The following is a 72,089-nucleotide window of genomic DNA, read 5'->3' as shown; positions in this document are numbered from 1 at the left end:
ACATATTTATCTGCATTGGGTTTTATGCAGCACTATACAGAGAGTAAAGCATAAAGATGTTCAAAGGAACTTATATATAAATTAAAGATGCTAACCTGTCTAATGTCCCAATATTCCTGAAATTGGTGGCGCATTCTAATCCTTAAATGCACTTCCATCTCTTGCCTCTTGCCATCCACCTTCGGTCCCACATCAGAGCCACCTACACTCCTTCCTCAGGGATCATTTCAAAAATATTGAGATTCCACTGGTTATTTCTCTGTGGATTAAGTATTTTGGGAATATTAGCCAGGGCTTAATTCATGAGAATCCTGGTCCTCCAATTGGCTGATGAGACAAGAAGGATCTGGGCATCATTAAGTTAGGAGGACATATCCTTCCCAACCCACCATCTCCTTCTCTAGGCCTTCTGGGTGAAGAGGTCTCTGGGCCCCTTCTTTTTTAGCTGTGTTTTCTATACAGTTTTGTTTTGTTTTGGTTTGGTGTTTTGGTTTTTTAAACATATTTTTTATTTATTTCAGAGAGGAAGGGAGAGGGAGAGAGAGATAGAAACACCAATGATGAGAGAGAACCATTGATAGGCTGCCTCCCGCACACCCCCAGGAACCGAACCATGACCTCCTGGTTCATAGAGCCATGCTTAACCACTGAGTCATGGATTGGGCATGTAGTTTTTTTCTTATCTGGGTTGAGACAAGGACACTGCTTCTGCCCTTGGGTTCTAAACTTTGAACCTTCTTAAGGTCAGAATAAAAGTGTTCCTCTGCCTGGTCCAGTCCAGCTCATCAGGAGACTACATTAGGTTTTGGAGAAAATCCTCATAGAAATAAAATTATTCTGCCTGGAGTGTGTCCCTGCTACATAAATGTTGCTCTCTGGAACTTGTGCTGGTGATATCAGGCAGCTCTTTGAGAAATTAAGAATCTTGAGCCCCAGCCAGAGGCAACTTATCATGGCTAATAATTCATCATTCACCACCACCACTAGAACAAATGTTTATTAAGCACCTACACCGTGTAATGCACAGTGGCACTAGGCTGCAAAGACAGGCACTGCTCTGGCAACTCCAACAGACACAACAATAACAATAAAAAGCTACCATTTATTCAGGTCTTACTCTGTGCCAGGTACTGAGCCCCATAATTTCTGGTTATTGTCTCATCTAATTCTCCTCCAAAGTCTATGACCTAGGTGCTATCATCATCTCCATTCCACAGATGAGGATGCTAGACAGAGAGCCAGGAAGAAGAGCCAAGATTGACAGGTCCAAAGCCAGTCATTCACTTCAACACCATTGCACATTCCCAAGGGGAGTTGATTTGATGAAATAAGTGGGTGGCAGAGAGACCACAGCTGGGAGGAGAAGGAAAAGGCATAGAAAAGGGAACAGCTTTGCCTATAAGGAAGGGAGAAAGAAAAAGATGGGTGGAAATACAGCCATAGTTGAGGTGGTAGGAGAAGTTGAGGTACTTCATTCCTAATAGCCTCAATTTCCTCTGGGAAGTAAGAGGCAAAATTATCTGATGGGTAAAATGAGAATAAGAATGAGGTAGATGTAATAATGATGATGATGATGATAACAATAATAATAACAGCAAATGCTGAGTACCCTCTGTGATTGACAATGCAGTACTTTATTTCCAGGAGTGATCCCTTTTAATTCTCACAATTCCATGAGGTAGGCCCTTTTTTGCACTTCAGGAAACTGGGGTTCAAAGAAGTAAAATAATATGCCTATTGCTGATTGTGCAATAAGTAGTAGAACTAAAATTTAAACCTAGGAATTCTAACTTCAGAGTCTAAGCAGCTGAGAGAAAAGTGAGACGTCTGCTCAGGAACATATTTAAAAAATGACTTTTCACTTACTTTTCATTTAAAATATAAAAAATTGGAAAATTTGTGGTCTTAGAGGTGGTTTGTGTTTTTAGTTTAGCACACTTGAACTGAAAAGGGAGCAGCAAAGTCAACATGTCAGGGAAATAGCTGAAAATGCTGAAACTGAAGTTCAGGAGAGAAATTATGTGTAGCATTTGTGTGTGTGTGTGTGTGTGTGTGTGTGTGTGTGTGTGTGTTTTAAATAACCATGTTTTCTTGACTTTTTTTAAAGAGAAAAGAAGAGAAATGTTGATGTGAGAAACATCAGTGGCTGCCTCCTGCATGCCCCTGATTGAGGATCGAGCCCACACCCAGGCATGTGCCCTGACTGGGAATCAAACCTGTGACCTTTCGGTGCACAGGACAATGCTCAATCAACTGAGCCAACCTGGCCAGTGTATGTGTAGCGTTTTCATAGCAACAATATGTTATTTAGGTATAATGCATTCTAGTTTCCAAAATTTTGACTTAGTGAGCAGTACAACTCAATCCATATATCCCAGCACCAATAAATGTCACTAAAACATATAATTTTCCCTTCATAAAGTTTGGTAAAATATAACAAATTTTAGGCAACCCCTAGAGAATCTTAACCAGTCAATACAAGTAGGAATAAAGCCATTTCCTAATTATTAAAGTGAACTCTACTTGGCATTTCAGTAATATTGAAGTAATATTGCAAACTTTAGTTGTAAAGTCAACTGGGTCCACAGAACCACAGGGCTGAAGACAAATACTGAGGTCTGCTCTGAGACACTACATGAACTAAGTATCCGGTAAAGAAAATGAATAGATGGTACCAGAAGCAGTCACCTTACAGCAGGACGAGGTCCTCAGTAGAAATAGTGAATTCAACAGTGAGAAGAGGAGGATGACAGCTGTGAAGGAGGCTGCCAAGGCCCAGAGGGAGAGGGCCTTGCAGAAATAGGGGGTTTCCCAGGGAGAAGATAAAGAATAGCTTCTGCTTTATTTCCTTTGCTACTTTGCTATTCTTTTCTTGGTACAAAACCAGTTAGAGGTCAATTTTTCCAGAGAACGAAGTTCTTCTTTTGTTGCCGAATTTCTGCTATAAAAGGTGTCAGGTTCCAGTGTCACTCACTCAAGCGTTTTACTAAATTAATGAACGTCCCAAGTAACTTGGTAAAATTCTATAACACCATCTTTACCTTTTGTTTGGTTTGGTTTGGTTTGGTTTACCAGCATGGCCAACGTTTCTCAGACTTTTTCTATCCATTTTCTTCCCACAACCCTCCATCGACTCTTTCCCATCACCCTCAGCCAAGCCCACACGCTCTCTTGCTTTGTGCACGCGTGGCTGGCTTGTTTCTTTCTGTGCTCTGCAGAGGGAAACTTCTGCAGGGACTTCACCCACTGGGCTTTCAACAAGCAGTCAATGTTCGTTCGGGGATTGTCCTTTACAGCATCTTGGATGTGCATTACCCTGGAGCAAAGTGGTGCTCCCACCTCAGCTGTGAATTAAATCTGTAGATAAACTTCTATTCTTTTTATTCCTATGAAATTAAAAAACCTTGCACACTTTATTTTCACTTTCATGGCTTGAGAATAGAACTCAAACACATAGCCCAGAATCAGACACAGTCCAGCCTAGGGTTTCCTGTGGTTCAGAGTGTGACCTGTGATCAGGGAGCCTTGCTACTTGCTTTGATTAGGCAGTTTTCTTAACCCCTCGGGGCCTCACTTTTCCCATCTCCAAAGCAGGGATAATGGTGCTTGACGTAATGAGGCTTTGCTCTAATAATTGTTACCATGTAATAAGGCTTTGTTCTCATATTCATTACCATGGATTTGGAGATCTATTTAGCTCCAGACTTTAAAACTGCTTATTCTTCCTTTTAGGTAAAGTCTTCACATAAATCTTCAACATCAGTGACATCACTTGAGCCACTTTTCAAGTCCTTTAGCACGGCTTCCAGATCTTATCACCCACTTCCAAGACAGCTGCAGTGTCAGCCTTTCCTAGAAAACTGATCCCAAGCACAGACATGCACTTGGAAAACATTAGCTGTTAGTTTTTTCAATTGTCCTGAGGTGTATTTTTATGACCTGTCCAGGGTAAACACCTATTTTACTGCCTTTTTAAGGCCCTTTTTTCTTCTTCTATCATTCAGTGGTTGCTATTGGAAGCATACTTCCAAAAATACTTCCAAAATATGAGTTACATTTCTTTGCTTTTTAAAATTTTGTCAGTTCAAACAGACAGACCTCAGTAAATATTGAACTAAGGCAGCGGTTCTCAACCTGTGGGTCATGACCCCTTTGGCGGTTGAACGACCCTTTCACAGGGGCCGCCTAAGACCATCCTGCATATCAAATATTTACATGATGATTCATAACAGTAGCAACATTACAGTTATGAAGTAGCAACGAAAATAATTTTATGGTTGGGTCACAACATGAGGAACTGTACTTAAAGGGCCAGAAGGTTGAGAACCACTGAACTAAGGTTATTAGATTGATGTTTTCCCCAAGCAGCACTTCATTAGTCAACAGAAAGTAATTGAGACAGTACTTGTAGGATGAGACTTTGTAAGGCTTCCCATTTCAGGTGACCTCTTCTCTGACGGAGAACTTTGGGGGAAATCCTTGCCTTTCACTTGGGCCTATAGAAGAGCTGGTCTCTGTGCTGAGACTGGGAGAGGGTTTCATTTGCCTACTGACAGTCCAACTTCTGACTGGGGGATGGGGCTGCCTACAGGCAGCCCTGGGAAGACGGAGAAGTGCACGCAGGTCAACATGGAGATCTGTTATTGGGGTGAGGTATCAACCTGCAACTATGTGCCTGTATTTTATGAGCTATCGCTTTACAAGGCCATAAATGAGGCCTTTCATCAATATATGACCATGGCTGTCTCCCAGGCTGCTTTTCTGGCAGAGTGATAGGATTCCACAGAGTATCTGTTTGGAATGTTATACATTCATTCATCATCAGAATTTCAGTAGCTTTTTCAGAGCAGTTGACATTTAGACCTCTGAATGGCGAGTATTTCAGAATGGACCATGTATGGGGAAAACTGTGGGTAATGACAGCCATTCCAGAGGAGGCAGAAAGGAGGACCTCAGATTGGAAACTAATTTTAGTTATCCTGCACATGCTCACCCTGTCACACTCCTCTGTATCTCTCCTCTCACCAAATGGTTTGCTCATGTGGCAGGCAGTGCCTGATAGCATTTATGGCCATCTTCGTGATGCTCTTCCCAGAATGCTTTGGAAGAATTTAGCATTGCCCTTTGGTACCAATGACTTATGAGAACGACTTGTGCCATCCATTGCCTAAAAAGCATCGTAAATGTCAAGGATTCAGAAATAGCTGTGTAAGCAGTTGCCAGCACACAGTTTGCAAAAGAAAAGCCTTATAGAGGGGTGGATTGCAATGACAGAATTTTGGGAAAGCGAATTCATCACAAGATGGAGTCAAGTGGTTCACACATTGGTGTTTTATCAGTTGTTGATTGTTGTTAGCAAACTCAGAGTTATCCTACCAGACAGAATACTTCTGCCCAAAGACTGCCTGAATCATAGATGCAATAGAATTCTGTTGGAATGTATTAGGAGAGGACCCATTCATAGTTCACGTATCTCTTCTACTGATTGTTCCTATCACTATTAATTTTTATGAGTATATATCTTATCTCTTAACTTGTTTATGGTTGCATACTGGGAGTGTTTGAGGCCCCATTGAAAGAGAAGAGCTTAATGTGAAAATGAATTTTTTTTGACCAACAGATTGAAGATTCCTAATAGTCACCAGATTACTGACTAAAGGAGAATTGTGTGAAACCTCCATTTTTCAGAACCTCTGAAAATAAAATCAGGTGGAGATGGGACTCATTGGGACACATTTTACATCTTGAGGGGAGTTGTTCTGTAGCTTTCAGAATATAAAAGACGGGTATGGAAAGAATTTCATACTTTAGCTTTTTATTAACATTAATCATGTTCTCTGCCTTCTAAATTTATGAAGCAAACACTATATGCTAGAGACTTGGATAAAAACTTCTCCATAGTTTGTCCTTTCTCTCCAATCCTTTTAATGTTTTATTTAATATAGTTTTATTTAAGAGCATAGTCTTTTTGTGTCATGCAGACCTTTCTGGGTACCAGACAATAAAATCACTTATTGACCATATGAACTTGAACTGATTACTGAATCTTTCTGATACTGTTTTCTCATCTATAAAATGGAGATCAAAGTACTATCTTCATCATGGGGTTGTTGTGAGACTAAAATGAGATAATGCCTATAAAATATTTTAAATCCAATTTAGGTAAACTTTAAGCATTCACTGTCATTATTTAGTACAAAATTTTCTCTTTCTATTAGATTGAGCCATTTGAAATTGCCATTTTTGTATATCAAAAATGTAGACTATTAGTAACTTCATATGGTTCAACTTAATGTATTCTGTGTTTTCTAGATGGGCTTATGTTGGTTGCTATCAGAGTTAAGGAGACTGACTTCCTTAATAGTGTAAATAAGGAAAGAAACATGGTGTTCAAAGACTGGGGTTGCAGGCATACAAATTATAAGTTTACTTAAGTCAGGATTATACTTTCTTATGTAACTGAGCACTTAACTAGGGGCTTTCTACATAGGAGATGATTAATAAATATTGGAGAAATGAATTTACATATATGAAATATCTGAACTTTAGGAAGTAAGCAACTAGCTACTTTTAAAAAAATCACCCTATTTCCCTGAGTTATCAAATCCCTTTTTTGATACCTAAGATCAAGTTGACACAATCATTTAAAAAACATGAATAGCAAATATGTATGACTTGAGTTGACCTGGTTGAGTTTGGGAACTAGATCTATGCTCTAGAAACCATTTCACTTCAAGGCAGTGATTCTTGATGAAAAATAAGACTATGCAAACCATAGCATGGAAATGGGTATTAAGTCAAAGGTGGAGGTTTCAGGCATATCATTGCCCCTCTCCAAACAATTGAAAGAGATCCCAGATGCAAGAAGCTAAAAGTTACAAAGCTCTCTCTCCAGGATAAGAGCACCATGAGAAGTCAAAGGAAGCTTGGGATCTTCAGATCTCACCTTACACGCTACGCACCATTACTGCCAGGTCTAAACCACCTCTAATAACAGATGCAACTTTGGTCCCTGGTTTCGGTCCAGAGGATCCACTTAAGTGATGGTAGTTTTTTTTTTTTTTTAAAATATTTTATTGATTTTTCACAGAGAGGAAGGGAGAGAGATAGAGAGCCAGAAACATCAATGAGAGAGAAACATTGATCAGCTGCCTCCTGCACGCCCCCACCGGGGATGTGCCCGCAACCAAGGTACATGCCCTTGACCGGAATCGAACCCGGGACCCTTGAGTCCGCAGGCCGACGCTCTATCCACTGAGCCAAACCGGTTCTGGCAATGTGATGGTAGTTTTAATGCATGATCATTGGAGGTATTCTCAGGGGACTTCCACTGAAAAGCACATTTAAAACATATAAATGTGAATTTAAAACATAAACCAGCGGGGCATTTGCAAATCTGTAGAGACAAAAATTGATTAGTAGTTGCAAAGGAATGGTGTGGGGGACTCAGGGGTGATGGCTAAGGAATGCAAATTTTGTGGTATTGAAAAAGTTCTAAAATTGTGGTGATAATTGCACAACTCTGTGAATATGCTAGAAGTAATTGAATTACACACCTTAAGTGTGAGTTATAAAATATGTGAATTATATAATCCTATACAGTGGGGCCTTGACTTACGAGTGTCCCAACTAACGAGTTTTTCGATACAAGCCATCTCTCGGCCGATTTTTTGCTTTGAGTTGCGAGCTAAAATTCGGGTTACGAGCCAGCTTCAGATACCCCACCTCTAGATGGCACAGCGAACATCACAGTGAACACCACAATATCAGTCCAGAGTCACGTGCCTCACTCGTTCACTTTTGATTTGACATATGAGTAATTTGAGTTATGAGCTCGGTCATGGAACGAATTAAACTCGTAAGTCAAGGCCCCACTGTATAATAAAAGGCTAATATACAAATTGTCCCCTCGACCGGGAGTTCAACCCAGAGTTTAACCAGGGGGCAGGGCTGGTCAACCGACCTCGGCCCCTCCTCCCGGCTGGCCCAGCCCCATTGGCCCCAATTGGGGTGGACCAGCAAGACCCCACCCATGCACGAATTCATGCACTGGGCCTCTAGTTTAGTTTATAAACCTTTAATCCTACTGTGAAGATATATAGCCTCTGTAAGTATTTTGGGGAATAAGCGTTCTGGACTTTTCTCCATGATATGAAAGCTGTAATCTACCTTTTTATTTAAAAAATGTTTTAATGATTTTATTGTTTTCAGAGAGAGGAAAGGAGAGGGAGAGAGAGAAACATCAATGATGAGAGAATTATTGATCAGCTGCCTCCTGTACACCCCCTACTGGGGATGGAGCCTGCAACCCCAGGCATATGTCCTGACTAGAAATCAAATCCATGATCTCCTGGCTCATGGGTCAACACTCAACCACTGAACCACACCAGTTGGACATCTACCTCTTTAAATTTAACAATGTAACTTGAATATCTTTTTATGTCAATGTTCATTTATATAATCTTTATTAAATGGCTACATAAAACTACATTTGCATAAGTCTACATTTGTTTAGTCAATCTCTCATTAAATATTTAGATTGTTTTCTCTTCTTTTTACTATTTAAATACTTCTTTGAATCTAAAAAAAATTAACAGGGGGAATCTTTGATAAGCAGACTCATAACACAGTCAGTGGTACAAGCAGAGGAGTTGACGTTTTCCTTGCGCTAAAATGAAGGCTTGCACTGTATAAACCTGTCTCTATCATACATAAGCACCTTCTGCGTGCCAGGCACTGTGCTTTGTACTGGAAATTCTACAAATGACTTTAATCAATAGCCCTTAGTTCAGGTCTGAATTACCACTTCAGAAGAAATACTCCTAATTCTTTTTAGGAAATAATTCATGATAATTGTACATCATATACCAGACAGTGGTTTGTTTTCTAAGGTGTATTGTACTATCACAACCTGTACCCACAGGTAGTGCCTGCAGATCATCTGGTGAAGCCCTCCATCATTATTCTACAGATAGGAAACTTAGGCCTGAAGATGTTTAAAAGACTTTCCCCGGATGACGTCGTCTCTAAAAGAACTGGGATTTGAACACAGCTCTCTATGAATCCAGAGCATTTCCATCCCTTCATGTTAACATTCCACAGCTAATCCCTTCTCCGCCTGCCCTGCAACTGCCCAGCTCTAAGACTCTTCACCCCATCAACCGGTGCAGTGAGGGTAGGAACAAAATTCTGTTTTTTTCTGCTGCTAATTATAGTTAGGGATTAGGAGAATGCTATCTGCTAGCACAATTAACACTAAGAAGTGAATGCCAGTAGGTATCATCCTCCAGGGAATATGTGTTTAAAAAGAAGGAAAGTCCCCAATAATACTTGGTGCCTATTTGTAGCTGTCGGCCTTTTCCCCAGCACTTTCATATTGGAGCTGCCTACGCGTGTGGTGTTTATTGTACAGATGGAGAATGTGAGGCTCAAGGGTCCACCTTCCTTCCTCTGGGGGAGGGTGACACCTAGGTCTTCCCTCACTTAATCCAGGGCTCTTTCCACTAACAGATAATCCTAATGAACGGGTGGATGTCTGCCAGGGGTTAAACAGTGTTAGGAATTCCTCCTTCGTTCCCTTCTTAATCACCTGGCTCTTTACTTCTGAAAATGTGCCTCCTCCCTGGCCACTGTAAACTGAAAAACCTGGAGCCTTAGGCAGCAAACTAAGATGATGGACCATTTCCTGGTCTCCAGAGGGAGGGTGCTCTTTGCAAAGTTCATGAATGAGCACAAGAGGCACCGCTAACTTTAATTCATTTAAAACGCAGTTTTCGGAGAGGCCAGGTTACAAGATCAAAGGGAAACAGATAGGATAGATTTTCTGTTTCTTTAAAAAATGAGGCCCAGGGAGGCAAGACCTCCTAACCCTCTCCACATTCTTCCCTGGACCCCGCCGTCCCCACTGGCTGCCCACATGAGGATCATGCCCTTTTCATCAGGAGGCATCCGCCCTGACAAGTCCTGGGCTCTGCTTCTCCTCCTTCCAGCCTTTCAGCAGGAAGGACTGGACACGCATTCCTTTAGGCTGCAGCTGCTGCTGCCTCCAGCGACAGGCCAAGTGCCTGCGCAGTGCAGTCCACGAGATGGGGGAACGGGTTATCACAGATCAAATTCCTGCAGCAGTCACTTCCTCCCCTTATCAGGGAATCGGGGCTTTTTATGAGGGCCTGGGTGGGGTGGATGTAAGTCCCTGCAGGGCACCAGCTGTCCTAATAAGCATGACTCCCCGCAATGCACTCTGGAGTGAGCTCTCAGCTGTGCTAACAGAGGGTGCTTCCCAAGAGGGGACCTGCCGCCTGGGGGGATTCGGTCCTGCACTCACTCACCCACAAGGGCTGGCACCGGGGGTGGGGGGCAATGGAGGGATAAGGACACATATGTAATACCTTAATCAATAAAGGAAAAATATGTGAAATAAAAGAAAATAAAATGCCTCTTTAAAAAAACACACAAAAACAACAACAAAAAAACAGGGCTGGCACCGTGGGGATGATGAGTAAGGCCTGCTCCTTGCCTCCAAGGTGAGTGGGAGACAATATTATAAATGCACAGGGAGCTGTGGGGTCCTTTGCTGTCTGACTATACAGGACCTAGGGAGAGGGTCAGGTTTTACTAACCAGACTGATACTCAGCGGTTAAGAATCTGTCTGGGATTCTCCTTAAATGGATTGTGCAGCCAAGATTAGAACCAAAGTTGACTCCCAGCTTAGCACCTTCTCCCCCAACCTCCAACCCACCCCACCCCAATCTGAAGGACAAACCACAAAGAGACTTTCACAGGGCCGTTATGCACATTAATTTTGTCATTTCTGGGCTAGGTCATCACAGCTTGTCGAGGCTGTCTTTGAACAAAGATTTTGCTACTTGGGAACACCTTTTGGTGTAAAACTTTCAGGATATCTAAGCCAGTTCAAATACTCACCATTAAGAACATTCAAATAATACAGTGCTATGGTAGAGATTTCCTTTGCTTTATCTTGCAAAATAATAATAATAATAATAATAATAATATAATAATAATAATAATAATAATAATAAATAGTGCTCTTTCTGGTGTTGTTTTTTTTTCCTTCTCTTCCTGAAGAATTTAATACAATTTCTCCCTAAGTCCATTAGAGGGACAGAACAGAGTAGGCATCCATGCCGGGGAGTTGGGTGAGAGTGGGAAGCATGGCAGCCTAGTGCAGGAAGTCAGGGTCTGAGTGGGGTGAGAAGGGTGTCCACGTGGCAGAGGTGTGCTGCTGGCTAAGGGGCATTGGTCCCTTGCAGGATGATTGATGACATGAGTAAATATATTAAGCACAATGGGAGCCAGATTCCTGGCTGTAAGAGAAGGGAGTTATAAATATGGAAAGTGAGAAACTAAAATGAACCCTGGGCTGTTAAATATAAATTGTAGCTATCAGTGTGAACTATAATTTTATAGCTACAGATATTGATATGAATGATAAAGATATAAATGATAAATTATCAATATGCAGATATAAAATGTGACACATACACATCTATATCTATGTTTCAATCCAGATCTAAATATGTATGAATGTATGTATGCATATACATCCATGTACTCGCTAGCTCTGACCACTGAGAAGGCCTGAGACACAGATACTGCAACAGCAGTGAGCACATCTAGAGACCGGATCCTGCTTTCTGAATACCATTCTCCAGGAAAAGGAGCCATTGCTCCTTGAAGAAATGGCTCGTTCCAGAATTGGAGCAGGGAGATTACAGGAGAGTCTGGCACATCTGTTCTGTTCAATCAGATACTAGAGAAGTGCTCAAGGAGTGATGGGGCACTCACAGGAAACAGTGGGAAGCACGCCCTCTGACCAAACTGAGGACAATTTGTGCATCACATAAATAATGATATTAATGGTTACAACCCACTGAATAAAATAGGAAACCTAGAGTCCATATGACACATGTAAAGAAATAAGTAAATAAATAGGTAAGTAAATAAATAAATAGAATACTCAATGAGAAATGGAATATTTACATATTTCCAAAGCATCTCTCAACCAAATCCTTATTGCTTATAAAAGGGGAAAAGCGTAACTACAGTGAAAAGCTTGGCAGGGCCACCTTAATCAGTGCTCAGAGTGAGCCTCCTCAGGAACAGGACAAAGCTAAGTCACGCACCGTCCGAGGCGATGCAATGGGAAGGACATGGCACTGCCTCCGTGATTCTCCTGCCCATGATGTATAACCAGAATCTCACCACAGGAGACACCAAATAAACGTAAATGGAGGGACAAAATAACTGGCCTGTAATCTTCAAACGTGTCAAGGTATTCGAGTGAAGGAAAGACTGCAGAATGTTCCAAACTGCAGGGAATTAAAGAGACGTGACAACTAAATGCAAGAGGTGATTCTGAACTGGGTTCTTTTTCTATAAAGGTCCCTAACAGTTGGCAAAGCACGATTGGGGGCTTAAGAATTAGATGGTAGCAATGTTCATTTCCTGATCTTGTTGGTTGTATTGTGACTATGTAGAAGAATGTTCTGGTTTGTAGGAAATACAATTAAGAATTTGATGATAATGTGCATCAGGATGGCACTTAACACTCAAATGGGTCAGAAAAATAAAGTTATTTGCTCTTTAATTGCAACTTTGGTTTGTCAGGCTGTGCCAGAGAGTCTTCCTGGATGGCTCATAGCTCACCCCAGGAATCTTTGGGGGATGTCACTGGTGCTCTATGATAAGCTGGAGAAATGGAGTTGGACCACATAGATGTTGTGCTCTGGAGTCTTAAGGGGCAAATAAATAACACCCTTGTTTCCAAGTTCAGATGTGAATGTTAATAACAGACAGGAGCAGACATATGGATGTCAACATATCATCTTTATCACTAATAAAAGCTTGGTTGGTTTAGGTGTTTTCCCACATGGACTTCTTAATATTTTACCAACCACCTTATTGGCACCCCCTTCCCCACAAGGCCTGCCCCTGGGACCTTACCTCACCGCCACTTGCAGAAGATGCCAACACTCTGCACACTCACAGACCCTGATGGGAGACTGGAAGAGGTGAGCTCCCTATGCCACCTCCCTCTCCCACATCACCAAATAGGTAAGATACATATCTTCTAAGAGGAAGGGAGGAGGATGTAGAAAAGCTGGAAGTATGTCTACCATATTGTTTTCTTCCTGAAGAATGGAAGACACACCCTCCCCTTCATGGATACACAATGAGCAGGGGTGTAGTGCTTCCCCCTGCACATCATGCTGTAGTAATGAACCTCAAAACCTTCAATAACAAAAGTATATTTCTTCCTGATAACATGTGCATTACATGTTGGCTGCAGATTTACTTCGCGTCATCTTCCTGGGACTAAGGAGGACAGAGTAGCTTCTGTTTGCAACATCACTGTTGCTTTTGACAGGAGGAAAGGGAATATGGTGGAACAAATGCTGATTCCTTAACCTTCTACCCAGAAGTGACACATCCCACTTTTGTTCACATTTATTGGCCAAAACAAGTCATATGGGCAAATCTGACATCAATGGGGCGGGAGATAAAATGCTTCCCTCCCTCCAAAGGAGGGGCAGTCAATATTTGGAAAAGTAATACAGTTTCCTATACTTGCACTGAGAAAAGAGGAGATATGGCTGGTGAGCACACGAAGATGATGTAAATAAATTGTGTGGTAAATGGAACAGTTATATGGTAAGAGGGAAACAGCTGCCCTACTGTGAATGTATATCTGCTATCTTATAAACTGGTCCACTTGGCAATTAGGCTGTAGGTCATGGGCAGTAAATAAGTAATTGTGAAGGGCCTTGAACAGCACTTTCCAAAACAGTATACTCACTAGGGACAAAGGTTGGCTATCAGCTAACTTAAATAAGAGACGGGCAGAGGAATAGCACACTAATGTAGGGAGGAAAAATAATTTTACTTCTACCCTTCTTAGTTCTTTAGGCTCGTCTAATAATCAAATTGACATGAGACTGATTAACAGGAGAAAATAACCAAATTTATTACATGTGTACACACAGGAAACCATAAGAATATGGGACCTGATGACAAATCAGGCAGTTGAAAGTTATATGTCATCTTGAGCTAAGGAGAAATGGTTTGTACTTCAAAGGTGGCTGAAGGACATGGAAAAGCAAACTTTTGGTAAATAAATATTTGCTGGGTCATCCTTAACAATGGGACAGAGAACGGACTTTGATCAAACAGGCCTTGCTGGGTTCCTCCCTGTCTATCACATTGAGTTCATATTAAACTATAGTTATCTAAGATGATAACGCCCTTCTTAGAGCAGATCTTTTATCTAAATCCTTTTGGGCAGTTAGGGGAAGGTCAAAGGTTTTCTTTGGTCTTTTGTTTCTTAAAAATAATCAATATCCCAAAAGGCATATTTTTGGGTGGCAAATCGCTCACCCTCACAAACAAGAAGGCATTACAATGGGGGATTTATGCAAGGAGATAAAGTGGGCCTTCTTCATAAGGAGATCATTGAATGTTGGGGGGATATGATGTGAAGACATATCAGGAGCTTGGAGATGGGCAAGGCATGGCATCAGTCTCCCAGAGGCCTAAAGTGTCCTTGACCCCCGAGTCAAAACACAAGTGGAGGTGCTCTGGCCATAGCTACCTATACCCATAGGTCACCTCCAGTGATGTGAATGGACAATAGTAGCTGTCAAGGGAGATGACCTGACCAAGGAGAAACATCTGGGTGTGGTCCTCCCCAACCTGTCCTAATAGCTCCAGTGGCTGTCCTTCTTTGGGGTCCAGACCACCCACCAGTTCATTTAAGAAATTATTCAGCGCAAGGCCACAGGGTAATTTGGAGCCCAAAAGGCCTTTCAATTCTCTTTATTTTATTCTACTTGCTTAGGGTTCCACTTGCATTCACTTACTAGTAGGTTATCGGGCTGGATTAGAGATAAGAAAAGAATTGAGTGAGGATGTTTGGCTTTCATAACTGTCTCTTAAATAAGGACTTTTTTTTTTAAGGATGTGGTCTAACAATGCAGCTGAAGAAATGTTTACTATGTGGTTAAATCTTTTAAAAGTCTAATACAGTTTCTGATTCTGTTCACCAAATTGGCTAAGGTTTCCGTGTTTTTCATGCCCCCACCCCTTGATGGGCTCTTAGATCTGACGGATGGTTTCCTTTTAGAGGCACAGGTCATGTCGACCTGCTTCCTAGATGGTGGGAATGAACATCCCCAAGCCCCCATTCTTGAAGCAATGAATTCAGGCTCTGTGAGTTTAGAGGGAGAGAACTCACAGAGGACAAAGAGGAGCTGTGTGTGTGTGTGTGTGTGTGTGTGTGTGTGTGTGTGTGTGTGTGAACATCTGATCTATGCTTGCACAGAAACCTTCTCTCTGGCCTCCTGCAGGCCTCTTTGAGTCACAGCCCCACCTTCCAGAAGAACTGCCCGCATTTACCTTATAAGGCAGAATTGAGCGTTCTCATTTCTCTTGTTAAGGTTATAGGAAGTAGAAACAGCAGGTGCTGAGAGCCTGGCCCAGGGTCACATTTCCACAGTGACTCAGCAAGTCTTCTTGGAAAACAGGCCCCCATGAGGGTGCATATTTTTCAGCAGCCTCTTGGTGATTGGCAGTGGAGGGGTTGCCTGTTGCTACTGCTGCTTGTTCCAACATGCTTATCTGATCTACCCATTCTCTGGGGTCAATAGACTATATGCCCTGGTCTTTGGAGACACTTCAAGAGGCTCCTGGCCCTAGCCGGTTTGGCTCACTGGATAGAGCGTCGGCCTGGGGACTGAAGAGTCCCGGGTTCAATTCCGATCAAGGGCATGTGCCAGAGTCCATTCATTGTCTTTACTAGCTGAGTTTAGACAGAGACCCCCCAAAAGCTAGTAGCGCTTGAAAGTCCTAGTAAAGGTCAGGGCTTAAAAGTCCTAGCAAAGGTCAGAACTGTGCACCACCCAGTTAATCTAGGAACCACCCAGTTAATTTAGGTAATAATAGTTGAAGCATCATCCCCACCTTAGTTCACTTAATCCCTTAGATACTTATGTAGATCCTTGTTGATTATTGTTGATCAGATACTCTGCCTATTCCTGGAAATCATTTATTGATGAGCTAATCAGATACTTTGTCTATTCCTGGAAATTGTCTGCTGATCTGTGTGTCATTGAAACCTTCTTACCCTAAGGGCTACTCCAGATCAATAAAAGATTGGAGCAGCCTGAGCATGGGTGGAAGTCCTTAGGGACTTGCCCGCCTGGTCCCCCAATATTGCAAAATTATCTCGTGTCTTTTTCTCTCATTTGTTGTGCGGCTCCTCTTTCAGATACCGAACCCTACTCCACGCAGAACGTGGAGGGAGTGTTACTCGACAGGCATGTACCTTGGTTGCAGGCACATCCCCAGTAGGGGCTGTGCAGGAGGCAGCTGATCGATGTTTCTCTCTCATCGATGTTTCTAACTCTCTATCTCTCTCCATTCCTCTCTGTAAAAAATCAATAAAATATATATTTTTTTTAAAAAAAGAGGCTCCTGTAGGTGACTCAGGAGGAACAAAGAGAGGTGCTATGGGCAGGTCGGTGTCAAGTTCAGGGAGGATGTGAGTGAGGCAGGCAGAGCCCAGGGTCAGAGCAGGTGCTCAGCAGCAGGAAGGGCCATTAGGGGGTTGTAGGCAGAGCAGAATCCCATGGCAGGGGAGCTTGAGGTAGAAAACAACTGGAGATCCAGGGAAGCAAATGTCCAAGGTCAGGGGGACCTGCAAGGCTGAGTTAAGATCAGGCCTGCAGGCCCTGAGAGACCCGTGAGGCAAGATTCTGGAGCTGGAAGAACTGAGGGCTGAGCTCAGGTACAAGACCGTGATTGGGCCTGGATGGAAAACAAAGCCCTGTTCATGAGGAATGTGACAAAAGCTCAGTAATAGTTCCAGGAAACAGAGTCAAAGCAGCACAGTCTCTGAGCTACCAGATCCCTGGCTCAAAGTTGCTGGAATTAGCATGGCCCAGAGCATAATTGATTCCAAAGCTAAGGCCATGGTTGAGTGTGGCTGTGGTCTTGTTGCTCCACAAGGTAGGAACTGATATCTCCTGAAGAGCCATAAGGTCCATGCCTGCCTAACTTTGGATAGCCCCTCACCTGTCTCCTGTTGCTTCTTCCCTCCCCAAACCCTCTAGGTAATCAAATAGAGATGACTACCTGAACCCCGTCTCAGTTCCCCATATCTCAGCATCTGGGTATCAACATACCCAAATGTTCCTGGAAGGTCCTGCCTGCTTTGGAAACCCCACAAACTTCCTATTCAACCCAAGTCATCTCATCCTCGTTTGTCCCCAGTTTCCTCATCTCTAACAAAAATTATTAGCTTGGCAAAGGAGATGCATTGGAGGGGAAACCTGGGGCCATAGATGCCAGCCAGAAGTGAGATGAAGATGATGTTGGGAGGAGAGAAAAGAGAGTGGTGAGATATGCCAACAAGGGAAAATGCACAGGCTTGGAGAGACCCATGGAAGGTGATGCCAAAATTTTGAATTTAGGGATGATGTTCCTGCACACATTTTTCTGCTATTGCTTTTGATTTTAGTTTCTACTTATTTTGTATTCCTTTCGGATAGTGTGGAGAAGGGAAATCTGGAATCCGCAGTGGGATGTAGCAGAAAGGGCATCTGAGTTGGCATGGAAGGAGGACATGGGCTGTGCATCCTCCTGTAGTGGCTGCATAGCCTGGAGAAGTCCCCTCACCTCTCTGGGCTTTATTTATTCATCTATAAAATGGGGAACTATCACTTTCTTTGCCAATTCTGAGGGAAATAATGTAAATGAAAGGTTTGTAAGCTATACAAAATAAGTGCAAGGAGGTAAGAGCAGATAATTACAACCTCTTTCTGTCTGGCTCTTCCATTATTACTGAGCCTGTTTCACCTTCTGTGCTCCTACACCCACCTGGTGGCTGCTTTGTGAATGGCATGCTACAGTTAAAGGATGGTAAGAAAAAAATGACTAATTTACAAATAAAAAATTATTTGTTATTTCTCCCTAAATTAATGAATACATTCAATGCATTTCCAATCGAAACTAACTCTTGATTGGATGATTCTAAATTTATATGGAAAACTGAATGGGCAAGAATAGCCCAGATAAATTTGAAAAATAAGAATAAATGGAGGGGGGGGGGGGCGGAGGGGAGATGAGAGGAGCTGTTATTATGACCTAGTAAAATGCCTGTCAAAAATCAATATCCAAAAAATATTTGTAAATAAAGAAAAATAACAAAGAAGTAAAAATAAATATATTGTAAACCTATAGTTCTAAAAACTGTTATTTTTCACAGAAGTAAGCAAACTGATCAATGTAACACAATAGAACAATCTAGAAGCATACCTGTAAATATAGAAATTTATCATAGGATAAAAATATTATTTCAAGTTAATGGGGAAATAACTCAGTAAATGGGATTGGAACAGCTGGCTGTCCATTAAAACCTAAGTCACACATTCATAAAACTAAATCTTAAATGAACTATTGATCTAAACTTAGAAAATGAAACTACATAGTGTTAAAGGAAAATATTTTGGTGGTATAAAAGGCTTTTAAATCATTTGAAAACACACAAAACTAAGCTTTAAGTGTATGATAAAATTGATTACATCAAACTAAGAAAGTTCTGTGTAATAAAAGACCATAAAAAATTTAAAATATAACTGAAAGTCTGAAAGAAGAGGGTTGCAATGAAAGAATAATATGTAAGGAAACTCTGATAAATTAATTTTTAAATGACCCTATTGAAAAGAAGCTCAGTATAAAAGTGATTCATTCACAACAGAAAATCAGGTGGTCTATAAATGTATGAAAAGATGTAAATAGTCACATATTAAAGACATTCAAAGTAAAAAAAATTATGCCATTTTAAGTAATCTGATTGACAAAAATTAAAGACATTTTTTATATCTGTCAGAGTCTGGGGAAGGGACACTCATTCCCTGTTGGTGAATAGAGGAATTATTCAATAAACTATGTTTCATCTATGTAAAGGACAAAAGTAGATCTCATAAAACCCAGACCCCCTACAGATAATATTTATTGCTGTAAAATGTGTATACTCATATACTTTGAGTGGAAGTGCAAATCAATGCAATACTTTGGAAAACAATTTGGTATGTGGATCATAAATCACAATGTCCTTCAAATGTTTTGATTTTGATCCACTTCTGTGAGTTTATCTTATAGAAATAATACAAAAGAATAAAAAATGTTGTCACCCAAAGATGTTCATTGCAACATTAAGCAAATAACTATAAAATTATCCTGGTTTCATCTAATCTACTCACCACCCCCCAACCTCTTTGAATGATTAATTAAAATATATGATTGTAAAAAAATATTTCTCAAGAGATACATTGATTTATAGAAACTATGTTCATAGATAAAGTCCCAGTGAAAATATTAGGAGGGCTTATGCAAGAATAATCATAGCTTTTGTGAGCATGTTAGGGTCAACTTTATTTTCCAGATGTTTAAAAATATATTTTTAAAAGGACAAAACTGTTTTGATGATGCTTGTCTGTCTGCCAATCTCTTTTTCTAGATTTGTAGTTTCTGCCTTAAAGAGTCTGGGCCAGAGATTCCACTCTATGGTCTGGCACAGGATAGGTTTCTTCCAGGCCCCAGGGTATGATGGTGACTGGCCATAAGGCCATCCAGGAGCTCTTGGGCACTGCCCTTGTGCCCATGGCACAGGAGCCAGGTCTGGAATGGATGTCCACTGCCATGTGGATCTGGCATTCTTCATCAACAAGGCCTGTCTGCTGGTGGCTGAGGTCCTTGACAGTTGGTTAATCTGCTGTGGGTTTAAAGGCCAAGTCTGTAATTGAATTATTCTGCTATCTAGATTGAGGATTAGCACCTCTATTGATTCGATGTAGAAAATGGCTCAGAAATCCCCCTTGACAAGCTCTCTCCTTATCAAGAAACCACTCTGATGTCACCCACTTAGCAATTCGCAGTGAGTGCCTATATTAACTGAAATTAGGTAGGTCCCAATCTCCCCATTGTGTCCAACCCCAAGGGACAAGGCAGCAGTAACTGAGTCGAGCCCGTCCCCCACCCCCACTCCAAGGGCCTGGAATGAATCTGACTGGAAGCTTGTAAAAACCAGACCCCTTTCATAACATTATTACTATTACACGGAGATAACAAGTCTCCACATTTCAGTTTTACAGGCCTCTAGTCATTCTCCACCCAGAGCTAGAAAGGGCCTTTTCAAGACCCTCTGGTGCCCTCCCATGGCACTCTCCTGCAGTGCCACTATTAGATGCTAGTAGTTCACTCTTTATTGACAGATGGCACCTAAGTGCAGATTACTTATGATGCCGAATATTTGTAGTTCTAAAATTGACCACTGGCATTTATCTGCCTAATTTTTTACAGGTACTACGATTTTATGAAGTTTACTCAGATTTTGTAGCCCTAAAGCTTCGAAATGGCGTCCAGTTCTAAGTCTGCTTTTATTAGTGACTAGAGGCCCTGTGGGAAAAAGAGAATCTTTGAGGCAGTGGTTCTTAAGCTCTTTAAGATTCCTTTGAAAAATTTGACTTGGGGTACAAAACTCCTCTGTACCCACAAATAAAGTTTTACATGGAATTTCAGGAGGCTTACTTTAGAACCATCCAGGTAGATAAGATTTCTTGTTTTTTAAAAAGCTCTATTGTGAAAGTTAACTTTGAAAAAGATAATGTCAGCTGCCTATTAAGATAGGGTACACCAGCCCAGCCAGCGTGGCTCAGTAGTTGAGCATCAACCTATGAACCAAGAGGTCATGGTTCGATTCCTGGTCAGGGCACATGCCTGGGTTGTGAGCTCAATCCCCTGTGTGAGGTGTGAAGGAGGCAGCTGATCAATGATTCTCTCTCATCATTGATGTTTCTCTCTCCCTCTCCTTCCTTTCTGAAATCAATCAAAATATATATTTTAAAAAAAGATAAGGTACACTGGATCCTGGATGCAATTTCATCATCTGGAATGAACTTCAGGAAGAAGTGGGAGCCATCAAGCAATTGCAAGTTGGGTAGACATAACGATAAGTAACTCATGATAGATGCAAGATGCAGCAAGATGAGGCTTACTTGAAGATTGTACCTGCTTAGGAAATGCAGGCTCAGGGGTGCCTGCTTTGGAGAAAATATTTGGGTCTTGGATCAAGGAGGACAAAAGAAAAGGCAGAGAGAACATCCAGGAAAACAGCCAGAAAGGGAAGAGGTAACAGCAGCATGGGGCTGGGCAGTCAGGGTCTGAGAAGGCCACATCTGGGTTTCAGGATGTACATATGGTGAGATGAGGGCGGTAAAGGGGGCTGGGAGGAGAAAATCCAAGGGCAGAGAAAGAAGGGAGTGGGTATGGACCTTGAAAACAGCCTTAGGAAACCAATGAAGAGACTCCTAATTGAACAAAGGCGTGTCAAACAAGTGGCACCTGGACAAAGTCCAGCCTCACTGTGTATCAGATTCTGGAAAGGACAACTAATTAGAAACAATCAAACCAAACAAAACAAGAATATCAGGAGGAGAGTTGCTTTCTGGCAGAAATTATGTGATTGATTATTGCCTTATATTTTTCATTTTCTTAGCAATTAGGGAAGAAATACAAGAATAGAGGAGCCTGAGCAAAACTTTGTGAATTAAAAAAAGAACACCTCAGTTGTGATGCCCAGTGCGTTCTGCAAAGTTGGAAAGATTAGTAAAATATCAATACCATTACAGGGATGAATATAAACATCTGAATTCCAAGACAAAACTAGAAAAATGTAAAATAAGGATGAGGAAGTTTCTGGTTTGCAGCAGGTGGCGGGTACATTACAGAAAAAATCAAAGGGTGTTTATCAAACACCAAGCAAGGGATCCGGGCAAAGGAGTCCTGCTCTTGCCAGAGGTTCCAGGATGCAAGATAAAAGGCAAACAACTTTGCAGACTCCTGGCTTTTGTTTTCCTTTTTCTTCACCCCCTACCCCTAATAATCCAGAGACAAAAATATTAATGCCTCTCTGCTAATCTCATAATTGCACTATAATTGGAGTTTATAGAGAGGTCCATTTTTCTTTGTTATGCATACTACTGGAGGCCGATGCACGAAATTCGTGCAAAGAGCTCTGCCCCTGCCACCACAGTGGCTGCCTCGCCCCCGCCTGCCACGGCAGCCGGGGGGCCTCTGCCTACCGAGGCAGGGCAGCTTCGTCCAGAAGGTCATCCAGAAGGACACCCAGTCTAATTAGCATATTATGCTTTTATTATTATAGATTTTGTTCAGATTTTAAATGTCTTCCTCTTCACATTACTATTAAATACTTGATTCCGTGACTTGCCATTAAATAAATTGAGGGGAGTGATTAACTGGGGAACTTATATGCATATATGCATAACCCATGGATACAGACAATAGGGTGATGAAGGCCTGGGAGGGGCAGGTACAGGGTGGAGGGGGTCAATGAGAAGAAAAAAACACAAAAAAAGGGACATCTATAATATTTTCAACAATAAAGATAATTTTTTAAAAAATTCAACAGACACTGCTAAGTACCCTAGAAGAGAGAGGGGGGAATAATACACCATCAATGCAGTCCATTCATTCATTCGTTCATTCATTTAACAAATGTATTTTTTAAGTACCTACTCTGTGTCAGGTACTGTTCTAAATACTGTATATTAGAGCAACAACAGAGAGTAAAATCTCTAATCTTATGGAATTTATAGTCTAGGAACATAAATGTGCAATTTAATAGCCTGATCAGACAACTAAATAAGTAAATACAGCACAATGAAGAATATAAGTAGAAAAAAAAACACAGCACAGAACTATGATATTTTGAATGAAAAAAGATCATGATTGGCTAGAAGTGAAGAAAGGCTGAGGAGTGGGGCACTGTGCAAATCAGCCTTGAAGAATGCATAGGAGAAAGAAGTAGGGTAAGGAGTCTGCAGGCGTGAACTGGGACTGGAGTTATGAAAGCATAGGCTGTAAATGGGGAACACTGGGGAGCCAGATGTGGTTAGCATCTTGGCATAGGTTGGAAAGAACAGGAAATCAGGGGTCCAAATCCTGGAAGACCTCGGAAGACTTTTGAGAAGTAAAGTAGCAAAACTGTAAGAGTTTGTGGAATAGGCTGGAAAATAGAAGAGAGAATGCAGAGCAAAAGGGAGGTGTTTTCCAAACTTTGTTTTGGCCAAAGCTCACTCCTTAATGAGACTCCGTGGTTTGAATATATTGATTATTCCATTGTGCACATGGCTGTTGGCCTTTGCAGAACTAAATACAGATTTGAATATGTGGCTGATTAGTTTATTTAACTTACATGTCAATATTTTAACAAGCATTCAAACATCATTATAATAATCATTTCCTTTAATAATAGACTCATTTACACGAGTAAGACAATCTAAACATTTTGTTATTACTCACCAGAGACCCCAACGAATTGAAAAGCATGATCCCAGAGCCTAGTCCTACAGGGAGAATGTTTGAGGTTGGGGGGAAGCTAAATGACATCCACACCCCCGCATACCAGATGCTCATGAGTGAGGAATTAGAAGTGAGAGAGTTTGCACACCTCATGGCTTTCTGATTTCTTGAGACCTGATTTTCTGACTCCAGTCTCCATTTTGTTTGCATTCTTATCTAAGTGCCCCTTCTCTTTCAGACATGCCCATTATTAGAAACACATTTGAGGCCATCTCTGGTTCTGCCTCTATGACACAACTGCCTTTATTTTTGTTCCCTGTACTCCTCAAACCTGGACTTAGGGATCGGAGGAGGGGTGTTTGGCTATCTGTGACTTTAATGATTCCGGACCCCTGTTTGCCTAGGGAGAAACTCCAAGAAAATTAGCTGCTCCGCCTGGTAATCTGAAAAGCAAATTATAGACGGGGACATGAAAGAAGAACTTTTGTTCCTCAAGACCCTTGCTCTGTTAATCTACAGCTTAAAGTTAATGAGCCCCAAAAGCAGTCCATTGTTGGGGGAAATGGGTATAGTTGAAGCCTTTGAAATCCACAGACCAGGATTCAAATTTAAACTCTGCACTGATAGAAGTGGTTACTGCAGATCTGGGATTGGGCCTCGGTTAATGAGAGTTAGTCCACAGATTGCTTGTCCTCATCTATAAAATCAGTTAACAATTGCTGCTCCTCCTAATTCACAGTTGGTAATAAGAAGCAAATGAAGTCATAACAATGACGGTGATAAAGTGTCTTACTAATATATACAATTGCATTTCCCTTTGATATCCTGCAACTCACAAGCCTTCCTGTTTTCTCTCCTGGTGATTTCTGCATCATTTTCATTAAAGAATCCACACTGGATTTTAAGATCCCTTCTGGATGCTAATTTAATTGCTCTATAGCATTTCTCACAAAACAAATGGTTTAACTTTTAGTTCTTCCACATTTCCACAACTTCCTTGGATACAGCACTTGTCGTTTCATTAGTCCCTGAAAGTTATTCTTTTATTTTTAACTTTATTGAGGAATAATTGACAAGTATAACTATATACATTATATTAGCAAATATTTTCTGCCATTCTGTAGGTCACCATTTTAATTTATTGACTGTTAAGACCTTGATCTGAATAGCCAAAGCAATCCTGAGAAACAAGAACAGAGCTGGAGACATCACACATTCTGATTTCAAACTATATTACAAAGCTATAGTAAGCAAAACAGTATAAATAATGTTGGGAAAATTGGATCTCTACATGCAAAATAATGAAAGGCATTTCTTTAATCTATTTTACTTATTCAATCACTAACTGTTGAATATGTGCTCTGTGCATGCTTTTCAAGTCCAGACAGTAATGGAGATAGTGGTATGATATTTGAGCCTTGGGTCACCTGATAGTCCCCAAAGCCCATCTACTTCAATTTCCCATTGCTGATTTACATTTAACATTATAAGGTCTGAGATGTCTGTCTTTCCCCTTTGACCACTTTTGTGACTAAGCTCATCCATAAATTCATCTTCTCTCAGAAAAAAGAAATGATCTGTTTGGTTCTTGCCTTCTGGACTTTGATCCAGGTAGTCGGGTCACTACCAATCAAGAGCTTGAGAAAAAATAAGGTCTTAAATGAAAAGGCCTGAATTGGTGCTTGACTCATCATAGAAAGGAGTTCTCATGGTCTTAGGAGTTCAAGGGCTGGTCAAATGGTCCTTTATGGGGAAAAAAGAGCCCTTAAATGAAAGCTGGCAGGAGAGAGACAAGCCATACAGTGAAAGCAAAATATCAGAATGTCAAGAAAGTCAGCTAGCGGCGGATGTTTGAAGAGGTAAAATGAGGCCAGCTTGGTGGGTGGGCAGAGGGCATTGAAAGACCAACCATGTGATTTTGGGTTTGGATGAAGAGTTAACCAAATTGTTTTTCAATCTAATCTTATAATTCCAATCTGCCTCTTTTGGCTTCATAAGGTATTTCTCAACCCTCCACTGTTTGTATAGAACTTGTCTGGAATTGAGAAGTTGAAAGGGTAAACTCACTAATGGCATATCAGGACCATTCTGCAGAATCTATTTTTTACAATTCTTACCTTAGTTGTTAAGGTCATGGGCATGCCAGCCCACAAAGAGTTGTTCATATGCCATGTTTGCCTTGGAACCAGTAGAGGTAGCACAGTAAAAAGAAAATATTTAGAAGTAGTTAAAGAAAAGTGATAACTGTGATTACATAAATTTGCCTTATTTCCCCTCTGAATGGCATCCAGATTATGGTTAACTACCCAGAGTCCTTTATTATGGCAATAATTGAAAAGTCCAGAACTATATAAACCAGACTTAGAAAATAAATGGGACATAGAAAATTCTATTATGCATACAGTTGCATGGGGTCTGCAAGAGAGGCAATATGAAAGACCTTGTAAGTATATTTTCTGATTTCAAATGCAGATGATTATGTTTTCAGAATCAGGAGGGAGCAGTTCTTTTTTCCTTCCTGTGGACTCTTCAAATTAAACCGAAATAGAATTTCTAATCATTAATTTGATACATAACCTCTCTGTTGGCAAACCTCTCTGTTTTGGGATACCCATCTGAATGATGGGTATTTCCCAAGAGAACCGATAACTAATTTCTTAAAAGTCAAGAATCTTTGCGGGTTGAGTAGATATTCATATTTTAGTGTTCTCTCTTCCTAGATCAATTGTATTTAAAAATTGCCAGTGAAGGGGAGTTTCACATGTATTTGATATATGGCCCCAACTCTCAGATAGTTTAATAAAATATTACTGCTATCTGCATCTCAAGTATCTCCTTGATTGATCCCATTGCATTATGATTAGTGTCCATAGAGGAGCTGTTTTCTTTTCCTTTGAAGATGAACTTCACTTTTATGGTGTTATGGCATGTAGCATACTGAATAGGGTATTGTGAAGATGGGGAAGGAGGTTGTCGATTTTTGTTTATGTTTAAGTGCACTTACGCTGAGTGACCCTTCAGTAGAGAAAGGTTCACTGTCACATACTCTTATCCTGGCTTGTTCCTGCCCTACTAATTCCCTTTCGCTTACTCTCTGATGCCTGGAATTCCCTCAACAGGTAAGGCAAGCCATGCCAAGAGAAAATGAGTCACTGAAAAGATCTCAAGAACTAGTAACATTTGAGTAAAGTCTATTTCCAAGTGAGGTGTAAATAAGTGGTGCCTGGTCCTTTCTTCTCAGGCAAGGTGGGAGAGAAAGGAAAGGAAAGAGGAGAACAGCAGTGCCTTGTGGGGAGGCTGGGGGGAGGGGGGGGGAGGGTAAGGGGGGCAGGGAGGAGTCCTCAGTGGTTGGGAGAAGAGAGGAATGTATAGAAAGGGAAGACTGAGAACATGAATTATCACTTATTTTATGATTTGGGTTAATGTGATCCTGTCCTATGTTCAGGTAAAGTGGTTGGTAAGATGCCTAATAACTCAGCTCAGTCATTTGATAGTAGATATAGAGAAAACAAAAGAGGTTCTTGAGCGAACAATAAAGTTTTCCCTTCTGAGTAGATAGTACACCCTGTATCAACCACACCAAACAGTCCTCTGGTGCACATTGGGGCCCCAGGGGTACAAGAATCTGTGAAAATAATTTTAAGAAGGCCCTTTGAGTTCCAGGCTCTGGACTCACCTGAGACTAAGGTAACCAGGGTGCATTAATATTTGTTTCTATTTCAGATTGTGTCTTCCATCCTAGTGACTTTCCTCCTAACTCCAACCTTGGCCCTGACGGTGAGTGAGAGTAGAGGGACCCAACCTATGTAGTCTTCCTTAAGCAGAAGTTTTTCATAAGTGATAATCCAGGGTGACTTTTCTCAAATGTCTTATGGGTGTCCCTGTAAACCTGCAAGACATGGGCAAAGCAAAAACCCTGGACTTTCAACTCTTCTCCTTGTTGCTTGGTTTTCTCTAGACCATCAGTGACAGCCATCCTCTGAGTGGGTCTGTGGGGACCCAGAGCATCCATGTCAGTGCCTTCCGAGGTATGGTCAGCATCAGAGACAACAATGTTTTGAGTGAATGGGATGGACACATGGACTACAACAATGTAAGATGTGGAACACATTTGTCACAATCCAAACTTTAGCCTTACGCTTTGCCAGAGAGAAGAGGACACTGTCTACATTTGCCTTCTCTAGGTTTAGGCTCTCAATGGTACTACCTGTCTCTAGGTCAGGGACTAGCCTTCCTGCCATTGTGTGACTTTTTCTGATTCCCTACAGACTACAGGAACTTCTGTAGTCTGTAGGGATCCCGCACCTGTTTGCTTCCTGTGAGCTGCTGACTTCACAGGGCTCATGGAAGTCTCTGAAAATAGAGAGCCATTTAAAGGACGCCTATTTCTTATAAGTGGTATGTACTATAAAAGTTCTTTTGTTTTGATCTCAGATTTTAATCAGTTTATTTACAAAGAAGGATGATTTACTTTCACTTTTAGAAATATTGCCTTAACCTGCCTGCCTGTGTCCTTAGATAGTAAGACGTGGCAGAAAGATGCAGGATTAGGGAGTGACTGCCTATGACCTTGGCCTGGCTCTCTGATAGAAAAGCTCTACAACCACAGGGACATCACTCAGCCTTTCTGTGCCTGGGTCTTCTCATCTGCATCAATAGCTGCCTTCCATACCTGAAAGGACTCTGGAAAGTAAGAACCCACAGTCCTCTCTCCGGCCCAGACAACCCTCCGACATCCAGCCACTGCTGGTTGGAAGTCCCTCCGCCTGTCTTCGCATTGGACATCTCAGGACAGACACCTCAAATGCAGGCTTTCTCTCTGCTCCCACTTGTATCTACTACCATGCTCTCTTTCCTGAATACACTCTCCCTCACTCTTCACCTAACCTGCCTCTGACTTCCTCAAGGAGATATCTCCTGAACCCTCCTAAAGGGAATGCAGGTTAGTGATTTCCAACTCTGTGTTAACCCCTAGAAACTTTTTTCCAAACAATATTATTCCGTAGAATTCCATTATATAGAACAGAAGAAGTCAGAACTGCTCTGGCTAGGGGAGGGAGACACAGGTGAAGTATTCTTAGGCTAAGTCAGACACAGCCAGAGACACACTTCTCTGATCCAAAGCTGAGAGAAGCCAAATGACAGGCTCAGGGCCACATGGAGGGGCAGTTGGTGCAGACACAGGCCTAGAATCTGAGTCTAGAAGGTATGACCCAAAGATCCTAATCAGCCTGTACATTCAGAGAACATTCTGTAATGCACAGGATGCTTTCACGTAGTATCTCGTCTCATCCTCTCATCATCATGACAACCCTGTGGTGGAAGGCCTATCATTTCTTCTTTACTGATGGGGAGGCTGAGGTCATGGAGGCAGCTGAGGACCGAATGCCAGATCAGGACCTTAAAGTCAGCTTTGTTAGCGGGCCTCTCTCCCACCAGTCTATCAGTAGTGTGTAGCGTGTCCTGGAAGATCCCTTCCTGTGCCTGCAGCAGGGTCAGAAGCAACAGGGCTCTGTGCGTATTGCCAGTCCTGCTGCTGGCTCTTCACTCTGGCGCCCAGGTCTGGTGCCCAGGGGTGCTCTACATCACAGTCTAAAGAACAGCTATTTGCCAGCTTTGATGGGGAGTAGGATCCCACTAATACTGTGACTGATGAATGACACGGTTCTGCTGTGTTGCTTTAAGGATCTCTTGGTGGCTAAGATATATAGCAAGATGGCTTGTGTCTTGGCCAAGATGGACCAAGCTGTCTTCCCAACTTTGGATGACATTATCAAGGCCCTGGACCACCAGGTAAGTGAGACAGCTCCTTGTGGTCCCCTCCGAGGATGGTGTATTCCAACTCTGCATCCCGACCTCCTGGGACAATACACACAGAGAAAACTTGGTTCATGCTTGTGCTTAATGTCCATGAAATCCTACCACCATACAAAGGACCCCAAGTCCAGCCCATGGCCCACTTAAGTCAAATCATAACCTGATCAATAAAAATGCCATGCAATGACATAATTTTGATGTATTCCAAAGGGATGTGAGCTACATGTTAGTGAATATAAATTGTTGACTATAAGTATTAGAGTAAATTAATAGAGTGTTCACATCCCTGTGCCTTCTCTCCTTCCCTGCACCAACCCCTGCCCATCACATACGTACATACCATCTTTAGATGAAAATAAACCAGGTCTGCTGAAACTATCTTTCTCTCAGCCTCTTAAATGACAAAGATAGCCAAACATGCTGCCATTTGCTTTAGTAACCTGCCCAGATCATTTGAGCAACATCCATGTCCATGGCAGGAGAATCACTGAACTTGGGAAAAAATGCACTTTGGGTCACATAGAAAAAGAGGTAGGAAGTTGTCCACTCCTCTGGTTTATAGCTAGTAAAAACTTAATATACAAATGACACATAATTTTAAAACTATTCTATATTATCATCACTGCTGAGAAAAGCTATGGAGGCTGGAAAGTTGTGGAATTAGGAAGGGTAAAGAAATACAAAACCAGTAACAAAGACACACAGGCTCACTCACAGATTTTTCTGGAGTAATATCATCACCTTGTGGCCAGAGAAGATATTGCAGCTAAAGACAAAACACAAGGACAAGTTTGGGTTTACAGCTATTTCTGTAAAATGAATCACCCAAGTATGCTGAAATACGTTCCTTGTCTCTTCTTCCTTGCTGTACCATCTCCATATACCGTCTCACCACTTTCAAATACCACCTCTTCCAGGGTTTAAAGCATTATCCATCCACACGTGGCCTGACCTACACTGTTTTACCCACCCGGGTCAAGAACTTGGCACAGTACGGAATGGCTATCCAGGACATGTGCCGAGAGGTCCCTACCTACTTTGCCCAGCAGCAAAAAGAAGGTGTGTTAGGAATTTAACTAGAAACCAAAGACCTTTGGTGAGACAAAAGGTGCAATACAATTTTTAGGTCATTGGACAATTCTAATGACATTTTTTGGGTCTATACCATTTCTTTGCTACTGAGTAGAAAAGTAATGTGGCCTGGGATATATTTTCCCTGGTGGCAGAGATGATCTGCTGTCATCAGGGCTCACTGAGAACAGGAAGCAGAGTTTACTTAGCTTTCCCAGATGGTTGAGGGCCGCCATCTCATCATTTGACAGTTGGTAGATACCCTCACTCAACCCAAAGCTTCATCAACTCCTGCCCAAGTCACCCAGTGGCTGATGTCACACCATTACAGGTCCATCGCTTTGGGGTTCTCAGTCCTCCTCTTTCTCGGGCTTCCCAGAGGTTGGAATGCAGGACCCTAGAAGTTGTAGACTGCACTGGGGAAGGAGCACCTCAGAGGCTGGCTCCCCTGCTGGGGATGTGGTGGGGATCAGTGGTGGTCGGCTTGAAAAGCTACTAGATAATATCTCAAAACTACCTGCTACTCCAGATATAGTCAGTAATCTTTTCCCATTAGGCTAGTGCCAGTCACTTACATCTTAGTATAAATTAACCCAATGAACAAGGCTTTTTCATAACAAGAAGATCCAGCAGGAAAAACAGGGAGAACTTGAGGGGCTGGGGATTGGGAGTATGATTACAGGTCAGTAGAAATAGAAAGGGGGGATGCGGGGCCCATTTTGCAGCACAAGGGAGAGCTCCCATTTTAGTCCTATTTTAGCCTCTTGGTAGTAAAGCTCCCCTGAGCATCACATCGATTTAGGTGCAGGATGTAAGATATCCACTCTACTTTGAGGTCTGAAAGTGATTGAGTAATTATTTTGTAAAATGCTCCTCTTTCTTCTTAAAGGTACCGCGCTGTCAGTGGACCCTGATTCATGTTTTGAAATCCAACTTCTGTACTTTATGGGGATCTCCATCTGCGGGGAGATCCCTGGGCTCTGAAGCTCCAGGTCCGCCATGTGGAGAATGGACCCGCCTAGACGGGGCTACTGGCCTGAAACCAGCACTTAGGGGCTCAGCACTCCCATCTGCCAATAAAAAGCTCCTTGTTTCTACCTTCTATCTTTTGACCCAAGATCCAGCTTTGTAACCTGGAACTTTGGGTACAGTTTCTCCTTCTGGGTCAGAACAATAAAGTTTCTTGCCTCACTGGTCTAGCAGATGATGGTCTAGCCCTCCTGCCTGCACTGTCCTCTCTCGAGTTACTGGCATCCCCCTCCACATGCATTCCACAAAACTGCATGCCTGTATGGTGTGCAGGAGGAGGGGCCTCTCCCAGAATGTGTCAACTCTAAAGGCCTCTCTTAGGGTGTCCCTCACTAGTAAATAAGACCTTGATAAATAAATAACAAAAAGATGCTAGCCACAGCATAGACAATCTGTAATGTCTGAGGCCATATGTCAGATTCCTGCAAATTGGTGCTAAGTTTCTACGAAAGCCTATTCGCCATGGTAACCCAGCCTGCACCATGCAAACCCCTAAGAGAGATCCAAGTGAAATTAGACCTCCAAGGCCTCCCCTTAGAACTGGTCTATACCTTCCTAGTGGTTTAGATACCATAGTGGTAAGTCCTAGCCATTTCTCTCTGCAACAAATGAGTAAGGGGCCTGGTCTCTTAGCACTGGTTCTTTAACTGTCCATTACTGGGGCTGGGAGGGACAGAGACAGCTCCATTCCCACTACACAGAACATCCCTGGCTCCCCTTACCTTAGATACAAGAATAAACAGAGGAAGGACTATTGAAGATACAGATGCAGATGGCCACAGAGGTTGTGTTGGAGTTTGGAGCACTTTAAATAGAGTGGGACTGGGATGGGATTGGCCAGGGAGTGGGGAGGAGTGCAGCGAGTGGGAGAACTCTGGGTGATCTCAGCACCAATTTGCAGGAGACAGAGCTGAGCACCAGCGCTGTAAAGTATGATGTGGTGTGGCTACCTACAGCCATGAATGGAAAGGCAATTGCAGAGAAAGGTCCAGGATAAACCTCTGGGCTTAATTAGGGTGTGGTTGGACAGACCAGATGCTTGGAACCTAAGGATTTGGTCGCATGCAGCTTGTTAAGGATGAGGAAGGTGGAGATATGTGCATAAACACATTCAGAGTGGAGGTATCAGATGTGACAGGCCAAGGCTGAGCAGGATTAACTGACTTAGAGAAAGCAGTCATGAAAGAGTAGAACTCACAAGTTCGTTTTAAGAGTGGGAATCTCTCTATATAAAAGCCTAAACAACCATTCGACCGTCTGACCAGTAGCTATGACGTGCACTGACCACCTGCAGGGACTGGGCTAAAATTGGCAGTCCGACATCCCCCAAGGGGTCCCAGATTGCAAGAGGGCACAGGCCAGGCCAAGGGACCCCACCAGTGCACGAATCTGTGCACCAGGCCTCTAGTATCATTATAAACATTGACGAGAATAATACATCTCTGAGCATTGGATTCCAAAGGAAGTTAACAATTAAAATACCCTTTTTTTACCACCCCCACCCCTACCAATCCTGGCCACAGGAATAAGTATGTACCCCTAAGTTATTCTGTTATGGTCCCTTCCAGACGATTTTAAATTTGAAATTCAAACAAGAGGAGTCTCTTTCTTTCTGACAATGATGCTGGGAATATGGGGACCTTGTGGCATCTGCTCTCCTGGAGAAAGCTAATGTAAGATTCTGAGGCTAATGTGGAGGGAGAAAGAATGTTGAGATGGGTAGGGGAGGGAACGAGTCTGGCCACCTTAAAGTTCCCAACTCTAGCCACCCAAGACCAGAATATCCCTATCCTCCTATACTAAGCTGGGACAATGAATTCCACTGCATCTAGCCTCTGTGAATTAGATTTGGGTTCTATCACTTGCAAACATTAAGATTCCAGCTAGTACACTCTATCATTCATTTTGCACTTTAATGTATACTCTTTTACTATTGTTACAAATGTTTTAGATAAATTTCTCACTTCCCCAACAAGAAAATAACTTTATTGTCTATGGCAGTTTTGTCTTGGGCCCCTTCCTCTAGCATGCCTAACCCAGTGCTGAGCCACTGTAAGTGCTTTAAATGTATTCAGTAATGGTTATTAAGAAGAACAGTGTTAGGCCCTGCCGGTGTGGCTCAGTGTTTGAGCATTGGCCTATGAACCAGGAGGTCACGGTTTGATTCCCAGTCAGGGCACAAGCCCAGGTTGTGGGTTCGATCCCCAGTGTGGGGGGTGCAGGAGGAAGCCAATTAATGATTCTCTCTCGTCAATGATGTTTCTATCTCTCTCTCCCTCTCCCTTCTTCTCTGAAATCAATAAAAATATATTTTAAACAAAGAAGTACAGTGTTTGGAATAGGAGCAGTTGATGATCAGTCAACATGAGAACCAGCTACAATGTGGGTTGCGACCCCTTTGGCGGTCGAACGACCCTTTCACAGGGGTCGCCTAAGACATCCTGCATATCAGATATTTACATTACGATTCATAACAGTAGCAACATTACAGTTATGAAGTAGCAACGAAAATAATTTTATGGTTGGGTCACAACATGAGGAACTGTATTTAAAGGGCCAGAAGGTTGAGAACCACTGAGCTACATGATCTGGAAATTTGCCCACATTATGCAATTTCTTTGTCATATCGGAAATTGCTTCCCTTCTATATAGGGTCTTGGCATTCCAAGGCAGGTTCTTACTTCTGCTGAGATTTTCAGCAAAAGTTCCCTGGGTGAAGGGTGTTCCAACCTCCCTCTCTCCTGGGACAAAATACATCATGATAGTGTTTATTAAGGGTGAGTCTACTGTGTTGATGAGCTAAAAGGCATGTGAATGGCCCTCAAAGCTTAGTGCTTTGTCAGAGGGGATAGTTTCCTTCATCTGAGCAGTCAAGTCTTTGCTAAGGGTACCCCAAATCCATGCCCCTTCACTAGGTGGAGGTTAGTGCCACCTGAGCCCCTGCTCCCCCCTGGGCTGCCCTAGGATGTTGGGCAGACAAAGGGGCAGCTGGTCAGTGAATAGATGCAAAGATGGAGACTTGCACCCACAACGAGCCTGTATGTGACCCAGCCATATTATTTGGAATTTTTCACACTTTGTGTACTTGACTTGAAATCCTGGCTATTTCTCTCCTTCTATATATAGACATAAACATCAGTTGGCACCCCTTTGCTATTTACAAAAAAAAGCAAACACTCAGATAGCTGTAAATGTTGTATTTATGTTTTACTACTGAATCTCAAAATTAGTTGGGGTTTTTGGAAAGAATTTAATTTGTCTTCTGAGGTGAAACCAAAGGGCGTATTTCTTTGAAAAGATGCAACCAGTGGGCCGATACTTAAACATTGATGTCTCCACAGATGGAAATCCCAAGGATGCCCAGGAGGCCAGCCTTTACGCAGCCATGAGCACCGGCATCATCTGAAAAGGGGGAACATTTTGAAGAAAGAGGATTAAGAAATACATTATTGGAATGCAGCAAATCAGAGCCTTTTGTAAATGTCTTGACAGGGGTTGTACATGTAATTTCACGTTACCCAAGATTTTAGCTATACACATACTGCAAAGGATAATAATATCCTAGCTTAAATAGACGGACAATTCCTGGAAGAGATGTCCGGCTCCGTTCAATTGATGCTCTGCATTAATGCCATGCTATGTGTCTTTACTTACAAAAGCTAATGACCTTACTAAAAGAAAAATGTCTTAAGTAAATTTTTTTTCTGGGCAGTAGAAATGTATTGAATGCTAATTCTTTTCATCTTTATCTACCTCCCACAACTCTGGGGAATTTGTGTTGTTGTGTGCAACATCTGTGGCCCAGCCTCTTTGGCTCTGGCCTCTCTTCCGTATTTAGAAACTATGCATAAAAATACCAGTAAAGCCCAGCGACCCATGAACTCAGAGGTCACCAGTTCAATTCCTGGTCAGGGCACATGCCTCAGGTTTTCCTTGACACCCAGGAATCTTTTTTTATTCCATTCTCTGTGTTAACTGGTCAACTTCCCCACCAGATTATATGTTTCTTGGGGGCGGAGTTTTATCCATTTCTGTATCTCTCCTAACATTTAGCACAATGTCCACATGTGGTCAGTATTTAATTCCCAAAGCAAACCAGATTGAGTCATGTTTTATATTTGTATTTCACACAACACCTAGCAAAGTGTTGGCACATTAGAGGTTTCAGAAAATATTGGGTGAAGGAATGATTTATTGGTACTCACGTGGCTTTTCAACCACTTCTGCCTTGTACAAGGGGAGGTGTTTGCAGAGCTGCTCGATGGGTGACCCGAAAAAGAACCATTTCATGTCTGTGAACCAAGACTGCAGCGGGTTGTACTTGACCCAGGTATAGTCGGTGGAGGACATGGTCTGCAGAGCCTAGATCAGTATAATAGAGTGGGACTGGATAAAAATACGTTGACACAATCTGGTGTACCTCATTCTCAACTGTGACTTTTTTTTCTTTCAGGTTATTAAGTAGAAGGTGGTCAGGAATCTCAAGACATCTTCTCTTCCTGACCACTTGGTCTTCAGAGAATCCTCATTATTACCAATATTATTTTGCTGGTGATGACAATGAAACCCAGATAGGGTGATGCCTATGCCCAAGGTGGCACAAATGGGAGGGAGAATTAAACCCCAGATGTCCAGCTTCATGATGTTTTTTATAATTCTCACTATACTATATTGTTTCTTTGCATGTTGTGTCATTGAATATTATAACTTCACTCCTTTTCTTTGCCCTTCACTCTTTCTTAGATCCCTGCTCTGAAAAGAGAAGCTGTGCAGTCCTTTCTACAGAAACAATGGGATTTACTATAAGTTCTTGTATTGGGGGCTCTATGGTAGAAATCAAGCTAAGAGATGTACTCCTGCATCAAAAACTATACATGTGAAAATACTCTAATAAGTGGATAGTAATAAGATATCAAATTATGATCCCTTACCCTCTTCATTTCTCCATAGTCACCAGTTTTGCCTGGCTCAAGAACATGGAATATTTAAGGCCACTCCAGAATTACCTTCCTCTCATAGATGAACCGTTTGAGTTGGTCCAGAGCAGGGATGGCGTCATGGTTCATCTTCATGACGTAGCAGGCTCTTCGGGAGAGGATCCTGGATGCGATGTAACCCTGAGGCAGCAAGAGCACAGTTACTGCCCCTCCCAATTCCCTGGACTCTGAACTTGGTGAGAACGATGTGTGGACCTTGAGAAAGCCTTGAACATGCACAGTGAGTGCACATGACTGATTTTTAATCTGCAATAAATCCTATCCATTCAACTTCTTTGACATAGTATTTTTATTTCTTTACTTGTTATCTCTATCTCTGAAAAGTGGGCCACATGATTTGTTATGGAATGAGGGTCTACAGTTTGCAATTTGAAAGATTGAGAAGCAGCAGCTCTCTGTCTCTACTGATTTTGTGCAGCCTCCCCTTGATTTGGAGTACATACAATATTCTTAAGAACTGAGCTTTCCAATATGTTAGTTATTAGGCACATGTAGCTCTTTAAATTTAAATTCAATAAAATTGAAAATTTACTTCCTCTGTCACACTTTTACCTAGGCACAGAGCTGTGCACTATGGATATAGGTAGATTGTTGTCTTCAAGGGCTCCATAGCCACAAGGGCCAGCTGCTTCCCTTTTGGGAAATGCGGATGTAGAACATTTCCACCATTGCAGAAAGTTCCATTGGACAGTGCTGGTATAGAAACTCTCCTTAACATACCCATGCCCACCCTCATCCCCCATACACACTTGCTTCATCTATTCTTCCCTTCTCTACCACCTTCTCTCCATCTTTTCTCCACTTCTAACCCAAGCTGGCTGGGTAGGGATGGGTTGGAAGAAGTTGGAATTGGAAGAGCAATGGAGGGTGAGGACCTTGGAGCCAGAAGGAACCTAAGAGCATCTAATCTTCATCTAGAGTGGTACTCTTCAGAGTTCCAAATAGTTAAACAGCCTAGAAGACTGTATGTAACATCAACCCTTCTGCTTCCTATTTTTCAATTCTCACACATTTTCAGTTCCTAAAATTCAAAAATAGACTGAGACCAATGGTGATGATCATGGAAGAGGCTTACATCCTCACCACTTCATTTTTTTAAGACACTTTTGGGATTTTCTTGACATCTGCTTAAAAACAATTTCAGTAGAACTTCCTTCTAACCCATGTTTTTCAAAGACTCTATACTTTCAAATGTGTCCTGGAACTCCCAATACCAATGGGGAGAAAACATGTGAGGATGCTTGTACAAGACAAGAAGAAAAATGTATCCAGACATCCAGTGAGATGGACGACAACCTGCCCATATCCATAGTGCATAGCGTTGTGCCTGAGTAAAAGCAAACTCATAGTTACAGTGAACAACCAGAAAACAAGCAAATAATACACGGGAAAAGGACAGAATATGTTTTCTGAGCAGGTTTCTGAGATTTTTTGTTAATAACAGTAACTAAAACTTGGAAATAGTTTGGTGTTTTAATTAACATACAGAAGAAGCATGCTTACAGAAGAAGCATGATTTATTGTGTAGCCTACATGTAGAGTTAAATGTGTATAGCTGTTCTGGATTTCTGGTCATTTGTGACTGTTTCATGATCGCTCTTTTTCTGAACAATTTTTGTATGAGAAGCCCCAATTTATTCGATAAATATGTTTTTAGAGTCTGAGTGCTATGCATTGCTTTGGGCTTTGTCCATTCTTTCTGAGCCTGTAGCGAGACAGTATCATCATGCTTTCAATTTCCACCTGAAAAGGTCAAGTAAACGTGTATGTTTCCTATGTCATGCTTTTGTCTCAGAAATGATTTTGTCTGTTTGTTCATCAATAGCTTGATTATTTAAAAGGAAAAGCAGAAGTAAGGACATGCTGATGGACTCGCAGGATAGATTATAGGATTCAAATAATATAAACGTTCCCTTGCAGCTTACATGTTTATAGTCAAAAACGGTGGTAGAGGAGCACGACCCGGCATGGATGTTAACGATGGCAGTGTTTTTTTCATTGTCAATTGTTATTGTCTCCTGAATATTGCCACCATTGTTGTTTGGGCTGATGATGTTAAAAACCTAGATTGGCCACAAAGACAAAATGGGTTTTCTATAAATCACATGCATTTGAAAGAATCCCTCCCAGCAAAATAGAGCCTTATATCTGCTAAGAACAAGCAATTGAAGCCTAAAACCTCTCCACTGGGAACCCAGACCAAAAGCACATGTTAAAATAAGAATGTAAAACTCTTTCTCATAGTGGACAATTGTAAGGGAGAAGCAATGATATCACAGGAGAGATGAGATTGACCACATTTTAAAGCAATGGTTTACATTTTTAAGGTATTGCCATTGGAAAGAAATACTCAATCTCATTGTTTCCATTACTGGTTATTTCTGGGATTCTATCCCAAATAGGTCATATGGACTCTCTACTGTCCTTCAGATTATCTTGTATCTTCCTTTTCCTCTCCCAACATCTCCAAACTAGAAAGTTCGTCATGAATCAACTCACCTCGAATCCATGAGACTGTGTTCCAAAGATGGCCAGCACCACCAGAAATAACACCTGAAAAACAGACCAGTCACTTTCATTCCCAATAAGGTAATCATTGAAGATCGAGACATGAGAGGACACTGGACAGGACAAGCATAAATATCTCAGAAAATATAACCTAGAGACACTGGTGTGTGGTCATGGATGGTCAATAGTCCAAAGTATAAAACACACACACATTCACTTGGTTGACAGGTATTTATTGAATTTTTTGTCACCCAGTTCCCAGCCCTTTCTAACATCAAAACCTGATACATAGCATGTGTTCTTATGCCAGGAAGAACTTAGGGCAGGGGAGCAGTGAGAAATGACTGATTTTACTATGGGAATGCCCTGGTGTGGTTCATTCTGGCTTTGGATTGCAAGAGGTGAATTTGTGTCCTCTGGTAAGAGAGAGAGAGAGAGAAAGAGAGAGAGAGAGAGAGAGAGAGAGAGAGAGAGAGAGAGAGAGAGAAAGAAAGAAAGAAAGAAAGAAAGAAAGAAAGAAAGAAAGAAAGAAAGAAAGAAAGAAAGAGAAGGAAAAGAGACCTAGCCCATTTGGCTCAGTGGATAGTTCCTGGACTGAAGGGTCCCGGGTTAGTTTCTGGTCAAAGGCATGTATCTCGGTTGCAGGCTCAGACCCCAGCTCAGGTTGGGGTGCATGTGGGAGGCAACCAATCACTGTGTCTCTCTCACATGAATATTTCACTCTCTCTGTCTCTCCCCTTTCCTTCCATTCTCTTTGAAAATCTATGGAAAAATATCCTCGGGTGAGGATTAACCAAAAAAAAAAAAAAAGGAAATGAGAGAGTAAAACACGTTAAACATGGATTCACAGGCAATAGACACAATGGGTTTTTAAGGGAAAATATGAAAATAAGATGCTTGGGGGCATGGCTAACTTTTGAGGCTGACATCAAGGAAAACCCTCTTATTCTCCCACAACCTATGCCTTAGTGTTACCATCAGAGAAAGGTTAGGCTACAGGCCATGTAACTGACACTGAGGCAGTTCCGACACTTAGCTGTAGTTGTGTAAAAGTCTAATCCAATTCTCTGATCCTGGTTTTGTGCTGTCTCTTCTGACATCACAGTGCACCGCACTATCATTGAAAACTGCTGCTGGAGGGCATCTGCTGGAAGGCTGGTATTTTTAAGAACTGTCAGTGGGACTTTTCTACTGCCCCTTCTATATTGCCAATAACATTTCTCTCCTGATGGCTGGGGTTGGAGTGTCTGACAAAGACCTGTATGCAGATATCCCACCCACTGATCTGCATAGGGACACATCTTCTCTGACTCCAGGCTGGTTCTAGTAACCTCTGACACTCCTATGTATTCTATTAATGAGGCGTGAACAGGTGGGTGGAGGACTGACCACCTTAGTGGTATGATTAGAGAGGGCTCAGGAAGTGCCCCCTGCCTCCAAATAACCACCCACTCAACACTGTGATTAATATACCACAGCGATAGGTCTGTGCTTCCGGTTAGGTCTCCTCTTGGAAAATCAAGAGGCTCCTGGGAGAGGAAACTCTTTAAGCTGACAGTCTTTAACACATTGTAGGGAGGTACTTATCATTTTGCTTTCTCCCGTGGCTTCTAAATGAGAATAAGGGATAGAGACTGGGGCAAGGAATTCTGATATAGAACAGAACATAGTCCACTGGCCATGGAGCACTGTAGTGAGGAACTATGGGAGATTGGGGCTGGACTGAGGGGTATAGGGGGTCATGACAGGGATGCTTTGCCAGGATTCTCCTGTATGTGGGGCCTAAGATGGGTACATTTCTAGCCTAAATCCAAAGTTCAATGGCTTGGGAAAATCACATTTCTCCATGTCTCAGTCTTCTCATCTGTAGAATGGGGTAATACTCAGCTCAGAGTTGTTGAAGTAACTAGATTAAATTATTCATGTGATATGTTTAGCATAGGGCCTAGTATACACTTGGAAATAACTTCTGCTATTATTATTGTTGTTAATATTTTAATGTTATTATTTTAAATTACCACTTCTCTTTTAGATAGTAAATGAAGTTATCCTGAAATGCTTCCATTCCCTCCAAAGCTCATAATAAGAATTATTACTAAAAATTCTCCACATTAAAATTCTCTAGTTATTTCCAAAACTTTTTCTTTGTATTTTCAGTAAACATTTCAAAATAAAGACAATAAACAAATAAATATTTGACTTAATATTCAACACTATTCCTAAAAAAGACATCATTAACTCAATCCCAGAAGCTTATCTAAGAACCCTGAAATCTAAGGCATATTGGATACGAACATTCTCTGCAGGCAGCTACCACACGAGTATAAAGAAGCATAAACAAATACTTACAAGGGTTTTCATTTTGTCGGAAGGGAAGAAGGTGCTGGAACAAGTGAGTCTGCCTGGAGCAGCTCCTACCCTTTATATTGGTTTCAAGGTGTGGAAATCTCTTTCCAGACCGATCACTGTGGAAAAAGCTGTGTCATATCTGACACACCCCAGCAAACTCCTTTATCGAGATTGAGACCCAACCACATAACCTGATATCAATGAAGTTCATTAGTCAGTAGTGAAAATTTACCACTTGGTCACTCTGTAAATATTCCCAGCTTATCTGCTCTATGTTGCACATGAGAGTTCAATTTCCACCCTTTAAAAACATTGCGAGATGCTTGTTTTATGCAGACATCTTAACATAGAAGGGCATATTCTTAATATTGCTGCCTCCCCCAGCCTTGAAGTAAAGTCCTCCCTTAAGCTCTGAGTTGGGGTTCCCACTCAGTGATTATTCGTACCTACCCTGCTTCGTGAATTCCGTCACCCAAGGAATGGACATGACTAGAGGCAAGAACAGTGACTGGGGGCCTCTTTTGAGAACAAACAACCTTATGACTTTCTTTCTCTTCCCCTTTAGAGTTGGTATCAATTTTCAGAGACTCATGAAGAACAGGGCTCAGAGATGCCTCTGCCCAATTACCAGGGTTAACCAAATTTTTACATAAAGCCTTGGCCAAGACACTGTGAAACTGTGATTTATATATCTCTAGTTGTCTTGAGGAGCATTGAGAAATTCTAAAATTTAAAAAAAAGAGAAAATAAAGTTTAATTTGTATAATTTTTATAATGCCACAATCAGAAAAGGCTATCTAGTGTTAGGGTGGGATCATGAACTCAGAAGGTGGGGGAATACAAAAACAAACAAAAAATTGAAAATTTGTTAAATATTGAAAATCACTACAGTAAGCAAAGAATAACATAGTAAGCATAAATGATGTCCTTGATCTACAGCTACAGTGACTTCCTAATTAGCAGGATTTTTTAATAGGGCTTTTAAAAAACAGATATTTGGGCAATTTGGGGCTGACCTAGTTCACTGGAATTCTGCTATACTGGTCTGTTCAGCTGTAGTGGATGTAAAATGTGCTGCTTAAAAGTTTTATTTTATTTTACTTTAGAGATAGAGAGGAAGAGAGAGAGAAAAACATGGATTTGTTGTTACACTTATTTATGCGTTCATTGGTTGATTCTTGTATGTAACCTGATGGGAAAATGCTCTAAACCAGTAGTTCTCAACCTTCCTAATGTTGTGACCCTTTAATACAGTTCCTCATGTTGTGGTGACCCCCAATTTCATTGTTACAAATTGAACATAATTAAAGCATAGTGATTAATCACAAAATAATATGTAATTATATATGTGCTTTCTGATGGTCTTAGGCAACCCCTGTGAAAGGATCATTTGACGCCCAAAGGGCTCGCGACCCACAGGTTGAGAACCGCTGCTCTAAACAATTGAGCTACTGGCCTGGGTGCTGCTTTTATTTTTTTAGCTTTCTGAGATAGCAGTAGCAAGAAGGATGACAATTTTGTAGTATATCTGCCACTTTTCTCCCAGGTCTGGCTCCCAAAGCTCCCCAAAGCAAGCCACAACCATACTCATAGCCATGAGAGCAGATAGAGGTATTACCGTCTACCCCAGTGATGGCGAACCTTTTGAGCTCGGCGTGTCAGCATTTTGAAAAACCCTAACTTAACTCTGGTGCCGTGTCACATATAGAAATTTTTTGATATTTGCAACCATAGTAAAACAAAGACTTATATTTTTGATATTTATTTTATATATTTAAATGTCATTTAACAAAGAAAAATCAACCAAAAAAATGAGTTCGCCTGTCACCTCTGACACATGTGTCATACGTTCACCATCACTGGTCTACCCTTTACTTTGTCCTATCCCCAGGAGTTCTGAGTCTATAGGCTTGATAATGATATAGTTAGCATTTATGAAGCACTTGACATGCTCTAGCACTTTCCAAGCACTTTGCATATATTGATTCATTTGATCTCATAACAACCCACTAAGCTACCTTCTGTCCATGTTCCATTTTACATACAGGAAAACTAAGGAGCAGGGAAGTAACTCCTCAGCATTATGTCGCTTCCAGGGGCAGGAGGGAATCTGAGCCCAATCTGACTTCACAGTCCACACTTGTAACTACCAGTACTACATGCCTGTTAGTTGCTGGGTAAGTGTAACTTCTTGCCTTACTGAGATGGAGGCGTTAGGATGGAGGCTTCTGCCTTCATATGTTTCCTTTTTATAAAAAAAATTACGTCATTTTTCATTTTTCAATTATAGTTGACATACAATATTATATTAGTTTCAGGTGTACACCTCGACATTCAATAACTTACTAAGTGATCATCCAGTTAAATCTTGGATCCATCTGACACCATAGATAGTTATTAGAATTTTATTGACTATATTTCCTATGCTGCACTTTACATTCCCATGACTATTCTGTAACTACCAAGTTGTACTTGTTAATCCCTTCACATTTTTCACCCATCCCTTCAACGCCCCTCCCAGAAAAGAATGTTTTTTGGCCACAAGATTGGTTTCGAAAAATCAGGCCTACCCCACAACTCGATGGTGAAAACTTAAAAAAAAATTTTTTTAAATTAATTTCAGAGAGGAAGGGAGAGGGAGAAAGAGATAAAAACATCAATGATGAGAATCATTGATCAGCTTCCTGCTGCACGGGATCGAGCCCACAACTTGGGCATGTGCCCTGATCAAAAATTGAACTGTTTCATAAGTCGATGTTCAACCACTGAGCCATGCCAGCTGGGCAACAGTGAAAACTTTTAAATAGGGGGAATGAGACACTGTGTTTGTAAGAGTTTTATAAGTGAAATTCATGGCTAAGCTGCCCACTCCCCACTGAGGGGATGCAATTGCTGACATGGAAGGGCCTCATGCTGTACCCACACCTTGGATACTCTGGCGTAGCAGTTCTGAGAAGGGGCACAGGCCTGTGGACTTTTAAAGCTCCATGTGCTTCTGATTGAAAGAGCTGTTTCAAATCCTGTTCAAACCTCTTGTGAGGAACATAAGACTCAAACAGGTTAAAAAATGGGAGCAGGTGTGGGTTGGAGGGGGTCAATAAAAAAAAGGACAAAATTTTAAAGAAAAAAGCAAGTAAACAAAAAAAGGTTAAAAAATAATAAAAATTTAAAAAACATAGCCAAGGTCCATGCATAGTTAGTGGCAAAAATGAGACTTTTTCTTGCTATTGTTCAAAAAATAGAAAATTCATTGGTTTGTTGCCTTTCTATACATAAGTTTAAGCCAATTTGTGTCTTTCTCTCCAATATATCAGTTACCTTTTCTATTATAAGACCTAAATCCTCTACTTTCGCAATCTCTTTCTCGCTCGCTTTCTCCATCCCTATTCCCTCCCGTTTCCTTTCTTTCTATCTCACAATTTACTTCTGCAACTCTTTTTTTTTTGCAGGGATTTACATTACATCATATACCATAATATATCAGACTCAACATGTCTAAAGTAAAGAATAGTACATTCTTTTCCCCAAAGCTGATCTTTTTTTGGACACTGTTATTTCTGTTGATAATTTCTCTGGGTCTGCAGGCTCATTTTGAAGTTATCCTTGATTCTTCTGCCATTTTTCCTCTGTAATGACTTTATAATTTGGGTCTTTCTCTCCAATACATCAGCCCATACTCCATTCCTTGTCATCACCACCACATACTGTCCCTGTCCCAATTATTTTAATTAGAATAATTGGCACTAGCTGTTGTAACAAACAACACTTAGATCTCAGCCATTTGACTAAATAAACTTTTATTTCTCACTCACATAAAATCTAATACAGATGACTTCATGGTGGGTGGCTCTCTTCCAAGTGATGACTTATGGATTCCACCTTCTTCCTTAGGCAGCTTCCCCATCTTGAATCTGTAGCTTCATGGTATCCTGACATCATGGAACTGGCAGATGGGAGTTTAGATAAACAGTATGAGAAGACACATCTGCTTTTAACTTCTTCAGACTGAAAATGACCACATCTGTTCATTATCCATTGATAAAGACGGTCACATCGCCATATCTAGATGTGAGGGAAAGAAAGCTTAGCTCTATGCCAAGAAGACAAAGCCTGTCTGTGCCAAAATGCCAAAACTGTACTTCCTGCTTCCAGGCTGTCCATTGTTTCATCCTCAACATCACTATTAATTCATGGTTCAAAAGCACCACTTTGCCTACATTGCTCCTGTGCTCAAAACTTTTTAAAATTCTCCATCAACTCTAGGACACAGTGGTTGACTCTTAGCTTGGCTTTTAACTCACTCTATAGTCTTCTTCCAAGCTAATCTCCCCAAGTGATATGAGTGAGGAAATATTCTAAATAAAGGAAAGAAGATGTGAACATAGAGGTAGAAAAAGATTCATGTGCTCAATTGCCATAAAAAGACACTCAAATTATTTGACTATACTTTTTCTGTCCTTTCCCTCCATATCCTAAACTCCCCACTTTTTATCATGTTATTTTTCTTTCGCACTACCTTTATCCATTTTGTCTTTCTTCCTCCTCTCCTTCTTTCCTTCATTTCCCTTCTTCCTTCTATTCTTAGTGGCTTCCTACCTCATGAAAATCATGGGAAGAATATTCTGAAAGCCTGTCTGGTGTTGCTCAGTGGTTGAATGTCAACCTATGAGCCAGGAGGTCACGGTTTGGTTCCAGGTCAGGGCACATGCCCAAGTTGTGGGCTCAATCTTCAGTAGGGGGTGTGCAGGAGGCAGCTGATCAATAATTATCTCTTATCATTGATATTTCTATCTCTCTCTCCCTCTCCCTTCCTTTCTGAAATTAATAAAAATATATTTTAAAAAGAATATTCTGAAAGAGACAGAAGGATGAACTAGACCCAATGAATCTCTGCTCTCAGAGGGTTTGCTATCATAAAATACAAATAACTGTTGAGCTATCAAAATATAGTAACTGTTAAGTATCAGAGGAGAGGCACAAGTTGAATGTTATGATAATCCAAAGTACACATTGTATTAGCCATATCTATTGATGACAAACAAAAACATTTATATTCTTCATCATTTTCTACATTATATAAATAATCACTTCTTTTCTTTAGTGACCCTAAATTCACATATTTTCAATTTACAAAAAGTTTTTACAAATCCACAGGAAGCTAATGAGCAAATATAATTTTTTAAAGGGCACAGAACATGATTAGAGGAAGAGAAAACACTAACAAGAAATGGTGAAGAGTTGAAGTTCCAGAAACATCCTACCTGGACTTGAATTCCAACTTCTCTAATTTCTCTTGTGGAAGGAAGCATAGCAAAGTGCCCTCTCAAACCATCCTCATGAACACTGATGGCTCACATACATAAAATACTTAGAACTGCCACAGAGTAAGCTCCCAATAAAGTTAATCTAATATTATTATCATTTTATTATAGGTAAAACATTTGAACCTCATAAGTTATTAGAGAATTGCAAATTCAAAAACATTATTAAATTAAATTTAAATGAAACTAAGATATCTGGAAATTCCCTAATTATTTGGACATTTTTTAAAAACCACTTCTAACCCTGTTGGGTGGCTTATTTGGTTGGAGCATCGTCCCTTACACCAAAAGGTTGTGGGTTTGACTCCTGGTCAGGGCACTTGCCTAGGATGCTTGTTTAATCCCTGGCTGGGTTGAGTTCAGGAGGCAATCAGTTGATGTTTCTCTCACACTGATGTGTTTGTTTGTTTGTTTGTTTGTTTGTTTGTTTGTTTTTCTCTCTCTCCCCCTTCCTCTCTCTCTAAAAATCAATGAAAACATATACTCATGTGAGAATTAGAGAAGAAGAAAAAGAAACCCTAAAACAAATATCAAATTAAACCCAAAGCAAGCACAAAGCAATGATAAAGAGCAGAAATCAATGAAATTGGATAGAGAGGCATTACATCATGATAAAGGGGTCAATTCTCCAGGAGATATAATAATCCTTAATATACACACACCTAACAACAGAGTATCATAAAAACATGAGGCAAAACTAACAGAACTGCAATGAGAAATAGAGACCTACTATTTTGGCTGGATACTTCACTATTCCTGTCCAGTAATTGATAGATCAAAAAGCCATAAAACCAATATGAATATAGTTGAACTAAAGAATACCATCAATCAATTGGATCTAACTGACGTAGAATACTTCATTCAGCAACAACAGAACATGGAAAAGCTCATGTGGAACATTCACCAAGCTAGACCACATCCTAGGCCATAAAACATATCTTAACAACTTAAAAAATAATAGAAATATAATATAAATCCAGGTATGTTCTCAGCCCACAATTGAATTAAATTATATATCAATAACAGAAAAATAACTGGAAAATCCCAAAATATTTGAAGACAAAATAATACACTTCTGCATAACATGTGGATCAAAGAAGTCTCAAAAGAAATGAAAATGAAATATACTAAAAAGTTGTTAACAGTGATTATTTTTGCATAGTAAAATAATGTCACTCATTTTTTTTTCTTTTTTATTTATTAGTTTGAGAGAGAGAGAGAGAGAGAGAGAGAGAGAGAGAGAGAGAGAGAGATCAATGAGAGAGAGAAACATCAATTGGTTACCTCCCGTATCTACCCTGACTAGGATGGAACCCAAAAACTTTTGGTGTATGGGACAACACTCCAACCAACTGAACCACCCAGGTATCATTTTTTCTTGATAATTTTTCAAGCTTTTTATAAATTTCTATGAGCTGCTTTCCTGATCAGCTGACATAAAGGACCTGGATAGAATGGCAAACATTTTGAACAGTGGCTAAAAGGAAGAGGGGAGAACATCACTACAGACAAGGAAAGCTGATACTATTGCAGGTGCAAGGAGGATATTTTTTAGTTTAAATTCTTTTCTTTTTTACATCCTATTCAATAATAGAGTGGAAATTGTATAACCTCTTCTAGATTTGGGGAAAATGGCCAAAATTAGTAGAATCTATTTTGTACCTGTATTTCAGTTGAGCTCATCCTTGATTGAGCCCTAATCATGTGACAGTAATTATGTTAGACACAAGGAATATGAGTTCTGTCACAGAAGACTTATAGCATAATAGATATATAAGATGTCCATCACACATCATCTGTATATACCTTCAACCTATTTTAAGGTGAATCATAAAATTTTAAACAATAAATGGTGTCTACATTTCTTAAATATACATATGTGTTTAGGTATCTCCTTTTGTGCATGCCTTATATTCCTTTATGAAGAGACCAAATCAATTTTAAAGGTGTGTCAATTACCAAAAAGAAATCAAGTGATTGCTTTTCTAGAGGAACACCCATGGCCAACAACTAAAATATTAATTTACTGGGAGGAGCTCAAGGGTGTTGTACACACCACACAGCTTTGAGAAAGAGAAAAGGGCCTCAGACACGCAGGGATACACCTAAGCACAAAGGCCAGGGAGAAAGGGAAGTTTCAAGTGGTTATTGGTGAGAATTAAATCCATATACTATCTCAAGCTCAGTGTGTAGCAAGTTGTAGTTTCTTGATAAGTGAAATAATTCTGACTCAATTTGTCTCTATCTAATTGTAATTAACTGAGATATTTCAGAACCATAAAGGTGAATCTGAGAGAGTTAAGAATGTTATAAGCTGGTCTCCTCACAGCCACTGAACCCCAAGTTCACACCACCTGGCCTCACCCTGTGACTCATCATGCAGGTATATATGTGTTAAACCTTGACACTTCCTGCACCTGCACCCAGGCCCCACCAGTGGAGGTAGAGGGTCTATGCAGGGAGATGGGGAGAGGCAGAAGGTGGGATCACTCATGAGCCACAGCTCCCAAGTCCCAGTGCATGTGCCATTGTCTCATCAGACTTGACTTACAAAACACAAATTCAAAAATAAAATTATTAGGAATTTCAAGATGGCGCCAGCAAAGCACTGAATTCAAGCATGAGTCTCTCTTCTGAGCACAAGCCCTGTGAAGACACTGGCCATGTGATCATGAAGCTAGCCTGTCTCAGATGTAGATTTCAGGACTCTGGAGTATGAGTACTGGCTGTTTTACATCTTTGACCCTTCTGTAGCACTTGTGCTTAACTGGGGCATCGCATTTGCTGGAGCCTGGTGGCTTGCTGCTAATTAAAAAATAAACCCGGAAGCTCAAAATTCCCTGAGGCCCCTCTGAGAATCCAATATCCTTATCGGAGTATTTTGCCCTTTCCAGGAGTGGCTGCCATGGTTGAAGAAATACACCTTAATCATGAGTGCTTTTGCACCATCTTCTCTAACCTGCTTCGCAATGAACACTAAACAAGGAATAAGTGCTCTTGTTTCAGAATGAGCTGTGAGATCATTATAAAGCAACATATTGCTATTACTTTGTGATTATTGTTTCTCATATTTTCTCCACCTCCTTTTCAGAATGGACGTACTCAGCCAGGCTTGAATGTCTAACGTCCTGTTTATCTCTACTTTCATATATTTTATATAAGTGAAGTCATCACTCAGGAGACCTTCTTTTAGCAAGACTTTTCCAGTTTGGTTGCCTTGATATGGGGGAGGATCCAAAAAGTTTGGCAAATGCAATTGGGCAGATAGACAAGCAGCAACAGAAAGGCAGCATTGTCTATATTTTGGATGACAGTGGTCCCGGAGGAACTAGAGAAAGGAGAGGGCTCTGCAATGCACAGGAAAGAGCTTGTTCCACTTGGCTGATATTTGATCATTTCTCTCCTATACAAAAACAATAATGTACTAGGCATGGGTTTTCTGGAATTAGAAGCTTTCTAGCAATAGTCATTAAAATGTTCATATACATGTTCCTATTGCTATTCTTTTGGACATCATTGATACAAGTACATCACTGCCATAACCCCTGGGAGCTGTAGCCATAGGATGTAACTGTAATTGGAGTCTTAACTACAGGCTAATAAACCAAGATGACTGGCCGAGACAAAAATTTCCCCTGAGATGGCAAAATGTATTCACACTTCACAATGAACCACCTGACTTGAGACCATCCAAAGGGTCTTCACACTGATGCAGAGGATGCTCAGGAAAACAATCATAAAGGCAAAGAGACTGACTCAGAATCTCTGCCTGAACGGGCTTCTACACTGAAGCAAATTAATTAGAGTCCTGAATATCAGAAACAGCAAAGAATGAAAGGGAAGACGAGATTTACTAAGGGCCTCATAACTGACTGCAAAGCCAGCCCATTACCATGTCTACACAGGAGAGGGAATCTTGAATAAGGTTATTTAATGATGATAAAGTACCCTGCACAGAGATATTCCCTTCCATTTAGAGAAAAGTCTGAAAGCGCTAAAGGCCCTCCAGATCTACAGCATGAACATATTATATGTGGGCTGTATTCCATTTGTTCCACACTAAGGGAGTTCCCACCCAGTTCGACATGACAGGGTGTGGGGAAAGTGAGGCCTTGGGTGTGTGTGCTGGGAGATAAAATGACCATAGGGTTCTTGGCATGGCCCCACATCAAGCTCTGTGAGCAGGGCAGGCTCTATTGACTCATTGGGGCCACACCATCTCCTGGGACTCCCTTAATGCATCATTCTAGCCAATATAGGTCAGCACCTCTCCCACTGGCTCCAAAACTCATAAATAAATATAGTTCATTTTTATTGTCTAGCTTAAGCACCTCTTTTATGCAATTACAATTTTTAAAAATATATTCTTATTGATTTCAGAAAGGAAGGGAAAGAGAGATAAAAAAATCAATGATGAGAGAGAACCATCGATCAGATGCCTTCTACATACACTCCCATTGGGACCAGGAATCGAACTGGTGACCTCTTGCTTTCTGGGTTAAGGCTCAACCACTGAGCCACACCCAGATGGGCTGCAATTACAATTTTTAAAACCAGGCCTATTGAGCATCATATATGTGCCAGCATATTCTAAGTTCTATGGAGGTGTCAAAAACAAACATGGATATATTCAGTCTTTCTCCTATGGGACAAGAAGCATACAAAATATACTCTCAGTGTGAGAACAAGCAAGGGACTTGCTCATGCTTCCTTAATACTTTTGACCTTAGATGAGAGACAAGGGTTGAGGTAAGAGCTGACGATCCACCTTACCCCCACTCACCCTCACACACTCACGAACACACTTCATACATGTGCAACACAAAGAACAGAGGAAGATGCCCTGACCAGTTTGGCTCAGTGGATAGAGCGTCGGCCTGTGGACTGAAGGGTCCCAGGTTCGATTCCGGTCAAGGGCATATGCCTTGGTTGGGGGCACATCCCCAGTAGGGGGTGTGCAAGAGGCAACTGATCGATGTTTCTCTCTCATCAATGTTTCTAACTTTCTAACCCTCTCCCTTCCTTTCTGTAAAAAAAATCAATAAAATATATTTTTTTAAAAATTAACAGAGGAAGAGGGTCTTCTGATTTTTGGAGCCACTAAAGTAACAATATTGTATACAGAAGGAATTTTTTTCTCTTTGACCCATAGAGGGTAAAAAAGACTTACTGAATGAAGAAAGCACAATAGAATCAAAGTCTCCTGGCTTCTAGTTCCAATCAGTAGTTCCCCAAATGGATTTTGAAATCCAGGGTGCAACCTCAGAAGTAGCACATGTCCCCCAGGGATGTTAATGTGTGTTGAAAAAAATAAATTAATAAAAGGGAAAGGAAAAGCAACTGGGATCTATGGAAACTTAAATTGAGGAGAATCTGGATGAAACAGTGTGACATAGATTTCTCCCCTACAGATTTCTCAGTACATTTGATATGTGAACATGCATTGTCTATCTCTATCTCTCTATTTGTCATGGAGCACTCTGTCTCTCTATTTGTCATGGACCATTCACAGGCCCACTGTAAAAATGTCAACCTCAAGTCCTTGGTAAGATATGACATGCACAAAGTGCTCTAGGTCCTGTGCCCATGTACTAAAACAACTACTTGTGGCTGAGTGGAAAGGCACCATGCCAAACACTCTTTGACTTTGCAGCCATGTGACAGTTCCCAAAGCAGATGAATACCTCTTCACATGTCTGCCTCCCACCCCAGGCTAATTGATCTTTTGCAGCTAAAGAGTGAATTTGAAAGAAATTTGTGGACACATTTAAAACATAAATAAAATCTTACCACCCAGGCCAACATTTTGATAGAGCTATTGGTAGTAAATCAAGCTTTATAACCATGCAACCACATGCTGTGATTACAATCTATATATATAAAAGCCTAATATGCAAGTTGTCCCCTTAGGAGTTTGACCAGGAGACCGGGAGTTCAATTGCTCGCTATCATGTGCGCTGACCACCAGGGGCAGGAGCAGAACAAAGGAAGGCCCCAGCCAGCAGCCGGAAGGCCCTGATTGGCCCTGATTGCTGGCCAGGCCTAGGGACCCTATCCATGCTCAAATTTTGTGCACTGGGCCTCTAGTCCACACATAAAAAGATAATCATGGGCTCAAGAAGGTATCCAAAGGGGAAATTTATAGATCAATGATTAATGAAATAAAGTTTTCCTCTTCAGCAAGTTGATTTACCACCTTAAATTTGTAGGAAGTACAGGAAAAAAATACAACTTAAATTCACCTCCTGAGCATTTACTTGTTTGTCAGTGACAGTTTCTACTCTTTGTTTTTGATGAAAATATTTTTTATTATCTTAACATAATTTTTGTCAAATAAATGATCTACAAGTCAATAAAGGGACAGAAATTTCTTTTATAGCTCCAGGAAAATTGAGAAGGAGTGGTATTGAGCTGGGCCTTGAAAAATGAATAGCAGTTTACCAATTCAAGAAAGGCAAGAATAGATCATGTAACCTAGAAACCCACACCTGAAACCTATATGTTCATGTTGACCAATGTCACCCCAATAAATTTAATTAAAAAACAGAAAGGCAAGGGGTTGGTACTCCAGGGTGAGAGAATGGCATGGAACATCCTGAGTATTCCAAGAATGGTGGGAACTCTGGTGTAGCTAGAATGTACTACATGGTGGAGACAGACAGATACAGCTTGGAAGGCTTTGGGAACCTTATTATAAAAGACCCTGGAAGTCATTCCAATGAGTTTGAAGTTCATCTCATAAGCTGTCAGTGAAAGGTGCTAAGCATGGCAGAGTAATGCACTGAAATGTAAAAGATGGTGACGGAGTGATCAATTACATAACTGTTGTAAGAGTCTAGGTGAGAGGAGCTATGGGAAGGACAGATATGAGAGGCATTTCTTTCATTTCTTTCTTACTTTCTTTTTTAAAGCTTGATCTTACTTACTTGTTACTCGTAGAAAAAAACTCACTTTTAACTGGACTCAGAGGTAAAAGCCTAAGTTTCTGGGCAATCTGTTCCTGGTGTTTTTCTTTCTTCTTTTTTTTTTATCCTAACTTGAATATATTTTTATTAATTAGAGAGAGAGAGAGAGAGAGAGAGAGAGAGAGAGAAAGAGAACATCGATGTGAACATCAATTGATTGCCTCTCGTAAGTGTCCTGACCGGGGATCGAACCTACAACCTTTTGGTGCACAGGACAATGCTCCACCAATGAGCCACCTGGCCAGGGCTCTTCCTGACATTTTTCTTCAGTCTCCTTCATTCTCTTGGCAGACATTTAGCATACTCTATGGCCTCATCCTTATTTTTCTTAGTATGTTGTTTCTCCAGAACAATACACTCACATTTGTGTTGCAGAGCGTTTGGAGTAACGAAACACTGAAGCTTGGGTGCTTTAGGCCTAGGTTTCTTGCCTTCTTTGTTGAGGGGATTTCTCACAACATATTGGTGGATGTCATCTTCTTTAGAGCAATTGAAAAGTTTGCATATTCTGCTAGCTCTTTGGGGCCCCTGGCGACAAAGCACAGTAGTATCAGTGAGACCAGGAATATCTTTTTCTCCTTTTTTTACAATGACCAAGTTGAGAACACTGAGACTGGCATTCACAATGCAACCCTGAGAGATTTACGCTCTCCCCAGTCCTCCGTGGTCTATAACAGAGATGCCCCTTACTCAGCAGCAGGAGGACACAGCCATGGGTCAAGACACCTGCTTCAAGGGGAAATCTTGTTTGTCATTCCCACTACTGATTCCAACCACATAACCCTTCCATTTTCCACCCAGTATGTTAGCAGCAACTTCTGTGTCCATACGCTTCTCATAAAAGGTACGAAGTTTGCATGCATCATCCACATCAGTGAGTTTCTGGCAGCTAGTGGCTGGGAAAGAGATGTTCAGCTTCATCCTGAAGCAGCCGTCTGCCTTGGAGGCGCCATGAAAAAGAGCAAAAGGCATTTCTAAGATGAAATGACAAGGTTGAGTAACTAATGGGATGAGGTGGTCAGAAGAATAGGCTGAAGACAGCCCCCAGGTTGCCCAACCAAATGCATGGTACTATCATGGTGAGAGCTCAGGACTGCAGAAAAGGGAGTAGGTTTGGTGGGGTTAGCTAATAGAACATGTTTAGCCTAAGCAAAACCATTACAATGGGTTCAGGTAAAGGTAAGGAGAGGAAGTCATTCTCACATTCTTACAGGAATGAAGTCATTCGTACATTCACACATGCTCCCTGGAAGGCCCAATGTGTCCACAGTTTCTTATCTGTGATCTTGTTTGATTTTAGGGATTATTCCTTTTCTGAATCTGGAATATCAATATATAAAATACCCACACCCGCACTTCATAAGTTATCATAAATCATATTGAGTTTGTTATGATATCTTCAACTTCAACAAATGATGAGTCAGATGAACTCTATGTCAAAGTGCCTTGCTAATCAGGTAGATATTCCAAAAGCTTCTTGCTACACTGGATTATGGCATGGATATGGGAAATGAGGGAAGATAAGTCTTTGACTCCACCTGGTCACACCTACTTTGAGTAAAGCCAGTCAAGTACAAATATGAGAGAACTTGTCTGATTCCATGCCTGCCTGCCTCCTCCACTCCATCACTCTGGTGAAGTCAAGATGAAGTTCACAGTGAGTAGAATTTTTCTTTTGAATTTATTATGTTATAATAGGAGACTGTCAACATTTTGAGCTAAGGGCATCTGCTTCTTACGACAATATCACCATAATGGAAAATTTTGTTTTAAAAATATGTCTTTTATTTTCACAGAATTGTGATGTTTATAAGCATCTCTACAGAGAAGGATAGTTATACTGGGATTAAACAGCTGTCTGAGAATCTTATACCATGCTATTTTTAATAAAATTACCTTCCAGATCTCCAGATTTAAGTCTGGGCGAAGAGCAAGCAGTCCCAAATCCCTAGAAAATGTCTGATCTTTCCCCTCTTTCTTAACTCCCTCTTTTACCAAAACTCCTAAGTATGTTCAGGCAAGATAAAAAGCATCTTATCAAAGCAAATGAGGGAGAGACTTACTGGCACATTCTCTGCTGTCAAATGGATCTCCAAGTCAGAACGGCTTGCCCAGGACCTTGTCCAGACTCATTTATTCATGAAAACACCTGAAGCATGAACTAGTGCAGCATTTCACCTGTGGTTCCAGATAAAGGGCTAGGAGTACAGCAGGTGGACCACAAAATTCTGCCAAAACAACTGGTGGTATCAAGTGTGTTTTATAACAGCATGTATGAGGCTAGAATCAGATGAGTACTTTCATGTTTCAACATACTAAATACTAAAATTTATTACAGCAGACTGCTTCATAATAGAGTATAAAATCATTATCTAGAAATAAGTTTTAGAAACCACAGTTTGTGTTGTTTTTTTAAAGAGGTCATATCTGGATCTTTCCTAGTTCTGCAATGAACAAGGGATAGAACCTTGGCCAATACAAACTTGGTCAAGTCACTTAAGTAACGTCTGAAGCTCAATTTCCTGAGCTGTGAAAAGACTGCATTGTACTATTCCTCTCTAAAATTTCTTTCATCTCTTGACACTTTTTTTGAAGCTAATTTTTACTTTCTTCCTAAGCTATCAGGAGAGAAATTAAGCAAATAAAAAAATTACCTTGAATTACCAGTGCAGTTCTCAAACCATTTTGTCCCAGGTAAAGGAAATGAGAATAGGTGCTCAGAATCAGGCACCCTGCATAAAACTCCGTGTTTTGACAAGCAGGATCATGGACCCAGTGACAAATGACTAACCCAGGTACCCTGGGACAGTTACTAACTTCCCTTATGCCAACCACACTTGACAGCCAGGCAACACCAGTATTCAACCTGTTTACTAATCTATTGCTTTTAAAAATTAAAAAGACTACTGCTATTAGGAGGTCTAGGAAGGAAGGAAGGAAGGCATTCATATCAAATAGGGAAAGTAACTTAAATCATTTTCAGATGTGATTCTCAGAACTTATAACCATTTTCATATCATACTATTAATTTTCAATTTTATTTTTTAATATACCAACACTTTATTATTTTTTTTCACACGACCTACATTAAAAAATTATAAAACTATATATCACAACATAATTACTGTAAGTAACCTACAATTCTACATTATCATTAAAACTTTCGATAGTTAAAAATATACAGGGCAAAGAAGAACAGAAAGCATACCTCACAGAGTAGTAAAATTAGTAAATATTTTCTATGAGCTTGGGTAGAGAAAGAAAGAAGAGGACATTGTCTTGCCATGTGACCGGAGACCAATGTTATTTGTGATTTCAGATTTTCTTTGCTGGACTTCTTGGTGTCCTCCTGGCTCCTGCCCTTGCTGAATATGTAAGTCTCACCTTTTAAAGTGTTACCAAAATGTATTTGCAAAAGAAATGTAATATTAAAGCATTATCAATTTCTCACACATTTCAGAATGTCAACAGCGGCGATAGCAACAACAGTGGTGGAAGTGGACAGCTGTCAGTGAGTGTCAACAATGCACAGAACGTGGCCAATGTTGACAACAATGATGGATTGGACTCCTGGAATATGCTCTTGGATTACAACACTGTAGGTGGCCAACAGGCTATTTCCATTCTTTACAAATACGAGGTTTCTTTTTTAGCTAAAAAAAAAAATTGCCTGCTAACCATAAAAAGTAAATTCTAACTGCACATAAGCATAGTTATAAGCAAAAGTGCCTATTTTGCTCACCTAGTTTCACCCTCTAGATACAACTGCTGCTAGTAAGTTTCCCACCATCAGTTAAAATTCAAACCAATGAACAATATGTAGGATCCACTATGTTCAAGGGGTTGGTAGGGCTCTAAGACAAATATGAGCCAACCTTTTGCTTTGCCTGCAGATACCCTCAACAATGATCAAAGGCCATCGCAATATTACTGCTGCCAAAGTATAGCCTATCTCATTCTATTTTCAATTTCCTTCTAAAAAATGAAAATTGGCATTTCACTCGTAATTCAAAAGGACTCGGGGAAATGCAAATGATAGTATTAATTGGTAAGGGCAGCAAAAAATACTTGGCTCTAGTTAGAAGACCCAATTGTCCAATTACCAGCTCTGTATTTAACAAACTTTGTACTTTTAAAAAGCCAACTCTTTTTTGGTTTAGTTTTATCATCTGATAAATTAGAAAACTATTTCCTGTCTTACCTGCCCCCTTGAAATGTAAAGATCAAAGGAGATTAAAATGTGATAATATTTTAAAGTTTATTTCAGCAAAACAGACATATGTCATGACTCTTACCACGCTAGAACTTGAAGATAAAGCAACAAGTTAGACACTCAGGCTCTGCCCCGTCAAAGATTTAGTGGTTTATCCTTAGAAATGTTAGCGAAAAATAGGATTGCAAAACAGGGTCAGATCCTGCACTCTTATCCCAGTTCAACATGATCTCAGAGTTCCATTTCCCTCTGCTGGCAAAGCGATTTCTGACAAAAAAAAAAAAGCTGCTTGGAGAACATACTCCTCACTACCTACCATCTTCCTAACAGGGCTTTGCTGCAGTCCGAGTTTTTCGCAAGAAGGCATGCATTGTGCACAGAATGAACAAGGGTGTCATGCCCTCTCTTCAAGCCCTTGATGCAATGGTCAAGGAAAAGAAGGTAAAAATAAAAGTCTTTTTTACTTTTGTTCAGGGGAGGTCTTGGGATCTCCAGAAAAAAATGAGATGGTCACAGTCATTCCCTCTTGACCACAGTAGTGTGCAACACAAAAGGGGAAGTGGAATTGATAAGTGCCTGAGAAGCAGCTGCCTCCAAGCTCAAAAGCTATGGCTCGCACCTCCCCCTACAGAGGTTCTCAGAACATCTAACATTTACTGTTAGAGAAACAAAACTCTGCTCACTCCCAGGAGAGCTTCCAGCACTTTTTCAAGGACATTTTTCTGTAAGAATTGAGTTAAGGATATTAGATTTAGAAAAAAATAGAGGATACACAGTTAAGTTTCACGCCAGCTAAATGCCTTGGGACACTTAGAAATTCTGAGATGCGCACAGTTGCAATTGGTTCTTCTTCATTTTGATTATGGAAAAATTATAGTTAAGCAATACTGCCTGTTGGTCTTGTACACAATCCTCAATTCAATGAACCACTGGGCTTAGCATTCATTCTCCCTCTTTCTTTTTCCCTGTCTTCTCTATACACAGTTTCAGGGTGAAGGACCAGGTGGACCACCTCCCAAAGGCCTGACATACTCCATCAACTCCGACAAAGTCGACAACCTGGACAAGTTTGGAAAACCCATCGTTGGCATGTGCAAGGGGGTCCCAGCATACATGGCTGAAGAAATTCATGGTGAGTAGCCACCTTACTGTGCATTCCAAATTAGTGCTGGTGGAATTGTTAAACATTTCTCAAGGTGTGTTCCCAGAGAACACCAACTACTCAGAGATGTCAAAGCTAATACTTAGGTAGTGCTTGCTCCCTGCCATGCATTATTGTATGTGACTTAAGTATGTTAACTCATTTGTTCCTGGATGAGGAAACTGAGGCACAGAGATCACAAAACCCTTGCCTGGGTCAATTCTAAGCATTTTGGCTCTGGATTCTGTGCTCTTAAGTGTCCAGAAATACTGCCTTTCAAGGTGAATCTAGAGAGCACTCAAGGCATATTCAAAGAAATATGAATTACTAAATGAAAGGACAACACTAAGAGAATCTATTGACTTTTTATAGCTGAAGCAATCACTTCATTTCTGGGCATTCAAAGAATAACTTACACAAAAGCAAAGTATCCACCTAGGAACCTAACCTAACAGCAGTTTCCCAGATCTTTGAATCAATTGATTTAATGTTGATAGCTAACTAGCTAGATCTTGAAATTGTTGAAAAGCTAGTTTGGAAACTGTGACATCCCCTTTTTCCCCACCCCCTTCCTGCATCCCCACATTCCCAAACACGTCCTTGAAAAGACATTGATGTTGTGTGTTTTTTTCTTTTCTTTTTATCAGGAGCAAGCCTAGGCTTTTCCTTATCATTGTGCTTCAGTACTCCAATACCCCCGTATTGGGCCATTTCCTTCTGTGGAACTCTAACAGGAAAGTAAAAAAAAAAAAAAGTTGCTGTGGGTTTAGTCATCAAAATATTTTATGCAGAAGAATTTGAGTTCTAATAGTTTTTAATCATGTCATGCTGAAATGTTTGATTTCTTTGTTTCAATAAAACTATTGAGCACTGAATGTAGTTTAACCTAAAATTCCGTATGGTTTCCATTTGTTCAAAAGTGTAATGTCATGGTCACAAGTTGTCGAAATGCATTAGACCCAACTATTAGCCTAAATTCAGGAACCATTTCTTATTAAGAACCCCTTTAGATGCTTCAGATACTACTAACCACAGCTCTGGGAATGGTTCCAAGACCATTGGACTGCTCTGAAGACTGCTCTATAGTGGATGTGCACAGTAACATTTCAGATCAGCAAGGCTAAAAATTCACTCAAAGTCACGTGAGCCAGAAAAGGGGGTTAATTGCCAGGATATTCAGGTATCTAAATAATCTGAGGATAAGAGAAGCAGCTTGTATCAAAGAGACTGGAGCCAGGAACTATATTGACACGAAGACCCAAGTCTCCTCCTCTCTCCCTGAAGCCATGTGTTCACTCTTCTCGGCCCCTCTCTAAATTCTGCTTTCCTCCTCGTTCCATCTTGCAGATGGCTTTTTCTGTATTCATGGCAGAAATGGCTGAACCAAAATGTTAGCTTCATCTCCCATGTCTACCTGTCTTTCCAGCATAAGAGGTGGTGTCTAATCCTTTTGAATCCTGATTCCAATTTTTCTGGACCCTGTTTGGTTCAACAGTTCATAACCTCCACACTTTGATGGCCAGGGAAGTGAAGTCACATGGTCCACATACAGCATTGGGGTGTCCAGTGAAAGAGAAAGATTTCAGAGAAAATAGAGACTCCAAATATTATGTATTTTCTGTTTGTTTTTTATTTAAGTCATCTTTTATAATATTATATTAGTTTCAGGTGTACATCCCAGTAATTAGTACCATAAGAAACTACAGTTTATTTTTAAATATTGCTCCCATACCTTTTCTTTAAATCCTGGATGCCATAAAAGTATATCTAGTCCATTCCCATGTCTTCAGATGGGATATCCCTATATTCCCCTACCAAACAAGACTTGAATTTCCACCATTTGAAAAACTGCCAATATTTACCATCCTAATTGGGAGGAAATGATAATTTTCTTTAATTTTCTTTTGCTTGAGGCAATTTCATTGCTGTTCAAAAGAAGTGTAGTAGAACTTCCAAAATATCCTAAAGCCAGGAGGTGTGGAACCCTGTCAAAGACCCATCAGAGATCAAGGTCTTAGATATTGCCCTACTGTGAGTGAGAAAGAAATCAAACTGAGGCTCACAAGCTGGATACAATGTCATGTGACTGACTTAGGGAACTGGCGAATCCCATGTTTCATGGACAAATTGTCTAGTCACTATTTCAGGTAGGAGCGAGTGGTGTTCACCAAATTGATACAGGTTCAATCTCATCGCCAGTGCTGGGTCTGAGGTCACTCAGCAAATGTCCTAAGGTATACCAAGTCTAGCTGCCCCCTGCAGGGTGCCCACAGATCTTTGTGGTGATGTCTCAGAGAGTCATCAGGGTGAGGCCAGCAGAGTTTATCAGGCCCAAACAGACCAAGATTTGATTTTGTGAAGGGAGGGCTCTGAACCAGCCAGGCATGTGAGGGGAAGATGGCCCCTGTCCTAGAGCCACACAACTCAGAATATCCCATATTCTGCTGGGAGCCCAGGTTCAGCAGGGTGGGGCCACCTGGAGTCGTGAGAATAGAGCTAGTGGATCACCTATGAGGGGAAGGTGCCAATCAAACTTGGGAGAAGATGAGAGGGAGTAGGCCCCACCTCAGAGCCACACAACTTAGCCTATCTTGGATTCTGCCCAGACCTCCAGGGGAGCCCACACTCTGCAGGGTGGGGCCACCAGGAGTCAGGAGGGTGGGGCTTCCAGAAGCCTGGGCGATGGGGCTAGCAAATCTCCCTTAAGGGGGAGGCATCAGTCAGATTCACTAGAAAGTGAGGAAATGACCCCTACCTCAAAGCCACACAACTCAGTCACTGATACCCCTAAATCTGCCCGGATCTCCAGTCCCTGGTCCAGGCAGCTGACTCCTCAGCAGGGCATGAGCTCCACAGGGTGGGACAATAGGGAGTCCGGTGGGTGTGGCTATTGCATTGCCCCAGGCTGATGCCATAAGGGAATGCTCTACCCATGAAAGATGACTTCTGTGGTATGGAAGAGGGGCTCAGCACAGGGTTCCTGGCAGCTGTCCCTTCAGCTATCTCCCCAGAGTCACAAACCCCAGTCTCTGCTCACATGACGCTAGTCCACTTTGCCTTCCCTCCACCTGAACCCAGGGTGAATGGCTGCAGAGCCCAAGGGAGTGGCTATGAACAAGATTTTCTGTGTTGGCCCTTTAATAGGGTGCTTGTGTCTCTAGCAGACTCTCGTCTCTCCCTGGTGGACAGAATGTTATGTGGGCACCTCTTCCCAGCTCTGGTGCTCAGGGCTGGGGAGACTGATGTGGAGTTGAGACACCACGCTCCTCAGGGGGAAGGTGACACCAGAACAAACTGAAGGAGCTAAAGTAGTTAGCCATGCACATATTTCTGGGGGGAAAGCATTGTGGGCAAAGGAAATAGCCTATGCTCAGGCCTAAGACAAGTATGTCTAGCATATTAGAAGTAGAACAAGGAGGTCAATGTAGTTGAACCAGGAAAAACAAAACAGAGAGTAGAAGGAGAAAAGGGCAAAGAGGTAAGGGGAACCAGATCATGCCATTGTTAGAACACTGGGTATGATTATGAATAAAATAGGGAGACATCGCAAGAATTTGAGCCAAAATAGGATATGCTCTTACCAAGTAATAAAATACACAAAAGTAAAATCTTAACAAATTTTTCTATATTAAAAATAAGAATGTCTGTTTATCCCAAAACACCAAAATTAGAGTGATAAGCCTCAAACTAGTAGAGATATCTATAACAAATAAACTGGATAAATAGTATAAAAGTTATATAAAGAATTCTTACGTATCAACAAGAAAAAGATGAATAACTAAAAAAAATTGACATAAATACATTTCTAGCAGAAAAGAAACCCTGAATAGTTAATCTAGATGTGAAGAGATCTTAACTTCCTTAGTATAAGGAAAATGCAAATTAAACCGTGAGAGATCACTTCATCCCCATCTGATTGGCAATGAAAAAGTCCAGTACCATGTGTTGGAGAAGATGTAGAATGACAAGAACAGCCAGGGCAAGCATGAAATGATACAACTGCTTTGAAAAATAATTCAACATATCTAATAAGCTAAAGATGTGACTATCCTATGTTCCAGCAATCCCCCTCTTAAGTATGTATTTTAGAGAAATTTTTGCATGCAGACATTCAGAAACATGTACAAGAATGTTCATAGTGGCAGTTTTGGAACAGCAAAAACCTAGAAACAATTGAAATGTTCGCCAACAGTAGAATAGATAAACAAACTGTGATGTGTTTATTTGTAGAATACTAAACATTACCGCCCCCCCAAAAAAACACCAAATTAATCACAGCCACACACAACAACCATAGATGACTCTCTGAAAAATAATCTTGAGTCCAAAAAGCAGATTGTAGAAGAAAATATACTGTATCTATATAAGTCCCACAAACAAACAAAACTAAACAACACATATTTTTTAGAAATACATGCATATCTGGTAAAACTTATAGCAAGCAAATAACACAAAAATTCATATGACTGTGTACCTCTGACAGGGAAAGAAAGGTTCATGGAGGGACAAATGGAAGACTTCCAAGATAGTGGTAATACTTTTTCTCTCTCTCTCAAACTAGACCGAGGGGCAGGTGTTCATGAATGTGTGTTGTATCATTAATCTTTATAGTTTACATATATCTTTAAATAGTCTTTTGCATGTAATACTTCATTGTAATTTTTTAAAGTTAAAAGCACAATAAGTAAGCTACAATGAAGACAATAAGAGGGTAAACTTGCCTGGATGGAAAGAAACTGTTCTTTCATTCCAACATGAGGCTTCTCATCTGTTGCTCAACTTTGAGGCTGGCGGTTCCAAACATTCAGCCTTTGACCCATGTTTCTAGAAGAGTGGTGTAAGTGAAAATGAGTTCATTCAGCACCAGGATGCCGAGCTCTGCAGGGAGAAGCGGCTGCTGTTCTGTTCCTGGCTGTGCCAGTGCCAAGCCCTGCTGTCCACAAGACTCTGAATCGCTGCTTGGAAGCCTGCTGGGCAGCTTCCCGTTGACAGTTTTGTTTGGCCGTGTAAATAACCCGAGTAACTCATACCAAACCATGGCTCCCCCTGGCACCTCAGCCCACCGAGGTCAGGAGGAGGTGCAGGGAGCGCACAGAGCTGGCTGGCAGGGTCATCAGAAGTTTTAGTGATTTCATACCCCCAAGAGGCACCAGCGAGGAGCAGATAATATCCTGTTACAAGCATGAGCTAAGAGAGAAGCATTAACAGAAATAGTTTAGATAAGCCCTTGCCCATTGTTAGAGTCTCTTTCTGGTCTCCTCCCAATTGTACTTCTGAAATAACTAGTTTAAACCAAACCTCCAGCAGTTGAACCCTTCCAGAACATTCACTAATAAATTTTAACCCAAAGTCAATTTTTCCAAGGTAATTTCATATGAATAGATACATGTATCTATTTGCTGAGTTTTATACTTCCCAAATATTCAGAAGTTAGAAGTAAACAATTAAGAATATCAGGAAGTACAACCAAATTCAAACATAAGAGAAAGTATGCCAAACCTTACCTTTCAATCACTCCTACTCAGATATTCAAATTAGGCTGGGTCAGTTTTTCTAGTATTATTTTGATCTACAAGATTCAAATTAGACAACATAAGTTACATCTTAGTTTCCTTAACTAGGAGCATCATCAATATCACATCCTATTTGCAACTCTATATTTATGGCCTCCCCTCCTTCCTTCCTTCCTTCCTTCCTTCCTTCCTTCCTTCCTTCCTTCCTTCCTTCCTTCCTTCCTTCCTTCCTTCCTTCTTTTCTTCATTTAACAAGTATCATTGAGCACCTCCTATGTGACTGACTTTTCTGGGGACTAAACATAAAGCAGGAAAAAAAAAACAATTAAAATGTCTATCTTAATGAAGTTTACATTCCACTAGTGGAGAAAAACAATAAATAAATAAATAAATAAATAAATAAATAAATAAATAAAATAATGGTAATTGTTAAGGAAGGAACAGAATAACATGAGGGAAGAGGAACCATCAATGGAAGGTTGAACTGGGGGAAGGGTTGTATTTTATATTAGACAGGGAAGGTGTGTAATAAAGAATATTGTTGGCTCTGTTACAGGGAGGTAGTCTCAAAACTCTTGCCATTTCCAAGTGATGGAAACTTCTTTGTTATTCATAGTGGTCCTCTCAGACCACACCTGATAGTTTATGCTAATAAGATGACTCCTGGTGGGCCCTTAGATAGTTTCAGTGAAGGAGATGACTCCAAATAGGAGCTGGTCATGCCAGAAAGACCAACCATGTGCTTACAGGGTTTGGGCTTTGAGCCACATGATAACAGCCTGACCACAGGGGCAAGGAGGAGGCTGGAGATTTAGTCACATGACCAATGATTCAACCAATCTAGCCTACATAATGGCCAATGATTCAGTTAATCTTGCCTATATAAAGAAACCAAAATAAAAACTAGGAACATTGAAGCTTGGGTGAGCTTCTCTAGTTGGCAATACTCCATATTAAATGTGCCAGGCATCAGAGAGATGCAAATCAAAACAACAATGAGGTACCATCTCACACCTGTCAGAATGGCTATCATCAACAACTCCACAAACGACAAGTGCTGGAGAGGATGTGGAGAAAAAGGAACACTCGTGCACTGCTGGTGGGAATGCAGACTGGTGCAGCCACTATGGAAGACAGTATGGAGTTTCCTCAAAAAACTGGAAATGGAACTCCCATTTGACCCTGTGATCCCACTTCTAGGAATATATCCCAAGAAACCAGAAACACCAATCAGAAAAGATATATGCACCCATATGTTCATAGCAGCACAATTCACCATAGCTAAGATCTGGAAACAGCCTAAGTGCCCATCAGTAGATGAATGGATTAGAAAACTGTGGTACATCTACACGATGGAATACTACGCTGCTGTAAAAAAGAAGGAACTCTTACCATTTGCAACGGCATGGATGAAACTGGAGAGCATTATGCTAAATGAAATAAGCCAGTCAATGAAGGAAAAACACCACATGATCTCACTCACTCATGGATAATAAAGACCATTATAAACTTTTGAACAAAAATAGAAACAGAGGCAGAGCTGCCTCAAACAGACTGTCAAACTACAGCGGGAAAGCCGGGGAGGGTTGAGGGTCGGGAGGGCGGGTAAGAGATCAACAGAAGGACTTGTACACATGCATATGAGCATAACCAATGGACATAAGACACTGGGGGTTAGGGGAGGCTGGGGGATTGTTAAGGGCGGGAAAGAAAGGAGACATATGTAATACTCTTTGTAATACTTTAAGCAATAAAACAATTTAAAAAAAATGTGCCAGGCACAATCCTGACTCTACGGAGAGAGGACAAAGAAAACTTCATCAAAACAAAAAAGCAATCAACTGAATGGGAGATAATCTTTGCAAACAACAGCTTCAACAAGGGGTCAAAATCCAAAATATAGAAAGAACTCATACAATTCAACACCAAACAAACAATCCAATTAAAAATTGGGCAGAGGATCTGAGCAGACACCTCTCTAAAAAAGATATACAAATGGCCAATAGACATATGAAAAATGTTCAACTTTACTAGCTATTAGGGAACTGCTTATCAAAACTACAATGAGATTACCACCTCATACCTGTTAGAATGAGTATTATCAACAAGACAGGAAATAACAAGTGTTGGAAAGGTAGTGAAGTAAAAGGAACCCTCATTCACTGCTGGTGGGAATGCAAACTGGTACAGCCACTATGGAAAATAGTAAGGCGGTTCTTCAAAATATTAAGAATAGAGTTACCATATGACCCAGCAATCCCTTTTCTGGGTATCTACCCAAAAAACTTGAGGGTACTTATTTGCAAAGATATATACACCCTTATGTTCATTGCAGCGTTAGTCACAGTGACCAAAACATGGAGACAACCAAAGTGTCCTTAGAGGATTGGATAAAGAAGATGTGGTACATATATACAATGGAATACTACTGAACCATAAAAAAGGATGAAATACTGCCATTTGTGATAACACGAATGGACCTGAGAATATTATGCCAAGTGAAATAAGTCAGTCACAAAAAGCTAAGAACCATATGATTTTATTCATATGTGGGATATAAAACTGAAACTCATAGATACAGACAACAGTATGGTAGTTACCAGAGTGAATAGGGTGGGGGAGCCATAAAGGGTAAAGGGGAGCAAATATATGGTGATGGAAGATGATTTGACTTTGGGAACTCTCTGTACTATCTTCACAACTTCTCTATAAATCTAAAATTATTTCAAGATAAACATGAGTCCAGTGCTTTTTCTCTCACACATTTATTCACATAATATCATTTATTAAGAGAGCAAGCACGGAATATAAAAGAGAGAGAGCTTTGATCTGCATAAATATCAAAAGCTGTCTTAAATGAATGTCTCTGTTCTCGCTATGAAGAGTATCAAATGTTAGAGCTTTGGGGTACAGAGTTCCAGTCCTCCTCATACACACACACACACACACACACACACACACACGTGCAGAGTTAATCTCTATGAGACCAATGCCCTCCAAGGACCTTTTGAGTCTTTTAGTTTATCATACAAGGCAGTTACTACATCAACAATTCTGTCTTTCATGCTTGAGCTCTATAGATGGGCCCTGCCTCTTCAGTTGTTTATCTCTTCAGTGGAAATTGATTAAGAAGCAGTGAAACTCAGCACAGCAACACCCCCTTCTCAACCCACACATACCCCGAGATAAATATCATCAACAATCTCTAAGAACTTCCTAGGGAAGCAATATAGGCAGAAGCCTTCCCACTTAGGTCGCTAGAAACTAGTCTCCTTCAACTCCCCACCCCTTGAGGCAGTGTAGGAGCTTGGTCACACCTGCCTGTAGGACCAGTGGAGTAGACAGTGTGGAGTAGACAGTGTGAAGTAAGCACAGCTCAAATAAAAAACTGGCTCTTAGGTAAGTTCATTAACTGCTCAGGGCCCCAGGAAAAGAACATAAACCTAAAATGCCTACTATATTAGTCAACTATTTCAGGCAACCACAAAATTTCAGTAGCATTTCTTTTTTATCATCTGTGGTCAGCTAGCTGGGAATTGGCTGATCTAGGCTGGTCTGGGTTTAACATCTCTGCATTAAGTTAGAAATCCAGCTGGCTCTGGTCTGTTCCATATTTCTCATTCTGGGTTCCAGGTAGAAGACACAAAACCAACTTGGAAAAAACTTTTCTCATGGGAAGAACAAAAATGCCATAAAGCATAGCAAACCACACAAGTACGTTGCAAATCCTGTTTGCACTACACCTACTGTCATCCTATGGACCAAAGAAAGTCATATGGCCAAGCCAAAAGTCAAGTTTACAGAAAGTAATCCCCTGTATACTTCTCATGTGACAGGCACTAAAAAGTTATTTGTAAAAAGCATGGAACCAAGAAAGGGTGAAGAATTGGAGCCAATTATTAATTTGTTACACTGCTGGGGTCCAGCCCCAGCGGGTCCAGGGGTTCCCAAAGGTGTGGTCATTATTTAAAACAGTTAGGTAGTCTGCAAATTGATGATACAAAACCAGTAAAATAAAGAAATGTCTGAGTTAAGTATTTTGTTATGCCAAGCACTGTATTTTTAATGGAATCCGGGAGATCCAGTTCCCAGGAACTCCTGTAGTGCAAGAAAATTGCACAAAAAGGATTATCATGTTTAAACTTAGTTTTTCAAAACTTCTTCAACTCCTCATCTTCCCACTTACAGACTTGTCAACATCCTTCCCACTATCTCAAAAGGTCACATGGTGGAAAGAGCACAGGCAAATACTGTAAGTACAGTCTGCATTCCAGCTCTATTGCTTACAAGCACACAGATTTTGGAAGAAAGTTATTTGACCTCTCTGAGCCTCAGGCTTTCATTCATGAAATGAGGAACATGATATTGAAATCATAGTTGCTGTGAGTATTAAATGAAATCCAGCACCTGTGACCACCTAGGAGCATTCCTGGCTTATAGTATTTCAGTTCCTTGGTCCATGCTAACCTTTTCCCTCTGTGCTCTAAGTCCCACCTTCCTCCCCCCTCATGCCAACACCCCTACCTCTCTCCTTCCCTCCTTTCATCACTCATCTCTAAGTTAAAAAAAAAATCCCAGGAACAAGCAAACACAAAAATCTCCTTCAATTCAACCTTATCTGTTCTTTCCCTCATCTCACCTAGCGCCTCTTCACAGCTTCCCAGTTATTTTGTTATATTGTGTCTCCTTTAATCTACTCTTTGTTTCTAACATTACTTGATTTGTAAAATTTACTTTTGAGCTCTTATCCACCTGAATATTTTTCATAGTCCCCATCATAACCAATATATTCCAATTTTTTCATGTAATAATATGAAACACTATTCATATTTTACAGTCTTCATGTGTTTCATCTTTTGTAAAAAAATATTTTTATTGATTTCAGAGAGGAAGGGAAAAGGAGAGAGATATTGAAACATCAATGATGAGAGAAAATCATTGATTGGCTGCTTCCTGCATGGCCCCACTGGGGATTGAGCCCACAACCCAGGCATGTGCCCTGACCGGGAATCAACTGTGATCTCCTGGTTCATAGCTTGACACTCAACCTCTGAGCCATGACAGCTGGGCTCATGTATTTCATTTTAAGGGCCATGTAATATACCACTTCGTTAATGATCCAAAAAGTTTAAATCATTCTCTTAATGTTAAGCATTATTTTATATTTTAATTATAACTGTGTATACATTTATATGTATGTATATATATATGTACATGTATATTAAAATAAACAGAGCATGTAGTAATTTATGAACATTCAAGACAACACTAAAAATCACACATATATATAATATATTTTGTGTATACATATGTGTATATATGATTTTTGGTGTTTCTTTCAATGTTTATAAATTACTCTGTGCTCTGTTTATTTTCAACCTTTTCTAATTTTTAGCCTTATTTTATAAATATCTCCAAGTATTGCCCTAACCGGTTTGGCTCAGTGGATAGAGCGTTGGCCTGTGGACTGAAGGGTCCCAGGTTTGATTCCAATCAAGGGCATGTACCTTGGTTGCAAGCACATCCCCAGTAGGGGGCATTCAGGAAGCAGCTGATGGATGTTTCTCTCTCATCGATGTTTCTGACTCTCTATCCCTCTCCCTTCTTCTCTGTAAAAAATAAATAAAATATATATTTTTTAAAAACTCCAAGTATTGATATCTAGCCCATGTGATCGTTACTTTTAAAGACAACATGGCATACCTTCTGCTAATAGCCCAATATAATAAAACAACTGCAGAATTCCTTAGCAGAATTTTTAGCAAAATATGAAGCCTCTTATTTTAAAAAATATTGCAAATTTATACTCAAAATAATAAAGCACATAGTTTAAAAATCAAACTGCCTAAAGGTCTTATAATAAAATGTTCACATTTCTTGCCCCACCATTCTCCACAGCTCCCAGTCCCACCCCTTTTAACTACTTTAGGTAATTCTCCTGACATTTATACATTGCCATGTTTCTAAATGATATGCACATTGCTATACTTTGGTTCATCAAGCTCAGACATTATCCATTGACTTTGTATTTTAAACGTGGATATATTGTCAATCACATTGAGGTAGCTATCAATTTCTCTTTCCCCAGTGGCAGAATCCTTCTAGGAGGCCTTTGTTCTCCCATCTGGGTTGGCTGCACTCTAGGCCATCTCCATGCCTGTTATCCTAGAACATCACTTCACTGCCATCCTAAGAATTCTCTTTGGCTCTATCCTGAGCTGGTGCATTAGTCAGAGTTCTCCAGAGAAATAGAACCAATAGGATGCATAGAAAGAGAGAGTAAGAGAGAGGAATTTATTGATTCATACAGTTGTAGAGGTTGGTAAGTCCAAAATGTGCAGAGCAGGACAGCAGGCTGGAGACCCAGGGAAGAGTTAATACTGTGCTCTTGAGTCCCAAGGTGGTTTGGAGGCATATTTTTTCCTGGGCACCTCAATCTTTTCTCTTATGACCTTTAACTATGTGAATGAGGCCTACCCACGTTATGGAAGATAATCTGCTTTACTCAAAGTCTACTGAGCTCCATGTTGATCACATTTAAAAAATATATTCACAGCAACATCTAGACTGGTGTTTGACCACATGGTTAACCACTAACGCTTAGCCACGTTGGCACATAAAATTAACCGTCACAGGTGAGTTCCTTTTTTTCTTGGTATCATGTCTTCCTTTTTGGGGTTTACTTCCTCATTTTGGTGAAACTCCTCCAGCACCATCTTGAGAATATATTTGTGGCAGGTAAATTTCTTGGGATCATGCATGTCTGAACATGTCCTAATCTATCCTGGCATTTCATTGATAGTTTGGCTGTGTATAAAATTCTGGGTTGTACATTGTTTTTTCTTGAGCAGTTTGAAGGCTCCATTGCCTACTAAATTCAAATATTGTTGTTGAGGAATCCAAGGCCATTCTATTCCTCTATGTTGACCTCATTTTTCCCTGTAGAGTCTCATGAAATCTGCTCTGTGTCCCAAATGCTCTGAAATTTAATAAGGGGATTGCTGGAGATCTATTTTTAGGTCTTGTTTTAGACAATCAGAGCTCTTTTCAAACTAGAAATTCTTGTCCTTCATTCTAGGAAATTTTCTTTGTGATTTCTTCTCCTTATGGTCTATGTTCTCACATTCTGTAATTTGTTATTCACATATTGGACCTCCTGCACTTGTCCATTATTTAGCATATGTTTTCCTCCTCGCCTTTTTCTTATTGTTTTACTCCCCTAAAACAGTGTTTTCAATCTTACTTTTTATTTATCCTGTTGAATTTTTTCAATTTTACTATTTGTGCTTCAATTTTTTAAACTCATTTATTTTTAAAATTTTTTAAAGTATTTTCAATTACAATAGACATACAATATTATATTAGTTTTAGGTGCACAACATAGTGATTGATGTAGGAAGCCACCCATTGTCTTCACTATCAGAGAAGTGTAAACAACGATCCCGGAATGCTGGTGAACCTTGAGCCCTTGGCAAGGGCTAGAGCTATGCACCGATTGTTTAGTCCAGACAATGGGGGCTCAAGCTATTTCCTGACCAAGTAGTCTCAGTGTAAATCTTTCTAATATGTACTGACCTTTAAGATAGTCTGTCTATTACTGCAATTACCCTGCCTGACTAAGAGCTAGATGTGTATCCAAAATTGAATAAAAGGTTGGCAAGGCCTGGGCACCAGTGGAAGTCCTTTCTCTTGCATTGGGCTTGCCCGCCTGGCCCCCAATATTTCCAAATTATTATTTCTTGTCTCATCTCTTTCATTTGCGTGCGG

General features: G+C 40.7%; 3 protein-coding genes and 1 pseudogene across 3 annotated transcripts; 2 read left to right on the top strand and 2 right to left on the bottom strand.

The window, feature by feature from the left end:
• Positions 1–25,245: 25,245 nt before the first annotated feature.
• Positions 25,246–31,276, top strand: LOC102427539 (gastrokine-3-like). Its single transcript, XM_006093003.2, has 6 exons — positions 25,246–25,257; positions 27,122–27,175; positions 27,357–27,491; positions 29,084–29,191; positions 30,133–30,274; positions 31,176–31,276. Exons 1-6 carry the CDS (start codon positions 25,246–25,248, stop codon positions 31,268–31,270), a joined length of 546 nt encoding a protein of 181 aa, XP_006093065.1. The 3' UTR covers positions 31,271–31,276.
• Positions 31,277–34,634: 3,358 nt separating this feature from the next.
• On the bottom strand, positions 34,635–41,196 carry GKN2 (gastrokine 2). The gene is made up of 6 exons (XM_006092979.3): positions 41,170–41,196; positions 38,812–38,865; positions 38,238–38,375; positions 36,322–36,432; positions 35,521–35,677; positions 34,635–34,717 (listed from the first exon to the last, which is right to left on the bottom strand). Exons 1-6 carry the CDS (start codon positions 41,179–41,181, stop codon positions 34,635–34,637), a joined length of 555 nt encoding a protein of 184 aa, XP_006093041.1. The 5' UTR covers positions 41,182–41,196.
• Positions 41,197–49,177: 7,981 nt separating this feature from the next.
• On the bottom strand, positions 49,178–54,376 carry LOC102427242 (annotated as a pseudogene).
• Positions 54,377–55,094: 718 nt separating this feature from the next.
• GKN1 (gastrokine 1) lies at positions 55,095–59,881 on the top strand. Its single transcript, XM_014459365.1, has 6 exons — positions 55,095–55,112; positions 56,775–56,828; positions 56,916–57,053; positions 57,999–58,109; positions 58,653–58,800; positions 59,820–59,881. The coding sequence occupies exons 1-6, from the start codon at positions 55,101–55,103 to the stop codon at positions 59,879–59,881; spliced, it is 525 nt and encodes a 174-aa protein (XP_014314851.1). The 5' UTR covers positions 55,095–55,100.
• The last annotated feature ends 12,208 nt before the right edge of the window (positions 59,882–72,089 follow it).

The sequence above is a fragment of the Myotis lucifugus genome, unplaced genomic scaffold (assembly GCF_000147115.1).
Source record: "Myotis lucifugus unplaced genomic scaffold, Myoluc2.0 scaffold_108, whole genome shotgun sequence".
In the NCBI taxonomy this organism is placed as follows: Eukaryota; Metazoa; Chordata; class Mammalia; order Chiroptera; family Vespertilionidae; genus Myotis; species Myotis lucifugus.
The sequence above is the reverse complement of the archived record's forward strand: the minus strand, read 5'-3'. Positions and strand labels throughout refer to the sequence as shown.

Coding starts and splice junctions, on each gene's coding strand:
- LOC102427539 (XM_006093003.2), top strand. Junction 27,492..29,083: donor GACACATGGACTACAACAAT/GTAAGATGTGGA, acceptor TGTTGCTTTAAG/GATCTCTTGGTGGCTAAGAT. Junction 30,275..31,175: donor TGCCCAGCAGCAAAAAGAAG/GTGTGTTAGGAA, acceptor TTCTTCTTAAAG/GTACCGCGCTGTCAGTGGAC.
- GKN1 (XM_014459365.1), top strand. Junction 56,829..56,915: donor CTCCTGCCCTTGCTGAATAT/GTAAGTCTCACC, acceptor CACACATTTCAG/AATGTCAACAGCGGCGATAG. Junction 58,801..59,819: donor CATGGCTGAAGAAATTCATG/GTGAGTAGCCAC, acceptor GAACCCCTTTAG/ATGCTTCAGATACTACTAAC.
- GKN2 (XM_006092979.3), bottom strand. Junction 35,678..36,321: donor GGTTCATCTATGAGAGGAAG/GTAATTCTGGAG, acceptor ATACTGATCTAG/GCTCTGCAGACCATGTCCTC. Junction 34,718..35,520: donor AGAAGTGGTTGAAAAGCCAC/GTGAGTACCAAT, acceptor CCCCCTTTTCAG/ATGATGCCGGTGCTCATGGC.